Raw genomic sequence first — 63,392 nt, 5'->3', positions numbered from 1 at the left:
TATTAATATTTTAAAATATGATTGAATATATTTATGCTTTTTTAATAGGATTTCGAATTATAACTATTTTATTTTTAATTTCTTAAAATAAAAACAAAGTGATTGACATCATAAAATAAATTACGAGGAATAAGGATTCCCGTGGGAATAAAGATAACCTTGTCCCTTTGGCAAGGACAGAATTGGGGATGGTGATGGGGATTTACTGGGGCTACTAGTTAATTGCTTCTACATTGTCTAATATAATCCACTGAATGAACCATTGATACATACCCTTAAATTCTAAATATTGTTGCTTATCTTGGGATTGGATTTTCCTTGAACTTTGGGAAAAGGTCAATCTTGACCCTAAACTTTAAAAAAATGCCATTTATCAACCTCGAACTATTGAGAGAAAAAGAAGAGACTGTCACATTTCTTATTTATGTGTACTTCTATACTTACAATACTGAGCTTACGACCAATGACTGGATTGAGTAATATAACGATTAAGGCTGCGTTTGAAAATGATGCAAATTGAGTGTAAATCCCTGTTCAGGGTAAATTTTCACTCGGTTCACTTTTGCATGTGCTTGGCAACATTACATTTATGTATTGACAAATGATAGACCAATGCACATTTACATTGATAATAAGATGTAAAGGTATATCAATAAAAAATAAGTAAATTTGCATTAAAGTGGGCTTTTGATAAAAAAAAGCATATATTTTATTGGAATTCATATTTGCATCCACTACAGCTAAAAGTTTGTTTAATAAGAAGATAAATTTGTCAGTGCAAAATTAACCTAATTTTATAATTTATATGAACCATTTTACACTCTACATGTTTGCATTCACACTTATTTACATCGTTTCCAAATGCAGCCTAATTGAATTGTTTGAACTATAAATTAGCTGATAAATTGAGATAATGACCTTGTATGCAAGGCTAAAGGCTAAGAACTAATAAAGTTGCAAATGGATTTCATATTTTATTATGCCCACTAACTCAGTGAAGAAACAATGAGCAGCTTGTTAATAGGGCTGTCAATTCAACCTGATTATCGAGTCCCACTTTGAAATTTGATTCAATTATATTGGATTTAGAATTTGAAAATCAAATCCATTTATAATAGGATCTTCGGATCGATTAAAATCCGAGCCCGTTAATATTAGTATGTATTTTCAAATTTTCATGTCTATATGGAAATTGAAATTTCATCGAAATAATTTTTTATTTATTTCGTGAAAAATATATAATAGCTAAGCCATATTTTTCATTTAATTAATAAATTGTAATATACTCTTCATTTTTAATTTGATTTATTAATGATATATAACATCAGAATCCGATCCAAGTTCCATCAATATGTAAGGGATAAAATCCGATTGGAATCGGGCGGATCCAATTATAGCCCACTAAAGACCCAATGGCATCCACCGCATCAACTATACCCATAAATATAGCTAATTCTTTATTTGGCATTTTAATTAAGGCCCTGTTCGCTTTTTACTAAGTTACTTATCCGGGTAACCCGGGTAAATGCAAGTTACCTGGGTAACTTTTTCTTAGGAAATACTTATCCAGGTAAATACATTTACCCATGTTATTTTATTTCTCATGTAAATAAGGTAATCATCATTTTAGCCATAAAAATCTATTATTAAAAATGGCATTTTTGTCTCATTCAAGTGTTGGCAACTTTCCTCCTATGTGGAAAAGTTATTTACCCACCTAGGAGATGGGTACCAGGAAAATAAACTTTCACTGGTCCTCACAAAAATCTGAAAAAAGAACATGAAATTCTTGATTAATGGAAACCAAAATTCCATTGGCCAACTTTCTTCCTCTCAAAATCTAAAAAAAAAGAACGCCCCCTATATTAACATTCTTCTAAGCATCCCTTATTCCATGACTTATTCTTATACCAAGAGCCAAATGTTCACCCCTCTCTCTCTCTCTCTCTCTCCTAAAGGCAGTCTTCCAGAGGGGATAGAAACCAAAGAAAAAGCTTCAGCCCATTCAGAATTTTTTCCTACAAATGACTAGGCAAAGCACAATTGTATATTCATTATGGTGACTCTATCCTATCTTGACAAACGGACCCTATTACCTCAATAAATGGGTCTGCATTATTTGTTCTTTCCAATCCAATTTACAATTGGGTGACCCAATATGGCTAAATATGATTTGTCGTTTGTGACAAGTACATTGCTTCCTACAATAAGAAGGTATGTGTGAATAGACCACACCCACCTATTGAAATAATCCAATTTGGCAGAAAATGCAGAGTGCCGGTGGCTCTGTAACCCATTTTGACTGAACAGAGAGTTGCCAAAGTGCGGTGTTTCCGTCTTTATGGTGTCTTGTTGATGGTGTAGTAGCCTTAGGTTAAGCATCGGCTAGGTGACAAGAAAATAAACCACGGACGTGGTTGGGGGACTTTTCTTGGATTCATGCACCAGAAGTAGGGCCGAAAAATGGGTTGGGTCTACTGACGGATCCCAACTGATAAAATCAATTATAATGGTTTTAGTATCATAAATAATTTTATTTTTTAATAAATGTTTCATAAATAATTTTATTTTGATTTGTGATTGGGTCGGTTTGGGTTGTTCGAATCGATTCATCTCTGACACTCATTATTTTATTATATATATATATATATATATAATATTTTTTATAATTTTTATTATATTTTTGTCCAGTGACATTTTAAACTTTTGTCATTAATATCCCTAATCAAAAGGAAGACTGATCAGATTATGTAAATGTTTTCAGACCAGCCCAAGACCTGAGCAGAAAGACATGCTCGGACTTGCTTATTTGACAGTCGACTGCTTCACGCTTTATTGCTGCCAAAGCAAAGTGCAGATACAGAAGTTAGGTATGCGAGTCAAGTGGATTGGGCTAGACCAATCTGTAGGTAGGTGTTAATATCTTAGCTTAGATCTGCCTAACGGACTCTTAAGCCCATCCTACTCTAAACCTGACTAAGTTATAGCAACTGGTCGGGTTTGGCATGAATCGGGTTCAATCCAAAAGAAAATGGAAATCCAAATCCCATTCAACTAGGGGTACAATTCGAATTGGCCCAAATTAACATTTTACACTATTTCGGGCTCAGACTTCAACTGACATCATTCAAATTTTAAAAAAATCCCGATCTGAACCCGTTTAAGTTGCATGCCTAAATCCAACCCACACTAAAAATAAGACATTTATAATCAATCCAGGCTATTTTTACAAATGTTTCAATAATATATGCCAATGGGCCAGCTTTGACATAGGCAGCCTCCACTCAATTACTTAAGCCTGACCCAAATTCAATTAAGGCTGACCAAACCCTATGCCAATATGGTTGGGTTAACGTGGGTTTACCATATAACCTGTTCCCCTGACATCCCTAATCCTGAGTTCAAGCATTCTTCTACAGGCCCATTGGACTTAATGACAATGATAAGGATAAGTTATATGTAATTTAGGTTAAGTCATTCAATTAAAAGGGTTCATGGGAAAAACATAGTATCCAAAAATTTTGTGATCAATCAACTGGTATCATAAATGTGATAGTCAATCAGGTGGTTTTTATCAAAATTGATGGGTGGGTTTTGATTGTTCTTCTGGTTTCTGGTATCATTTCTTTCTGACACCGTAGATTTTCTCCTAAATGCAATGTTGGTGATTTTGGGATATTCTGCGTATATGAACCATTTCATATTCTATTGGGCGAATCTAAGCCCAAATGAGCTTAGTTCTAAGTTGTAAGCTCTTATCGGTTCATTAATTGTTTTTCATTTTTTCTTTTGAAAAATCAAAGTTATTAGGCTCAATTTGGAAAAAAGTATAAATATAAATACATATAAAATAATATAAAATGCAATATTTTACACTCTACGTATTTGTATTTGTATTCGTTCCAAAACTGAGCTTTAATGACTTAATTAGACAGATGGGTGATTTCTGCACCACCGTGCCCAAAATGAGCTTCATCATACCTTACCACATGGGCTTCACCAAACAAAGAAACTTTTTGCTGAGCTGCAGTTTGGCAATTTGGCCCAAATCGTGAAATGGGCTTCATTATACCTCTCTCTCTCTCTCTCTCTCTCTCTCTCTCCCCAATGGCTAATTAAACTAAAAGTACCCCTCCAACCTCCAACGAAGAAGGGAACTTTGGTGATATCGGTCTTACTCAGGGATGGTTGATATCGAGATACAAAATAAGAATTGTGACAAGGTTCGCTCATGCAGATACATATAAAAGAAAATCATTTTCTAATGCGGGACGTGCCATGTCAATACGGCTTGGCCCAGCACAACCTAATTTATACATCTACTTGAACCTGTCCAATATTGAGGACGGACCGGGAAAATTCAAGGATTCCCCATCCTTGATGAGGAGTGGGGTGGCTTGCCCTTGAACTTGCCTGGCATTGAGGAGTGGTTGCCTTGCCCTGAACCCATTTGACACTAGGGATGGGGTAGAGTGTCTTGACTATGGGGCAAGGATAGGGATTGGGTGCCCCGCCCTGAACCCATCCCATTGTCATTCCTATATAATTGTTAATTGTTAGTGAAATTAATAAAAATGTTAGCTTTTATAATTATTTTTATTTATTTAAAGTTAATCAAATTTTTATTTAAAAATAATAATAATTATTAAAATTATTAATAAAACTAAATTTATTAAAAAATATTTATTCATATTAAATTAACAATAATAATTTTCTTTAAATCAACATTAAATGAAAATACAATTATTAAAATTTTAGATATTAACAATAACTTTAAGTACTTTTAGTTAATTAACAACAAATTTTGATTATTAATTTAATATTAATTAATAATAAATAAAATTGTTAAATCTTTCAAAATTTCCCATGCATTGCATGAGCCCGCATATCAATAAAATAAAAAAGAAACCAAAGGCAACCTAACTTTCTTAAGCATCAAGACCATAATTTGTAGTATAACAGCCAAAAATCTTTCCCTTTTTTCTACCTCAAACATTAAATAACTTTTCAAATATAATCCTTTCTCTTAATAGCACTGCTTCCAAAATTTTCCGTTGTCCCTTATTTTTTCAATTAATTTGTTATTATGAAGTCGAGAATCTAGGTTCAACTATGATACTGAAAATATTTGTAACCAATCAATCGGTATCATGAAAGTGGTAACCAATCAGGTGGTATTTGTCAAATTTCACTTGGAAGGGGGGTCTTCAAAGAAAAGAGAGAAAAACATGAAATATGATAGATGAAAATAATAATCGAAAACTAAAAAATAACTAGACAAGAATGTGTTTCAGATCTAAACATTTGTAACCAATCAATCGGTATCATGAAAGTGGTAACCAATCAGGTGGTATTTGTCAAATTTCACTTGGAAGGGGGGTCATTGGCAGTCCATGAGATATTCCCGATGGGGAGATGCTCCCAAAGTTCAATTGTGGTGTCATGTGGGAAGGTGTGGGTAAGGTTATTTTGGGTGCAAGATTGGAATGTAATGTGTTCATTGGTCAAAGCCCTTCCCATATCATGTCTTTCTAGCAGGCGGCCGATTGCTAATGAATTCTTAACCCATGTTCTAACTCATTTACTAGCAAGTGGGGAGACTGGTCCAATGGGGAAAATTTCACTTTAGTACCCTGAACTTTGGGGTAGTGTCAAGTTAGTATCTGAACTTTCAAATGCGTCATTGTAGTACCTAAACTTTCAAAAAGTGTCAAGTTGGTCCCTGCCAATAATCGATCGTCAGTTATTTATTGAAAATGTCAAAACTACTCTTCAAAAGAAGACACTGTTCATTATCTTCTACCTTGAGACTGAACTGGTTATCTTCAAAGAAAAGAGAGAAAAACATGAAATATGATAGATGAAAATAATAATCGAAAGCTAAAAAATAACTAGACAAGAATGTGTTTCAGATCTAAATATAGAAGACAATGGCTTCATTAGTCTAGAATCTCAAACACCTCAACCCGTTCAGTCTCAAGGAAGGCAATGTCTAGACAGGGACCAACTTAACACTTTTTTAAAATTTAAGTACTGCAATGATACGTTTGAAATTTCAGATACTAAACTAAAAAACATATATGAATTTCTTAAAATGTACTACTTACAATGTTTGTTTCCCTTTTCATGTGCTCACATCATGATTTCAACCAAGTACACTAAACTTGGTTTTACTTTACAACCTTGTCTGTACTTATGATTTTTTGTCCATACAAGGAATATATCTCATTTTGTTGTCATTTGCAGTTAATTATTTAGCAGTTATTGCCAGGCCATTCAGTTGGAATCTTATTAGATCAAAATAAGATTACAGCTGGGACAGCTTAATTATCTACTAACGTAGATTAGGGTACCCTTGTGGAGGAGGGAGGGTAGGGTACCCCTCAAACTTATCACACTAGGGTACACCTTATCACATTTTTTTTTTCTTGACATTGACATTTTATTTGTTGATAAACTTATATAGGAAATGACATCCCACGATTGAAAAGGAGTTAAAAGGTTGCACTTTGCCTCTATAAAGCAAAGTAGACACCATCAATGTGAGGAAAGAACTCACCAACTCATTGATTCCACCTCAGAGGGACTTCCACTTAAATAGCCAATTTGAATTTGGCCCAATTCGATGGAAGTGCAGGATTCGTTAAGCACTCTAGAAAATATGTGCCCCTCGTAGATTTGTGTTTTGTACAAGTTTTGCAGCCTAGAAATGATATTTTAACACCACATCCTAATCCAAAATCCAATTTGTTTGGATCGATGTAAATCATACCGAATGCAAAAACAACTCCAACAAAGGTCGTCATTGGTGCAAACGTATTAATATATTTTTCATGATATATAGGGAGCACCTACTTGATTTTTATATGAAAATCTTTAATTTCAAATCCTAAACCCCTAAATTTATGAATCCTTAACCTTAAAACCCTAAATTTTAACTAAAAATGCATTTGATAGGATACAATTCCTCCTTCTACTTAGTAGCTAGGAGTATAATTTCTCCATTACTACCCATTTTGTAAACTACTGTTTACCTACTAATAAAAGGGGTAATTGCTTGGTATAATGGTAAAACTTTTAAAGTGATGCATTGGGAATATCTCCGTATTTGTATACTTATATGTTTTTTCTTCATAGGGAGATATTCCCCATGCAATGAACACGGTCTTATGAACACCGGAACCGATTTTTGTATATATACTACCAAGAATTTGGGGTGCAGGTTGGGTAAGCAATTTAAAGAATTTACACTGTATAGGACCTGGGTCCATTCAAATTTGAGCAAATGCTCAACCCTAGCCGCCCAAGTTGCACCATGTATCCAGACTCCTGGTGAAGAAAAATGTATCAGACTTCTACTTAGGTGACACTGACACTACAGGATAAACATTTGTCCAAACCCCTAAATTAATGTATCCATGTCATGGCTGATGCCTGATGGTAATGTCATGGAATATGATGCCAGCCCATCGACCACTTCGTCATTTGTTCGAATCTTCCCAGCCCAGACCCAACACTTTATACTCCAGTCCGTCAACCAAAAATTCATAAAACAAACCATATTGGTGATTCAAGATTAACCGCTTCTTAAGTAATAAAAAAAGGCTAGCCAAAATTGAAATAAAATTTATGGTCCATAATATAATGGTTTGGTAATATTCCTTCCCCAAATGTAGGGATGGAAATTTCCCCGCATATCTGGCTTTCCCTATCCAATGGGGTTGGGGATGGAGATAGCCTTAGTGGGAAAAGGAGTGGGTGTGGGGATTGATAGTGATACCTGATTGGGGATGGGGACTGAATTCCCCACCCCACCCTAATCCCGATTATATATATAGGCATAATATTATTGATATTATTTATATTAAAATATATTTAAAATATTAATTTGTATATTTAATTTTTTTTAAATAAATCTATTTTTAAAATAATTTTAATTTAAAATTTTTAAGGATTTGGGTGCATGATGAAAAACCCACCTCCATCAGGGATTGGGGATGAAAAATCATTTTTATCTCCTAAGATATTGGGATCAGGGAATATGATCTCCGCCCTTAACCTGACCCGCTGCCATTCCTACCCAAATGGGTTGCAAAAATCGTTTAATCCCGCTTTCCATGCTTAAGATTTCAAATCCTGATGTGATTAATATCATCACAAATGGGAATTCCTGCAGATGTCATAGAAAGTGACATGAATTCTCTGGTGCACAACCGCCAAACTTTCATCTCAAGCAAAACCATTGGGTATTTGCCCTTCAGAGTGTCAAATTTTCCAAAATTTTCCTCTCATGCTTCTCGTTTTCATTAATTTTAGTTGGGGGTCAAAAACGCAATGTCGACGTCACGATGGTCCAGACGACTGAAGGGAGTTCAGATGAGCAAAAGGCTTGACCTTGACAGTCTTTTCACCTCTGCCCAGTAATTTTGTTCATATAATTAAATTACTGCAAAAGCTGATTCATGTTAGAATTAACTTCAAAAGATAATCTCATTTTTGTTCTTTTTTAATACAAGGCTTGGCTGTGAGAGCTGCCATTTTGTATTTCTGCACTTAGAGCCTAGTCTGTAAATGTAAATGATTCTTCAAATTTAATTGTCCATGTATTCAACATAGGAAGAAAAGATACAATAGAATATGCAACTTAGTAAGGTAAGAAAGCAAAAAAGCAAAAAGTCCACACACTACCTAAAATCCAAGTCTAATATGGATGCTGAGGAGACTTTCTTTGAAGGACGACATATAACATTCCTTCTGTCCATGAAAAGTAATGTCTGCTCTTGAACTCACTATAAATACTTCTAGGTTCTAGCTAGTCTTGCATTTCTCATCAACGTTACCACCTTTTCCTCTTTGCTTGGTTGCCACCTTTGTATCCTTAGATTCAGTTTGATCTGCAGCTACTTAACCCTACATTAATGGCTGTCTGCTGTTTTCATTCTCTTCTTTTTCTCCTTGTCTCTTTCCTTCTCAGCCAAACCACGGCAGATGCTGCAACATGTAGCGACTGCTTCACTCAATCACGAGCAGCTTATTACCCAAACTCTCATGAAAAGGGAACAGAAGGTGAAACAAAGTTTGAACAAAAAGTATAGCACAAAATTAAAGTATACGTACGTAAAATTTCCATATATCTAACTTGTTTAAGCTGCAGATGGGGCATGTGGGTTTGGTTCATTCGGAGCAACAATCAATGGTGGTGATGTATCAGCTGCATCTGACCTATACAGGGATGGTGTGGGGTGTGGTGCCTGCTACCAGGTAATAATTGTTCTTACATATATTTTGTGACAATCCGTTTCATGAATCCGAATTAATTTGAGAAAATCTGAAGGTAAATTTTCATAGTGGTTTGTGGTGGAGTCATAGGGCTTGGACTGCTAGACCCGATCCATATTCATCTTATAGGTTCGAACCGAATGCAAAGAGTTACATATTTTTTGGGGTTTTCTTTCTTGCATGTAGAGTCTTAGTCTTGTGAAAGACAAATGGTCCAATTTAGGTGCCATTCGAATCTGTTTTCTTGGGTTTTTCCGCAATAGAATCCATTATTAGACATGGAAACTGATGACCTTATTTTGCTTCATAATCAGGTGAGATGCACCAACAGTCGATATTGCTCAGAAAATGGAGTGACTGTAGTCATCACAGACCATGGCTCAAGTGATCGAACTGACTTCATACTGAGCAGGCGTGCCTTCAGCAAGATGGCTCAGACTACAGATGCAGCTGCATCTCTATTAGCCCTTGGTGTGGTTGACATCGAATACCGACGGTACAGAATATATCTACAGACCTGCAGTCTCACCATTCCATATTAATTCTTAACTAATTAATTATGAGCAACAAAAGCTGGAGCTATAGTAGCTAGAGAAGAAATCGATATTCACTGAGATGTGGAGGTTCTCCTTTGCAGTGTTTCATGCAGTTATCCAAGCAAAAACATCCAATTCAAGATTGACGAGAGCAGCAACTACCCCAACTATTTGGCCTTCGTTTTATGGTATCAACAAGGCAAGAAAGATGTCACTGCTGTGCAGCTATGTGAGGTATTTCCCATTAATTTAAAGCCGAGTTGACTCAGTAACTTGTATGCTTATACAGTATAATGAGATGGGTTCTTCTCAGGCTCATCCATCTTCATTCATTGTGCTCTGATCTATTTTGAAGGGAATCCAGCCAAGAATGGAGCTACCATAGTTAATTAGTCCAAACAATATTTGAATGTGTGGATCGAGATTTCTAATGGAGGGACGACTGATCCTGGATTTCTTTTTTTTGTTTTTCGGCATTCAATATATGCAGACTAAAAACTTTGTATGCAAGCTTCTGAACCGGAGCCATGGAGCAGTCTGGGGCAGTGTCATGCCGCCGAGCGGACCCTTGTCGATAAGGATGTTATTAACAGACAGTGACACCGGAGATGAGACATGGTTGGTGCCTACTAATAGCATTCCCCAGGACTGGAAGGCCGGAGAAGTATACGACTCTGGAGTACAAGTAGACTGATCATATATCATGGCCAATTACATTCATACCAGTCAATTAATAAGCTTAATTATATATAGGTATATAGGTCCATTAATTTGTTGTTATGTGCTGACCAGAACAAAGAGAAGTGATAATGATATGCTCTGTATTAATTCTTTTTGCTTTCTTTTGATGCGGTTGGAAGGGAGATTATGAAGTCTTGATTAATGTGTGGAAACCATAGCTAATCAATATAATTTCTTAATAAAAACATGGTTTGATATTAGAAAATTATCCAGGCAGCTGGCTGAACGACCTTGGTATATATGAACTTTCTATTTTCAAATTAAATGGTTCTCATTCATGAGGGTTGGGGCTTTCACATGAAACCTTGATTTCTACTGGAATTAATATTGACATGTTCACTCTTATGACCTCATACCGCACAAGCGGCGGTCCATCACCTTTTTGCCCATCAAATGCAGAATCTGTTATTTTCAGTCATCGTCCCTTTTGGTTCTTTCTCTCTCTTTATCCCAAATTTACTCTAGGTGGAAGGGAGGCCACCTCAAATTTTATTAACCATTATCCAATGGAAAATAAGAATATCCAGGGGAGGATATAGCCCGCCTTGCCCCATGCCCAATACAAAAAGCACTCATTATCACCCTTCCAAAACCCACCCCAACAAAGAAAAAAAAAAAAAAAAATACAATCGAATTTATCCAATTCTCAGAATAGGAAGATTAACACTATCCTCATGCAAAAGCCTTCTAACTTTGTCGGGGTATGAAGAACGGAATTAAGGCTCCGTTCGTGTTTTGGTAAGTTACTTATTTGGATAAATGCACTTACCCAGGTAATTGTTTTCCATGACAGGTTTAATCGGATAAGTGCATTTACCTATGTTTTTTTATTTTCCATATAAATAAGGCAATGACTATTTTATCAATAAAAGTCCATTATTATAAGGGGCATTTTTGTCACTTTCAAATGTTGGCAACTTTCCCCCCATTTAAGGTGATAAACTTATTTACCCACCTAGGAGATTGCTATCACTTACCTGGAAAATAAACTTTCCCTGGATAAGTGATACCCAGGAAAATAAACCTTAGTCCCCACATAAATTCGAAAAAAGACAATGGGATTTTTGGTCAATAAGATTTTGATTCCCATTGACCAACTTTCCCCCTCTCAAAATCCAAAAAAAACGAATGCCCCCTAAAAGTTGCATTGCTCTTCAAATTCACACCTACATTTGCAAGTTAACCAATACACCTATTTCCTTCTCTCAATGAGTGACCAATACCTCATATTACTAAGAGTTCGTTTGATCTTTATATAAGTGTAGGCGATCGACTATGGGTGAGATGTTGTCCCATTAATGATGCCAATTAACACCTCATTGTCACTCTCAATCTCTAATTCAGTGATTCCAAGTTGGAACAAAAGTCTAATCCATCGAGAAGAGCCAAGAACTCAGCTTGAATGGAGGAAGCATAGCCATAGAAATTGTAGAAAGCAAAGCAAAAACCTCCCAAGGCATCCCTAACAATTCCACCCCCACCACTGTCACCTGGGTTCCCCCGACTAGCACCATCTACATTTAATTTATACCAATAATGGATTGGAAATTTCTATGCTACCCATCTATTATTCCTTCACCTAACATCCTTGGTTGTAATATTAAGAGTTTGGAGCACAAGGTTATTATAGCTAGCATTGAGAGGGGGTTTTTGGGTGGCATTAATATCAATCAACCACTTCTTCACTCTTAAATTCAGCTCATTAGATTTTGAAGCTTTTCCTTCAAAAACTCTCTCCTTCCAAATAATCCAAAGAATGAGACATGGGGTGAAAGCTATTAAATTGTCAACTTGAGAGTCAGATTTGCACTGATGCCACCATGCTCTCACCCGATCACCAATATGTTGTGAGGGATTAATGTGTATATCAAATAAACAAGAGAAGAAATTCCAAACTTTTTGAGCAATAACCCTGCCTGCAAACAAGTGATGAAAGGATTCAGATCTATGGCTACCACAACAACATTTTGAAACCAAATATCCCCCACGCTTCATGACTAAGTCATCAGTTGGAAGAGCACCGTGCATAAAACTCCACATAAACATAGAGATTCTACTAGGCATGCCTTTTTTCCAAACAAAACTTTCTCAATCAATTATAGGATAACGTCTTCTAACTAGCTCCCATGCTGAATTAAGAAGGAAGTGACCATTCAAGTTACGGTTCCAAATTAGCCGATTATCCTCATCTTCAATGAATCATTTAGATTCCTTAATTTGATTCATGATACAAGGAGGGATATTCTGACTTGTATTAAAGCTCCATGACCCATCACAATTAAGAACCTGTTTGGGAGTAAATAAAATCTTCAATCTCCACCACCTCCATATTATTTATTAAGGGGTCTGGACCCAACCAATTATCATGCCAAAATGATATTTCCCCTCTTCCCACAATCCAGTGGAGGACGGATTTGGCACTTTCTTTGGGCGTGAACACTTACATTGGGAGGAGCATTTTCGTGAATTCTGTATCAGGTACTTCTCTTCCTAATCTTTGGTTCAGATCTGGTCCAGTTTGTTTCAAAAACGATATTTGAAAAATGCAGTTTTTTTAAAACTGAGAATAAGATTCCTGAAATGGAGAAATAAATTTTTGAAATTTCGCCCAACCTTCCTGCATGGTTCGCCCATCCATATGATGGATCTCCCTTCCCTTCACCTTCAATTTCTTTTTTTATTTTTTTTTTTCCCACAAGCTCATCAAAGTCTCTAGATCTTGGGTTCCTTTTACCAATTGGAGCTCCCAAGTAGATGAAAGGGAGATGTTTTTGAGTATAACCCGTGACTTGTTTAATTATACTAACAGAAGTAGCTCTTATCCTAGGGTTCGCAATAAAACATGATTTCTCCTTGTTCACCAGCTATCCTAAGGCCTTTTGATAAACATGAGTGAACTGCATTAAATTCTGTAAACCTCTTTTATTGCACCTTAAGAAAATAATACTGTCATCATCAAACAAACTATGTGATACCACATTGCAACCTCTAGGCAAAGCATAGTAGGGGACATGCCCATTTGGAAATATCATTGTTAACCCTCTACTAAGAACTTCTTCAACAATAATAAAGAGGCCAGGGGTCTATGGGACAAGGGGCCTCCTTGTCTAAGGCTCCTAATAGAATGAAAATAACCAATCGGAGAGCCGTTTATGATTATTGAAAACCAACAATTACAAATGTAGAGCCAAATTAAATCAATCCAAATACTATTAAACCCAAAACTTTGAAGGGCTTTGAAAACAAACGTACTTCTCCCCTTGACAAAAGCACCTTGTTCCAAAGATATTGTTTTCGGGAGAATAATAGTCAATCTCTGAGATAGGATTTTTGCATAAATTTTATAACAGAAATTACATAAGCTTAATGGCCAAAAATCTGCAAAAGTTCTAAGTGCTTCTTTCTTTGGGACAAGAACAATGAATGTAGATGTATAGTACTTTGGGAGAGACTTGGTGTAAAAAATTTCCCTAATTGCATTACACACGTCATTGCAAACAATTTCCCAACATTTAGTGAAAAATATACCATCAAACCCATCTGGACCAGGCGCACTTTCTAATTTCATAGAGAAGACAATGTCTTCAATTTCTTCGCAACTTGGAACCCAAGTCAACAATTTTACACCCCTCATCAAACCCATTGGATCTATTGTCTATAATTTTAATGGTAACGCATTGATTCCAAGAGTCCACCAATTGGATTTGAAAATTAGACTTTCCAAAACTCCAAAGAGAGATGTAATCATGGCTAAAAACAAGGCGAAGATTGAGGCCACTCATCCATAGCCTTAACTGGCTTTCTAACTCATTTTGATTTCACCTCCACAAAAGTTGGTTCAACCACCAGTTGGCTAGGTTCATAAGAGATAGGGGTGTCTGCCACAAACAATTGTTGTAATTCCTCTGGCACCAGCAAACTGTTACTTTTGTTACTTTCGTAGCAAACACCTCTTTAAATAGCTTCTGTTACTTTTGTAGAAAGGTTGCTATGGAACCTCCTTAGAACCGTGGCATCAGCTCGTATTAAATTAATTGAGTTTTTGTTAATAATGTCTCCGTCAATAGACCTTGGTCTCTCTTGATGGCTTTCAACGACCCTATCTCCCATGATTTCTAGGTCATCATGAACGTTAACTTTAGCATTCTTTGCATTCATTGGCGTGCCAAACACTTCTTGTAGAGCATCCTCAATTGCTAACTTCATTTCTTGCATAATATTTTTGTTAGAGAAAGAAATATTAATTGAAGTTGGGGAGGAAGAGACCTCAACAACTAGGCTCTCATCTAATTTACTTGGTGAGCTAATGATCCCAAATTTGCTGACAGCACCAGTCGATCTCCACTCTTGGCGTTCAATCCTTGGTTCCGTCATCTCCTTCGCTTTTCCTTTCTCTTCAAGGGAACCACCCTTCTCAACACAAAGATCTTTCTTCTCATTGATTTCTCTGTTTTCTTTAGTCACTTTGTGACCAAGGGGTTGAGTATTCTAGTAGTAATTTGCAGTTCTGCACAAAGGCAAGGCAAGCATATGTCTTTTAAGTTTTAACTGTTAAAGCACCAAGGTCTTCACACATCTCACCCAGGGTCCAACCAGCATGTTCTGGCCGTACATCGGGAACATCTCCCATACTTGTATTTATTATTTATGGAAAGATGTTTCCAATTAAGGGTGGAATGTGATTGTGAGGTCGGTGTGAATAAACACTTATTTGCATTTGGCACTCAACTTTTCCAATAAGCACTTATATCATATTAGGCGTTTGGTAGTCTTTTTTCTTTAATAAGCACTTAAATAATCATTTGTGACTGTTTTGTCCTTCATTTTCTTTCAAATTTTAGGAAAATACTTTTATGAAAGCACTTTTACGAAAGTACTTTTATAAAATCATTTTTACAGAAGTACTTTTACAAAAGTACTTTTATAAAAACACTTACGGATATAAAAGTACTTTTATAAAATTCAACTAAGAATAACTTTATAAGTGGTATTTTAAAATTCAACTAGGGATAATTTTAAAAGAAAAAAAATTGAATAAAATGCTGGAAATTTGGGCTTAAAAAATAAGCCATTTTTTTTAAAATAAGCAATTATTTTGGTCATATTTCTCAACCACCAATAAGTGTTTAGTGGTGTGCTCCCAGCCCAAATAAGTACTTATTTTTAAGCACTCTCAAACATGGCCTAAGGTGACTTAACCATCCCTTTGAACAAGTAAAACGTGGAATAAGTGGAGTTCACATCTTGTGAACCTATGGATCCACGGGAGCACGTCCGCACTTCAAGAGTTATTAATGGTAACGGTCGTTAGTTGAAGGAATAAATTGAATCAGACACAAAAAGACTAAAATAAATCACTTAACAGATCGAAGCATCCCGTTTTATTCCAACACTCACCCTCCCATTTCCTCCTCTCCTCCAAGCCCTAACCTAGAGAAGCATCCCACTGACGATCTCACTGCACACAAGCATCCATGAATCCAAACACTCTCCCTCCCATTCCACCAGCAATGGCAAAAATCCAGCCATAAGCATACTTGTCTTCTTCTTCTTCTTCGAATCTGATTATTATTATTTAAATTTGATAAGGTGAAATTCATTTAGCATACACACCAAAAGAGTACATTGAACGAGAAAGACAGAAAGAAAGCTGATCAGTTATCAAAAAAGCAAGCCAATCTGTTCTGCTGAAGCAAGAAACATGTAAAACCGAGCAGTGGAAGAGGACAACTTATGAGACCTCTACAAGTGGTCATGAATTTCTGAATAAATCTGTGTAATATTTCAGTGGTTATGGGTGATTAATTTTTCTTTTTGGAAAGGAAAATATTTGCTGGTAGGAATGGCACTGGGGCGGGGCACCCCCTCCCCGTCCCTGTCCCGAAGTCACGATACCTTGCCTTGTACCCGCCCTGTCTCCGTTGGCTTGGCGGGTCGGGTTTAGGGTGGGGCATCCATTCCCCATAGGGGATGGGAAATCCCCGAATTTTCCCCGCTCCAAGGCAATTACTTAAAAATTATTTATTTTATGGATAATTTATACATAAGATATATGAATTTGGGGGTACTTTAGAATTGAATTATAATACTTTAGGAGTAATTCAAAAATAAAATTATGGGATCCTAGGATCTTAAAAATTTAGGGAAAACTTAGATATATTTTAAATATCAATGTTAAACCTAGAGATATTTTACTAATTTACCTTTGGATTTAGAGCGGATTCGGGGAATTATATACAAAACCCATCCCCACCCCATACTCGATTCAGGGAAAAATTATTTTCTCATCCCCGTCCCATCCTTGTTTAGGGTCAGGGAAAACCTGCCCCATTCAGGGCAGGGCCCCGATTTTACGAAGGAAGTTGTCATCCCTAGTTGCGGGACTGGATATACTCGTTGGGAGATTCTGAAAACTGAACCTCAAATCCAACTTATAGTGTAAACAATTACTTACCACTCTAGAAGGAGTCAGGATTTAGCATCCAAACTTGGTCACATGAGTATTGTGTTCAAATCATTGCATGGATGGGCCGTGGGAGTTTGTAGTTAAAAGAAGATCCATTTAAAAATGGAGCAGGTAGAAACTTCAAAAGCTTCAAAGAAGTTTTTGCTTAGACTAGATAGAAAGACTACTCCATCGGATTCGAAGAAGAGGAATAAGACAAGTATGCTTACCACTGGAGTTCTTGTCACCACCGGTGGATTCCATGTTCATGGACGCCGATGTGCAGTGAGATCGTCAGTGGAATGCTTCTCTTAGTTAGGGTTATTCATGGAGGAGAGGGGGGAAATGGAAGGGAGGATATGTTAAAGTGATTTTGTCCTTTTGTGTGCGCTTCAAATGGATTCCTTCATCTAACGGTTGAAAGCTCATTAACCTAAAGCTTCTAGTGTGTTCTTTTCTTATTGGTGGATTTATGGTAAAGTTGTAAAACGGGTCGTGTTGGGCTGGCACGACACGACCCGCACAAAGTGCGGGCTGTCCCAGGCCGTGCTTCCCTCCCCTTGGATATTTTGGGGGGTCAGGCCAGCACGACCCACAGCCCGAGCCCATGCGGGCCTGTGCTGTATCGTGCCATGGATTAGACCAAAACTATTTATTTCAAAAATTGAAAAAATCTTAAAATTTTTATTTTATATGAATTTTGATGTATACAATTGTTTATATATATAATAATAAAATAAAATAATATAATAAATTAAAAACAACTATTTATTTTATTAATATATTATATACTATATATTATTATATAATTATAATTTATATAATATATTTTATATTTATTTTATTAATATATATATATATAACCCCTCAATCGTGCCATGTCAGCCCGACCCATAGACCTGAAACCCCAAGCCCGGCACGACCCATACAATCATGCCATGCCTAGCATGGCTCATGAACCATTGTGTCGGGCTATGGACAGCACAACCTGATTTATACCTCTAGTTCACGGTGTGAATCCACGGGTTCACAGGATACAAATTCGAATAAGTGATGGTGGTCAGTTAATAAGTGCATCGTTTTATTTGGTTCACATGTTGCCACGAGGAACTTGGGTAGATTAGGCTGGGTTTTTGGTCAACTCACACCCAACCCTAAGACTTGGGCTCAAAGCATGAGGGTGATTATGCTAAGATGAAATCTGATGTGTCTGAGCCCATCCCAAACTAAAATCCCACAACTTTAAGCTAGGCTCGGGCTTGATTTGGTCAATCAGGTTTAGGCTAAGTGGCCTACTGGGTCTAAGGTCTTGATAAGTAGCCCCGAATAATAATAGGTTCAACTATGATACCGGAAAGACATGATACTGGGAAAACAAGTAACTAATCAACAAGTATCGTAAAGGTGGTATTTGTCAAAATTCACGAGTGTTGTGTTTGATCAAAGCTCTTCCAATATCATGTATTTCTGGCAATGTAGGTTTTTCCAATTATTTTATGTATGGAGAGGCTCCAACTATCTAAGGGTATGTTTGGTTTGAAGGAAAAGATAGAAAAAGGAAGAAAAACCAATACAAGAATTGTAAAGATTTCATTACCTTTCCTTTCTTTTCCGTACATTTTCTTTCAAACCAAACATAACTACATAACCTAAGGGTTAAGCATGGGCCAAACCAACATATGGAAAAGTAACCTGATTTCAAGTCCAATGACTGAAAATCCAAACCCTGGCAACAAGAACCTTTAGTGAGTTGATTGTCAACTGTCAACCTGAGAATGAACACCTGTTGCTCCTCCTTTTATACTATTCTTTCTTTTTTTTTCATCCACGGCTGGTTTGATATCAGTGGTGTGACAGGTCCAACGCAAGCCTGACCAAAATTTTTGGTCATGGGAATTTTCTGCCGAATACCAGCATGAGTTCCTAAAGTGTCACAACTTGGAGCAATTCATTCAGTTCAGTTCAGTCATTTCAGTAGTTTATTATGTAATTGCTTCATCTACTAAAAACATAAAGCAACAATTCATTCAGTTCAGCTATTTCAGTTGGTTATTACTTAGACTATGAGCCAAGCTTATAGAAAACACAAATCATACATGTAAAAAAATTATATATAATATAAGCTTGATTATGCTTGTGAACTTCAGAAATCGAGCTTCATTGGGTTCAAGTTTAGCCCAATTCGCAAAGAGAAATAAAGATTTTTGTCAGCCTATCATGATTACTTCTGTCCAGGAAAATCTATTAATCTTCAATATATGTTAATCTATTAATTTCAAGTTAAAAGAATATCTGTCAATTAGAATTATATCTTATCAAATTAGACACAATAGTTCCTAAGTACAGACCCTATAGAGTCTAGTTTGGAATTGGTTCTGCATATTATTTATTGGGTGGGAACCAGGCTACCTTGACCCATGACCTGACTCGACTCAAGTCACCCAACCCATTGACAACTTTAAGTAAGCTTAATTTTTTAGCGGTGCAGCTTAGCCAGTTTAAGGAATATCAGTAATCTAAACTAATAGATGGTAATATTGGATATTTGGTGTATATATATACATGTATAATCGGACAAGTTTAGGATGACAAGCTAAGATCATAAAAAATTTTACCCGTGTAAATATTTAGGTTAGGTCAGTCCAAGCCCAGATTGATTCGCCCAAATTGTATTTAGGGGTGTAAATAGATCGGATCATAATCCAATCCTATTTGGATCACCCCTTGTCGGATCTTCGGATTGGGTAAGATTCTATCATTTGATTAGAAATCAGATTGGATTCAGATCACCCCTATCTGATCCAATGTATTATATATTTATAAATATAAATATATATAATACATATATTATTTATTTATTTATTTATAAATATATTATTTATAATGCATTTTTATAAAATTGTTATATTATTTATTTTTTTATAAAAACATGTATATATATGATGAAAATAATTAAAAAAAATACTTTATATTTTTTGTTTTTTCTTTATTTAAATTGATATATTTTATGTTTTCTTTTAATAATTTATTAATTTTTATAGAAAACAAATTGGATCAAATCAGATCCGAAGATCCGATAGGATTTGAATTCAAATAGAGTCCTATAAGATCCAATTGGATCGGATCCGATATAAACAATGTCGGATCGAATTCGAATATACCCTGATTCAAATCCAATCTGATATGTTTTCATCCCTAATTGTACCTCTAGATTTTTTCTTTTCTTCTCATGTCAATTAATAGGGAGGTGACTATAGAAAGTGCAATTTCTATGATACCACAAAAAGGTGTGATATAGAAAGAATTTGACCACTTAAAACTCTTTACTATTGTTTATGAATACTAGTGTAAGAGTATGTGTTATATATGTGTGCAACTAAGCCCCGTTCGTTTTTTGGTAAGTTATTTACTTGGGTAAGTTTTTCCTAGGTAAATAACTAATTCGGGTAAGTATTTCATAGGAAAAAAATTTTCCCATATAAATAAGTCAATGACCATTTAAGCCATACAAACCCATTATTAAAAGGAGCTTTTTGTCTCATTCAAGTGTTGGCAACTCCCCCCCACCTCCCATGTGGGAAAGTCATTTACCCACTTAGAAGATGGGTATTACATACCTAGGAAAATAAATTTTTCTTGGTCCTCATATAAATTTGATAAAAGAACGAGTTTCCGGGTTTCACCTCTCAAAATCTGATAAAAGAACGCCCCCAAGTATTAACTATATATGATATATGGTATTTGGATATAATTTTTATGACCTTCGCTCAAGACAAATATTTCCTTTATATAATATTGATTAATTGATTGGTAATTAATTTTTTAGATGTCATGTCTTTTTGTGTATGATAATTGGAAGTAATGTTCAAAGCATCAATGCATTCAACACCGAAAAATTCAGTATCAAGCTACAATAAATAATAGTTTTTGGAAGGACAAATTTTATTAAGGATTGTAAAAGGTATTTGACACAATTGAATCCCATTGAGGGTGATTCAAATTTGACATATTTATAATTGGATCAAATAAGGATCTAAAGTCAACCCAAGCCCAAGTTTAATTAGCGGCTGCAAGCATCATGCAAGGTCAGACTCCATGAACTTAACCCAACACAACTTGGGATAGGCTCAAGTTTTGGGTTATGTTAGGGTTGGGCTTGGATGGATCTAAAAGAATTTTAGAATATATTTTTATAGGCATTTTTTATTGTGCGTTACGTCTAAACTTAAGATTAGATTGATTGAAAATATGTACAAATTTTATCTACATATATACATTATATATATATATATATATATATATATATATATATATATATATATAAGATGTAAGCGCATGTCCAACCAGAGGGCGCCAGCCTGAGCGTACAATAAGGACCCAACACAAGAGCGTCGTGTGGCTCTGGTAGACGATCTCGCCAGGCCCTTGTACAACTTGTATCTGGACCATCTAGGGCCAACTACTCCCAGGCAACTCCGACTATAAATATGAAGCACCCCCCACAAGGTAAAGGGCTAGACTATCAAAACTTCATCCAGAACTTGAGTAACCTCCAAACGTTGCTGCCCTCTGGAGAACTTACGTGTTATCTAAGTCCTCGTCTGGACTCCTCGGCTTCGGACTTCAGACTCTCCTTACGCTTGTACTGACTTGATCGTTGGAGTCCTTGCCTCGGGTACCCACCCGAGGCCTCTGACACCTATGTCCTCGCAAGACCTCCTTTGGACCTCTCGCACGTAGCATTCTGTACCAGCCTTCGGTTCCTACAGCACCCATAGAAGACCTTCCACCTCAGACAATAGTCTTCGGCCTCAGACCTTTGAATCCCTTGGCCATCCCTACCAAAGCTCAGGAGCAAAATTACCTTATTGTCCTCGGCCAATCCGAGCATCAACAATTAACGTCGTTTGTGGGAAACATTGCTAACACGATCCCCTAAAGAATTAATAACTAAAAACCTCCCCAGCTTCAAACACCACGGCACAAAGAGCCAGGAACACTCAGAACCTGGTTACGAACGAGCAATTCTAGGCGGTCCTCGATCATCTGGAATACTCGACACAACACGTGTAACAAGCATAACCCCAAGCAAGAGGTCCCTCCAGAGGTGACCACCCCACTAGGGTGTCTGAACACTAGGATCGGCACGAGCCGACCAAACTACCAGTCCTCGGCTGAGCCAATACTCGGCGGGCCTTTCGCTGCTGGGAAGAAGCAGTGGCATCTGAAGACAGCTGCCAGCCCTCCGAACAACACCATCGTCGTAGAAGGGATAGCATCCGGAACAACGACAGACAATTTGGCCACCGCAGCACCCATTCCAGGGCCAACGCCACGCCTCTCCCCCTCCGGTTTTTTACCTCTGCGACGTCTTGAATGACCGCTGCGCCAGACAAGGGGTGCGCGGTCCTTTCTCAAAGCACTCCAAAGTTTGAACTGACCCTCACCTATTTCGCAAAGACAAGGGGGGGGGGCACAAGCTCCCGCCGACCCTCACATTGTGGAGCTGCGAGCCGAGCTCGGGGCCATCAAAGACGAGCTCTAACAAGTTCGTGAAAGCCGAGCCAACGCCTCAGCTAACCAAAGCAATCAGACGGGGAGGATGGATGCCTTCACCCTAGACATCATCTCGGAGCCTCTTCCCTAGCACTTCAAGGCTCCCACACTGAAGACGTACGATGGAAGCTCCGACCCCGACGACCACCTGGAAGGTTTCAGAGCGCTCGTGATACTCTATGGGTATTCAGACGCCTTGACATGCTGAACCTTATAAGCCATCTTTAGGGGGGAAGCTCACCGTTGGTTCTCCAGCCTCCCACCTCGGTCAATCATCTCATGGGAGCAGTTTACTAGCTTATTCCTAGCTCGCTTCACCAGCAGCAGGCGATGCCAAAAAAGTGTGGTCTCACTGATGTCAATCAAACAGAAACCAGGAGGGAGTCTCCAGTCTTACATCGACCACTTCAAGAAAGAAGAGCTCAACGTCCGAGACCTCGACCCCATGGTCTCCATTCATGCCGCCATCAATGGGCTCCTCCCCAACTCGGCCCTTAAATGCTCGGTAGCCAAGACCCCACCGAAGAAGGCCTAGAAGTATATTACAGCCGAAGAGGCTTCGGTCGGGGACAATCAAGAGAGGGCAGTCGAGTGCCACAACGGGCCCTCAGAGAAGAAGAGGTAGGGTGGGGACCACCACCATCCCAACAACCATAGCAGCAAGGACAACAAGAAGCCACCGGCCTCAGCCCTGGCTTACAAAGAGAATACATGCCACTTAACTCCACCTGCGCCCAGATACTAATGTAGGTCGGGGAGGAGAAGTATGTAAAGTGGCCTGAGAAGCTAAAGAGAAACCCCAAGAGGGGAAATCCCAAAAAGTACTACAAGTACCATCACGGCACCGGGAACAACACGGAGGACTACTACGATCTCAAGAATGAGATAGAGTCCCTCATCCACCACAGTCACCTTATGCAGTTTGTCAGGGGAGAGGTCGGTGCCTCATCCTCTTAGCAGCAACCTCAACAACAACTGCCCCAACAAGTGGCAGGCTTCATTGACGTCATCTCCGAGGGCATGGCCTCGGGTGGGGCCTCAACCTTGGCCTGCAAGGCCTATACTAGGTAGTTGAACATCGAGGGGCTAGCCCCAAAGAAGAAAAAAATACCCGGACGCTCCGAAGGAACTGAGCTGTCCAAAGGCCCTCGTCTTTACGGATGAGGATCCGAAATGGGTCACAGTCCACCATGACCACGCCCTCATGGTTGTAACAATCATCGCCAACTACATGGTGAAAAAGATCCTAGTGGATAGCAGCTCGGCCAACATCCTCTTCTATGACACATTCGAAAGGATGAAGCTCGCGCCCGAGCAGCTCCATCCAGCTGACGTTCCATTTGTCGGCTTCTCCAGTAGTGTTATCAGACTGAAGGGAAAGATCACTCTGTCCATCATAGTAGGGACTGAACCGAACCCGGTGACTTGGATGCATGAGTTTCTGGTAGTGAAGGTTGGCTCCCCCTACAATGCCATAATTGGGAGGCCTACCCTTCATGCGTTGAGCATTCATGTCTTCCTACCACCTGGTCCTCAAGTTCCCCACCGAGCATGGAGTCGGAGTTGTTTGTGGGAACCAGTAGATCGCCCGCCAATGCTATGTGGTAGCACTGAAAGGCAAGAACAAAGAGGCCTTATCACTAGAGGGCCTCGACCTCAGGGAGGAGCTAGCGAGCCAAAGCCATCCGGCTGAGGAACTCGTATCAATCCCCCTAGACGAGGCAGACCTTGAGAGAACAATCTGCGTTGGGTCCAACCTTCCCCCAGAATGCCTATCCGAAATGGTAAGTTTCCTTAGAATTAACGTCGACATCATTGCTTGTTCCGCCATTGATATGCCCAGAATTGACCCCTCGGTCATTACTCACAGGATGAGCGTTGACCCGAGCTCTAAGCCAGTTCGGAAAAAGAAGAGGAACTTTGCACCAGAGCGATGGAAGGCTATAGGAGAGGAAGTTGATAAACTACTCGACGCTAGCTTCATCCGAGAGGTAAACTACCCTAATTGGTTGTCAAATGTGGTTTTGGTGAAGAAAGCTAACGGGAAATTGTGGATCTGTATTGACTTCACAGATCTCAACCAAGCCTACGCAAATGATAGCTTTTCATTTACTAAGGATAAACCACCTCGTCGACGCCACTGTAGGGTACGAGCTACTTAGCTTTATGGATGCCTTCTCCATATACAATTAAATAAAGAAGCACCCTAAAGACGAGGAGCAGACCTCGTTCAACACTAAGCACTTCACGTATTGCTACAAAGTGATGCCGTTCGGCCTCAAGAATGCGGGGGCCACCTACTAACGCCTTGTCAACAAGGTGTTTAAGAACAAAATGGAAAGGAACGTCAAAGCCTATGTAGATGACATGGTAGTGAAGAGCCTGAAAGCCGAAGCCCACACCTCGGACCTGGCCGAGACCTTTAACACTCTACGTAGGTTCAACATGAAGCTTAACCCAAGCAAATGTGCCTTTGGCATCACCTCGGGCAAATTCTTGGGCTTCGTCATCACCCAAAGAGGTATTGAAGCCAACTCAGACAAGATACAGGCCATACTAGACATGGCACCTCCTCGGTCGGTGAAGGAGACTTAGAGGTTCACCGGCAAAATAACTACACTCAACCGCTTCGTGTCAAAGTCAGTTGACTGCTACCTTCCCTTCTTCCACGCCATAAAAAAGATGAAAGATTTCCATTGGACGAAGGAATGCCAACACGCATTCGACAAACTAAAGCTATACCTCGCCTCACCTCCCTTCCTCGCCTGACCGGCCTCAAGGGAAACCCTGCACTTATACTTGTCAGCAAGGGACGAGGCCATTTGCTCGGTCTTAGTAAAAGATGACGGAGTCTAGAGACCGATATACTATGTCAAAAAGGTCCTTTGCGACGCCGAGACCAGGTACCTCGAAGTGGAAAAGTTAGCCTTTGCCCTCATTTTCTCGGCCAGGAAGCTCAGGTCGTATTTTCAAGCTCACACCATCGTGGTTTTGACAAACCAACCCCTTAAAGCCATCCTCGCCAAGCCCGAGACCTCGAGATGCCTTCTTAAGTGGGCAGTCGAGTTGTCAGAGTTTGACATCTAGTACCAATTGAGGCCCACAATTAAAGTGCAAGCCTTAGCTGATTTTGTAACTGAGTACACCTTCAATAGACCCCTCGTCCAACCCCTCAAAGATGAACCAGAAGAGGCACGCCTAGCCGAGGAAGCCCATCTAGCATGGAGACTCTTTTTCGATGGTTCGTCTAACTCCAAAGGAAGCAGAGCGGGCCTCATCCTCCTCACCCCCGATGATGCCATCATAGAATACGCACTGAGATTTGACTTCCTATCATCCAACAACAAAGTCGAGTACGAGGCCCTCCTCGTAGGGTTACAACTCGCTAGGGACCTCGGCTCCAAGCATATCGAAGTCTTTAGCAATTCGCAGTTGGTGGTGAATCAAGTCAACGGTGAGTACAAGGCCAGAGAACAAAGCATGGCCAAGTACCTCACCAAAGTTCAAGAGCTAGCCCGCCACTTCCAACGCTTCTCCCTGTAACAAGTACCGCGAGCCGAGAACGCAAAAGCTGACGCCCTCTCCAAGTTGGCAAGTACCTCGGATGCAGTCATCGGCCGCATTGTCCGCGTGGAGAAGCTACCTTGGCCCTCCATAGAAGAAGCCCAAGTACTCCAACTAGAGGCCGAACCGTCTGCACTAGAGGCCAAACCATCTTAGATGACTCCAACGTCAGGTAGCACACTACATTTTGTTGGAAGGAAAGTTGTATAGGAGATCCTTCACCTTTCCCAACCTCCGATGCCTCCGTCAGGAGGATGGCGAATACATGCTCCGAGAATTTCACGAAGGCATTTGCAGTCACCACCTCGGTGGCTGAGCCCTAGCCCAAAAAACACTAAGGCAATGATACTTTTGGCCAACTCTTCGCAAGGAAGCAGCCGAGCTGGTACAAAGGTGCAATCAATGTCAGAGACATGCTAACCTCTATCATCAACCAGGCACAACCCTCTCGGCTCTCAACAGTCCCTGGCCCTTCGCCAAATGGGGAATGGACCTCCTCGGCACTTTCCCTCAAGCAACGGGGGGCAGGAAATAACTCATCATCGCCGTGGACTGCTTCACCAAGTGGGTAGAGGCCAAACCTTTGGCCACCATTGCAGCTCAAGCAATCTAGACCTTCTTTTGGAAAAACATCATTTGTCGCTTCACCCTCCCCCACATGCTTGTCACCGACAACAGAAAGCAATTCGGCGATGCTAAGTTTCGATAATGGTGTGCCTCCCTCAGCATCAGATAGCAGTACACCTCGATGGGCTATCCTCAGATGAACGACCTAGCCGATGTCATAAACAGAACCATCCTAGACAGACTAAAGACCAGGTTGGACCGAGCCAAAGGCTTGTGGGCTGACAAGCTACACAGTGTTCTCTGGGCATACCGAACCACACCTCGGATGGCCACGGGAGAGACTCCTTTCGGCCTAACCTACGGTATGGAAGCAATAATTCTAGTAGAGATCGGCCAGCCAACACTTCGGATTGAAGTGTACGACGAGGCCGAGAATAGTGAAGCATTTAGAGCAAATGTAGACCTACTAGAAGAAGCCCGAGAGCAAGCAAAAATCAGGGTGGCCGCCTACCAGTAATGAGTAGCTTGCTAGTACATCTCCTAGGTGAAAGAAAGGCATTACTAAGTTGGGCCCCAATTGGGAAGGCCCCTACAAGATCAAGGAAGTCGCCGGCCCCAACACCTTTCGCTTGGAAGATTTAGATGGAAAACCTGTCCCACGAACGTAGAACTTGGAGAACCTCCAAATGTACTACAGATGAATGTAATTTTTTTACGAAATAATAAATGAATAAAAGAAAAGTTCATCTTCGACTCAAAGCTTAGCGTATGTTCTCACTAAGTCTCTAAGACCACTCGGCTTTGCAACCGGCCAAGGCGCATATCCTCTCTCGAAGACTTTATGCTCATGTCGGACCGTCATCAGGACATGTTACCAATGGCGAACACCCTGACACCCCGCCTAGCCAAAATTTCCCAAGACGGCTGAGATCTTGCAAGCTTCACGGTCCGCCTCGATGGCCGATAGCCTCTTGGTCCCATACACTTAGCGCAATCAACTAAAAGCAGCAACCCCGACATGCTCGGCGGTTTGCCTTAACCTGAGACCCCAACCTCCTCGGAGCATCACCTCGGCTTCGTTGATGTAACTGCTTGGAGAGGAACCAAGTGGGCCTCGCCCCAGCCTGAAAGGAGCCAGGCGACCTTCGGCTCTGCTTCGGCCTCTCCCCCGTGTTTCAGTGGGCCACCTCGGCCTTGCCTAAGTGAACACTTGAAAGAAACTAGGCCAGGTAAGCAACACTTTGGTCGCACAACTCTACCTCGGCCTTTCCCTCCTAACAACTTAGGGCGTGGGTGTAACGAGCCAATATAAGCTACTTTTTCTGTGTGTGCATTGTGGTCTCGTTGTTGGGAGGGGCAAGGACCCCTCGATAAAAGAAAAAGAAAAGAGAAGAAAGAAAGGGAGAACACATTGCACAAAAAACAAAAAGAGACAAAGTATGCAAAAACAATGCTTGGTTTGTCATTACACTTCGTCAAAATTTTAGCCTTTACAAAAAGTTTGGCAACCCCTCAGGCTGATCACATGTACATCAAAGCAGAAAGAAAAAAGAGAAAAAGGAATAAAACTCAATTAAGCCTCGCCACCTACCGAGTGAGGGGGCTCCATTAGCCTCCTCGGGAGTATCCGGGATCACCTTTACCAACTCGACATTAAAGTCCAGCAACATCTCCTTGAGGACCTTCTTGGTGTCCTCGATTCCGTCCAGGTACATCCCAGATGCATATTCGACGAGCTCCGCCACCTCGGCCCTCCTCAGCACCTCAATAGTCTTCCCTTCAGCCTCAGCCACTTTCTTCTCGGCCTTGGCTACCTGCTTGAGCGCCTCAACGGTCTTCCCTTTAGCTTCAGTGGCCCACTCTGTCGCCTTGGATGCCTTTCTCTCCGTCTTGGACACCCACTACTGAGCCTCAGAGATGATGCTCTCGAGACAAACCCACTCCTTCTGTTCCTTGGAGAGGTCCCTTTATGCCTCCTTTAGCTTCTCCTCGGATTTTAGCCGAAGCACTTGCTCATCCTTGTGGCCTGCCCTGAACTTGGCGAGCTTCTTCTCGGCAACAATGACAATCTTCTGGAGCTTCTCCTTCTCCTTCTCAAGTTTCTCCAAACGGGCCAAGTTGAGGCTCATCCTATCGCCCAACTTGACAAAGTGAAGGTAGGCCTACAGTGAGGATCGTCAGAAAAAGTTACAACAGAGAAAAACAAAGGAATGCCATAGTCAATGCAGGAACTTACCTCGGCCAAGTGTTGTAGCCCGTCATCATAGATCGCTCGTGGCGAGCTATTCATCATTCAAAAGCGATCCCTCAAGAGAATCGCCCCGCTCACTAGGGCTTGACCAACCCCTTCTTCTGTGATGGAGTCCCCCTCATGGACAGACCACCGAGGGCAGAAGACCTTAGATGAGAGCTCGGCCCCTCTAGCGGACTCTTGTGTAGAGGTGGGGGCAAATGAGGGCCCCATGTGGTGTTCCTTGGTGGGAGGCTCCCTCGTCATGGCATCCCTGGCAGGACGCTCACCTGGGGCCACCTTCTTTGGTGGCTATCCTCGGAGGGCCTCCTCGACAAAACTCTTCTTATCTGCCTTGGCCCCCTTGGTAGGCTCCTTTTCATCTTCCTTAGGCTTTGGGGCCTCCTAGGTAGGCCTCTTCTTACCTGCCTTGGCCCCCTTGGCAAGCTCCTTTGCGGCTTCCTTCGACTTTGGGGGCCCCTCGGTCGAGTGCCTCGCTTGGGCAGGAACCTGTGTGGATGTTCCCTTAGCTGGGACCTACGGAACTGTCCCCTTAGCCAGAACTTGTGAAGCGGTCCCCTTGGCAGGGACCTTGGAATCGCCCCCTTGGCGGGGGACCTACTGTGAAGATGCCCCCTTGGTGAGGCCAGGCGCCCACTCGCCCCTCTAAGGAGTTTGGGAGCCTGTCTTTTGGTTCATTCACCCCTTCTGCATGGCACAAGCATGCTCTATCATCGTCTACTTCGTATCCATCGACGCCTTTACAAGCAAAAGAAAGTGGATAAGTATTACAGAATGAGGACGAGGAAAACGTGTTAAGAGACTATAGGGTCCCTCCTACCGAGGGGGCAGGGCTAAGCCCTATGAACACTAACGAAACCTTCTCCTCCACCAATGGCTTGGTTTAGATTGTCCCTATCATGAGTAGGTGAGCTACATCAGCAGCCTTCTCGTCCCAGAGCGGAGGTGGACACCTATCGACAACTATGTTTGCCTCTCCCCAACTCAACCTAAACCTCCAGTGTTTGGGGCAAGAGACATAGAAGAACTCCTTCCAACTGTGGACGGACAAAGGTTTGTGCACGGGTTTTGCCCTCCGAGGTTGGAAGTAGTACATGTTAGCCTCAAAAGCATGCTTCCAAGGCACGAAAATGGCTTGGAACTTCTTCGAGGTCAACTCCACATCCCGAAGTCGAGCCGACACCAACATAGATATCATGGCCCTAAGGGCGATGGGGATGACCTGGCTGATAGTGATGCCGTACCACTCCATTAACTCAGAAATCAAAGGATGGAGGGGAAACCTAAGGCTAGACTCCAAAAAATGCTGGTACACGTAGATTTCCCCCTCGTCAGGTCCACGGCTGCTCACCGACACCAGGAACCCGAAGTGTGTATGACCGAGGTATGTGGAACCTCCTAGCTAAGAACCTAACCTGGTCTACCTCTAGGGAGCTATCAAATTCCGAGCGGGGGATCTTAGTTATAGCCACCCTTTGGGCAATGCTCCCGTGTATAGGTCCTAGGACGGTCTCCGGAACCCCCTCCCCCTCGGCCTGACGGGACCCCTCAGGCTCCCTCGGGGATGCTGATGCAGCACCCTCATGAGGAGAGTCACCGCCTCAGTGACTGCCCTCGACACCCCCGGAGGCTACTCTTTCCCTCAACACCGCTACCTCCTGTTGAAAGGGAACGACAGTTAGGGGACCCAAGGAAGAGAGAGGAGAAGAAGTTTGAGGAGAGCTCCCCTCCGAACCTTTCGGGAGTTCATAGCACTCGGGACCAGAGTCTAAGAAAAAATTGCAAGGAATTACCTAAAAGTGGAGAGAGGAAAGGAGGAGGATGAAGTTATTGAAGGATTCAAGGTTTGGGAGCTGTTCACTCAATAACCAGGGCGCCTAGAGACAAATGACGGGAGGACTGCGACTAAGCTCCCTATTTATAGGAAAACGGATGGCTCAAATCTTGCCCAATTCGTCAGCTGCAAGTTTCCCACCTCCGCTGCCCATCCAGGATGCGACACCTATCGCTCAACCTCGAAAGACGAAACGACCTTGACTAACGCCTAGCCTCGAGAAGATGAAACAACGTTTGACAACCAACGCTCGACCTCGGGGAGACGAAACGAAGCCGGGTGACCCAGCAGGTCTACTCGTTTTGACCCACCGGTCTGCATGGACAGGCTAGGCGGGCGCACAAACCGGTCTACTCGAAGGCAACGGTCCCCCATATGGAAGGCTCTCCTCACACCAAGCTCGTATCAAACACGATCCTGTGCCACACACGGCCCCAAGCTATCTCCGCACAAGTAGAAAGTATGGGATTGGTTCCGCCGAGCCCCCTTCACCTCAGGCTACCTGGCCAAAGCTTAGGTATCCACAACTTCCCTTCTTCACGAATTAACAACCAAGCGGGTGCAGAAGCGAGACGAAGGTGACGCCACTGCAGGGTATGCTCCACTAAGCAAGAGCCAAGGGCACCTACTGATATCGACACTCCCTTCGGCCGAAGCCGAAGCTTTACCCCCACCTCAGCCTCAGGAGTGGGAGGCAAGTGATGTAGGCACATTTGGTTGACCGGTAAGGGGCTAACGCGTGTCCAACCAGAGGGCGTTGGCTTGAGCATACAGTAAGGACACTCGGGGCTCAAGCGCAGACCGGACGTGCCCAACTTAGGGCATCGCATGGCTCTAGCAAACGATCTCGATAGGCCCTCGTACGGCTTGTATTTGGACCATCCAGGCCCAACTACTCCCAAGCGACTCCGACTATAAATATGAATCACCCTCACAAGGTAAAGGGCTAGACTCTCAAAACTTCCTCTAGAACTTGAGTAACCTCCAAACAGTATTGCCCTCTAGAGAACTTACGTGTTATCGAAGTCCTCGCCTGGACCCCTCGGCTCCGGTCTTCGGACTCTCCTTATGCTTGTACTGACTTGATCGTCGAAGTCCTCGCCTCGGGGCCTCTAACACCTTTGTCCTTGTAGGACCTCCTTTGGACCTCTCGCACGTAGCATTCGGTACCAACCTTCAACTCCTACAGCACCCGAAGAAGACCTTCCACCTCGGACAATAGTCGTCGGCATCGACTTCCCTTACTTTGGACCTTCGAAGCCCTCGGCCATCCCTACCGAAGCTCGGGAGCGAAATTACCCCTTGTTGTCCTCGATAAATCAAAAAATCAACAATATATACATAGATAGATAAAGAGAAATTTAATTAAACGTAACTAAAGCCACCAAAGTCCAACCAACTGGATAAATTTTCCTACTACCAAAAAAATTTCTGAGTGTTTGGCCTATTGGGCCGCCCTATTAGCTAATACTTATACAAAAAATTAATGGGTTCGACTATGCTATGTAAAAGATATCATATCTGAAAAAGATCGTTTTTTGTCCATTCAGAGCATCCACTAAAGTCTTTGCATCAGTTTTAATAAAAAGGCTGGAACAATGGATCGATTTCGCTAAAAGCAAACTTTCCCGCATCGCCACACATTAAGCTTATATTACCAGTAGGACAAAGAAAATTCCGATCGTTATCCAGGACTACTAGACCATATGATCCATCATTTAACTGACTGAAAGCACCATCATTAAAAATTAATTCATTTGTATTCGTGATCTTCAATGATATTCAGAACTTGAGAACTAATTTGGAATTGCCTAAGAATCCAGGAGACATCTTTGCTCTTATTTTGAAAGATGGCGTTATTTCTTGCGAAGTACAAGGCTGAAACACACCAAGATAGACCGGGCTTGAGTTATTCGAGTTAATTCAATATCTCATCATAATGTGATTATGTGAACTCGATTGCAACCCATATGATCGATTCCACTCGGTTCAAATTCAAAGTCTGTTTTTTGCGTAAAGGAATGGTTGGACCGGTGTTACTATCTTCACAGATTCAAAAGCTCTATTGGACGCTCTGGATGGCTGCTTTGAATTTTTTGATAGGCATCTACAGCATTATCGTCAAAGAATTAAAAACTTGTGCAATGACTATCACTGTTAATAAATATTATAGACATGGGGAAATGACTACAATTGCTTATATGGTAGCCCAAGAGGCTAAAATCTCTAACGTTTTTTCGGTACTGGGAGAATGCTCCAATCTGGCTACAACTGAACTTATCAAATATGGATCGATCAATATCCATTTTCATTCGGTATTTCGATCCGTTCAGCCGTTTTAGTTTTTTGCCAGAAACCTGAGTACCTGATTACCTGACTGCCTTTCCCTTCTCTTTCAAACCAAACAAAGGAAAATAAAAACTTAAGCGAAGGTGGATTTTTCTCCTCCTCTTCTCTGTGAGTACACACTGCACAGCACCCCGTTTATCCCAAAAAGAGGGGATTAAGGACAGGCCTAGAGTCTAGAGATACACTGATTGACGATGTGCGGGGCATACACTCTCTTTCAGCTATGGCATATTCCTTCTACCAAGCTTCTGCAGAGAAGCTCGAAGCTTTCCAAAGGTTCTTTCTCATCCTTATATAGATTGATTTGGTTTTTTATGGAAGTGAGCTCAGTTTACCTTAAAAAAAATCCCATGAAAAACCACCATATCCATCAATTTCCGTCGTTCTATCAAGTACCCATTTGTTGGGAAGTAAGTTTCAGTTCTCTCTCGCTTTCATATCTTATTTCTTCGTGGAATTTTATACGGGTTCTGTTCAAATACCCATATTGGTTCTTCATTTGCTATGAAATTTCAATTTTCACTTCATACCATTCGTTTGATGGACCAATCAGATGTAGCGCTTCTTTTCGTCTTAAATATATTTTTTTGATTTTTTTTTTTTAATTTTGATGGGGTCCTATTCATTTTTGGTCATGTACTCGTAAGTAGTATCTATCTCTCTCTCCCTTCTCAACTTTTTCAGTTTTGGTATTATCTGGTTTTGTTAGCGACACTGACAAGTAATCTTAACCTGGTGGATTTTCTCCCATGCTTACTAACTTCTTTGTTCTGGTAATTTTCATAGATAATGCAGGTTCATTTTTTATGGCTGGAATAGAAATATCTACCAGACTGTGCCTTAGAAGGGAAATGCAGACCACCACATGTGAAATTGCAAATGGAAGCAACGTTCCCATTATCCGAACTAAACAAGAAGCTAGTTCACAGGTATCTCCTCCAACCATGATTGTTCCTGTTTTTTTTTTTTTTTTCCCTGTACCGAGCTTATAGTTTCTGTTGGTAGTGTGCTGTCTGTTGCTAATTCTGGTCTTTGACTGCAAATTGCAACTAAACAAGGTGCTACCCGGAAATGCAGCTTCAATTTCTCAACAGGATTCAATGTGCACTGACTTGTCAAAAATGCTCTTTTTTATTGCATAACATTTAAATTCTTCGAGGATGTTTAGTATTCAAAAATGATGTAGTTAGGTTGTATTGCTTCCCCCAACTTTCTAACTATACAAGCACATATCACATTTTTACATTTCACATAGCTCATACTGCACTAACTGCGGAGCCTAGTGATTCAGAAAAAAATTCTGAACTGCGGGAGGATTTCATCTAAATGCCCAAAATGTGGTTATTCCCGAAACTCTTTTTCTCCATTTTTTCTGTTTGATACTTGGAGCATATACATTGAGAAGTCAGCTTAACTTTCTAGTTCTGTAAGGTTAAAAATGGTTCTTAATCACTTTTCTAAACATATACGTGTTTATGCATATAGATGTATGAATATACAGTTCTTGATCAAAATCTACCTACCACTTATTGACTTTTCTCTAACAAATGCTTTGGATCAATATATCCTATTCTGCATTCAATTGTTAAAGGTTTTCACAACAGGTTAGCTCATATTACCATGAATGATTCCTAATTGCTTGCTATTTTGCATAATCTACATATAATTTCCTTAGCATTAACCATATAAGTTCATACTTCATAGTGGCTGAAGGGTCTGCACCAAAAGCTATATAAAAGGAAATATTGATTGCTTAATGTTTTTCAATTCTAGGACAAAACTTCAACAAAGCTTGAGCCCGTTGGTGCATTTCAAAAACTACCAATGGTGATGCCATCTGTTGATATTCTTTATTCAGCACTGAGGAAGGCAAAGAGGGTCTCTCCTACAAAAGGTAATTTATCACAGCAAATATCTTATTAAAATATTGAAACTATTTTTTCTCTACATATGCTAAGCTTAAAGCTTGGTCAATAGAACCAGGTGCAAGACATGATTTAGTTTACCTGTGTCGTAGGCATTGTTAATATTGCAAAGAGAGAGAGAAACAGAGGAGCAAAGCAACTTGATGCACTGATGAAAGTATATGTTGATTATAACATTTCATTACAGTTGAATAAGTACAAACAAATCTCTCCAAACAGGCATCTAAAATTTCCCGTCTTATTGTTCAGGAATTGACTGTTCCCTTGAGATCATACATGGAAAACTTCCCAAACAAAAAGTATCTGCACCCTTATGAACGATCACTTATTGAGTTAACTCTTGGGGATGGACATTATGAAGAGGTAAACTACATACTGTGAAAGCTTTGTGTGTCTTAGTGTCTAGGATCTGCAGTACTTTCAATTCTGGATTATCAATGGTTTTAGGGTTATTTTCTACTCAATGGATCAAAGATGCTGTAACAATGCTAGTGTACAAATGTATTGGGTGCCTTTTAACTTAGAATAAATTGGAAAGATAAATAATTAATAAAGGAAAAGAAAACTGCAAATGCAAAAGGTGTACAAATAAAGAGGTCAAAACACTGGATGCTGAAAAATCTTATCCTCCTATTAAATGAAGCAGTTCCATAAATTCTCAAAGACACTTTCTTATCATATATTTGATACCTTAATTAATTTTGTCTATTGCAAGTGAAAATGTCTTGGATTCAGTTTCATGGAGGAGCTTTAGTGTGTCTGTTTTCCAGTTATATCTTTACTGTGGATTTTAATTGAATGAGGTGTCCCCATATGAGAGGTGCACTTCTGACCTCAGACTGTAATCTGTGTACATCTTTGTCCCTCCATCTTGGCATTAAGTTGCATAAGATACAAATTCTGCCCCTTGTGTAAGTTGTCCCTTATCAAATCATAACCATTTTACTACATTTGTAAGCAGTTTATTTAGTAACATTCCACTACCATGCAATAATGCTGTGATTGCTTATGGTTTGACAGGTTTTGGGTAGGGTAGATGCTCTGAGGAAGAAGATACAATCTGTTGGAAAGGAAAATGCCTCTCTTTGTTCTAAGGTTGGAATTCTGTTAGCCTAAAGCTGGATGCTATTTCATCACATTGTGTTGTCTTTTTGACATCTTAATCATAGGTCGGTGACTTATTTTAGATGCAATGCTTAGTTTGGAGAAGATGCTTCATAACTGTATGGATTTTTATCCCAATATCTTGCCATGAAGAACTAATTTTGTTGCCTCTGTTTGGTATCTTAAAAAGTTAATACTTTTCCAATGTGTTGGTCATGCATCCATGCAATCTTCTTTTCGTGTTATTCTGTCCTTTAGATTTGTAGGGTGTCTGTTTGAGTGATCTAGGTATTGAACAAGATTAATAGATCTCATAATAGTTGATTTGTGGATGGATTTGCATTGTTTATCTTGGTATATTTCAGTTTCCCAAAGTGGAAGAGGAGGTGTAGTTGGGGCAGAATTTTTAGAACCCACTTTACAACAATATTACCCAAACTTGAACTCATAAGAAATCTCAAGACTGGAGCTAGAAGAAATGTAGTATAATCTTGTCATGTAACCCCAAAACAGGCGACTAATGCTGAATGAATGCGAGCATGCAAACATTAATTGAAGCTGGAGTTGCTAGAGAATTTTCTGTTGAAAATCTACTTTTTATTTGACTGCTACCTAATAAGTAGTTAATGAGAACAATTTGCAGAGATATGATAATGCTTTAACAGAAGGATGACCTTTCTGCCATTGGAAAATCAATTTCAAGCTGCTGGAACTTGGACAAAGGATCCAAGAAACATTAAGTTGGAGCAAAACTGCAAAAGAAATGGTTGCTAGCTTCCATGCACTTAGCAATGAACCAAGGGGAAATTGAACAACCATGATATTAAATATGCTAGAAAATTTGTTATCGAAGCCTTACTTTTTCTGGTCCGATGTACCTCATAAAATCATTGCTTGCAAAGGTTTACATCATTGTTGAACAGAAGGACCTGAAATACTGTTGGAATATCAAGTTGAAGATGTTAGAAGAAGATAGAAGAAAGGACAAGTTGAAAAATAGAAGAAAAATCAACAGCTTCTTTTTTCCACTACAATGAACAATGTGGAGATTGAACAACTTCCTATCTTTCCAATACATCATGTACTATGAGAGGCAGCACTTTATCCATATCCAAAGACTTGTCTTTTACACATCTCTAGAATAAAGACTTGTCTTTTACACATCTCTAGAATAAAAACTATGTCTTTACCTTAAGAACAGACACTTTTGTGATAGTGTCCCTATTGTTAACACTAGTGTGGAAGAGAAGAAAACGTGGGATTGTTCTTCAAAGAGATTCCAAGATAGATAGAGAAATGGCTGAGGAGATTGAGTTTCAAAAAATCTTTGATTGTCATATATCTGATTGAACACGTGGACAACAATTCTTCATAATATTTTGAGAATTGGTAATTTCATGAAGAGGGATGATAAAGTGTGAATGTGTTGTATGCATTTACAACTTAAGAAGTGGTCCACCTAATAAATCCATGTCCTTTTTCATTGAAATTACAATTCCACTTCATTAGGTCTCTTTGGTAAATAATGTCCAATTCTGAGGGTTTAATTCCCTAGTCTAGACCTGGCTACAGAGGAATTTAGCAAGAGAGAATTTATTGGCATTTATAGTATATTGGTGCCTATGAAAAGAACGCAGCTACAGTATTTTTTGAGGTGAAAATCTGTGCAATTTATAAAGTCATAAGTCAAATAAAGAGGATGATAATTTTGTTGGGCCGCAGTTTCAAATAGGACTGCAACTTGGCTCAGGCCACCAGCTTGTGGGCTTCCCCAAAGTTCCTGTACAAACATGCATGCATAAAATATGTTAGTTACATTTGTATGTATGTGAAAGATAGGTATTTAAGTAATAGTATATATCACTACAAAAACACTGTTCAATATTAAAAGGAAATTGATAGTAGTGAAAACAGGCTTATTTTATACATATCTATAGATGTGTATGTATGCTGTATGCACACATCGCCACAGTTTTAAGATGGGCTAGCAGTGAATAGAGAGAGAAGGAGATCTTGGTCATCATAATGAAAAGATTTTTGTGTTTTCTTTAGTGCAACAGAAAAGTGCCTTCTTGGATGTGCTGAGCTTTTATCTCTCATTAAGGATTTAAGCATACAAGAGTTGTTTTCCATAGTGTTACTATTAGATCTCTTTCATTTATTTTTGATAATGAGCTCCATTCCTTCTAAGTTGAATGAGGATTCGTATTTTATTGAAAGGCTCTTGGGGACCTTTTGGGGACTAAATAATAAAAATGTATTGGAAAACAAAATTATATTTATGAGAAGTTGCTTTATCACTTGGGATATTCATTTATGCTTCTTGTATATTGATTAAATATCAAAAGAACCATCAACTTTTGAATGTTGCTACATGATTGAATGTTTTTCCCCACTATTGAGGGGGTCTTAATGTCAATTTGGCAATTTGGCCGTAAGTTTCCATCTTTTGCTGTTCTATTAGAAATAATAATAGAAGAAAAGTGTATATGATGTTAATTCATCACTCATAGTATTCAAAAAGAAAAGTTTTTACTCAAGTTGCCTATTAAATGTTGCCAGTCCTTATCAAAGCGTGAAGCAGAGGAGAGACTCAGTGAGGTTGGTATTTGTTTGCATGTAGACTACCCATGCTTTTATCTATCCATGTAAAGTATTTTCTTTCCTAAAGCACTTTGCTCCTTTTACTCTGAAGGGTATGAAGAAACTGGAAGAGGTTTTTAAACTTGAAGGGAAGGCTGTGGACGATTTGTTAAACATTGCCAAGGTACTGTACCTTATAAAACTTGGATCTTTTGAGAAGAAGGGAAAACAAAAGATGTCATGCACTCTGATTCCTTCTATTTCTATATGTGATGCTTATATGTCTCTTATGTTGTGAGCACCTGTCTCTTCGACAAGGATACATGTCAAGGTCACCTAATTGACTTTGGCATCTAGGCAACTGCCGAAGTTATTATTCTGAGCACCTGTTTTCTATTTGTTTGGGTGCCACTCTCCTAGCATCTCAGAGTATCCCAGTGCCTAGGCAATGCTCTGACAAATGACAAACATGTCATGATCCTGTTTTCAGTTCTAACTCCTATTTTCTTAAGAAAATCTTATTTTCAGATGCATTTTATTTGTTAGATTCAAGTTCCTCCCCTCCCCCTCTCTGAAGGACTGATTTGGTATGGTTGCAGACATTGCGTGCAATGCCAGTAGTTGACCTGGAAACACCGACATTGTGTCTAGTTGGAGCTCCTAATGTGGGAAAGTCGTCCCTAGTCCGTATTCTTTCAACAGGGAAGCCAGAGGTAACTACAGTTCTAAAAAATTATGGTCCATTTTGTTACTTCAAAAGCTATTTATGTGCTTTGGGGTAGATAAAAATTAGACTGCATTATAACTAGCAAATTTTTAAGTATTTGTGTGGAAAAAAATTATACATTATCCTGAGAAAGACATGGCTAGCAAAAGAAAAAAAAGGAACTAATATTAATGTTAGAGAATAAAAACCTATTCAGGGACTTCACCTAACAGCTTAAGCTTTTAGGTTGAATGATTCCTTGACATGGTATCAAAGCCTGTTTAACCAAGTGGTTTAGTGTTCGATCCTCACTGCCCCCATTATAATTAATTAAATTTCAGCACAAGGTATGGGTGGGCCTAAGCTTGTCCATGCTTCAAGCCCATTGGACTTTTGCGTGATGGGGGCATATTAGAGAATAAAAACCTATTCAGGGACCTCACCTAACAGCTTAACTTTTTAGGTTGAACGTTTCCTTGACAATTAAAAATACTCTTTCAAATTCATTTTATTGAACTAATATCTTGATTTTTGTGTGCAGAAAATTGCACATTATCCACATGATATGAATGCATCAACTAATTAAGACTTTGGTCTCACATGATGGTTCCATTGGCCACTATGCCAGATGGAAAAACTATGATGGGCCAAATCAAGACTGTTGGGCCTCACAGTGCCACATGTTTGCCCCTGAAGTTCCAGAGCTCATGGCCATAATAGGTCCATGTGGTGGAACCCTTACTATTGACCAATTATGTCCCGCATTTGGCCTTAAATTGAAAATGATTGTTCCTAACTTCCTGTAGTTGGCCTACTGTATACTCTAGTCAGGACCATTATCCCCGACCCCTCTCCTGGAAAATAAATAAACAAATAGATAAAATGCCACATGTACGGCAGTCAACTACATGCTTTGCCATTTCCATATGGCAGAACTACAGCCATACGCCAGCAAGGTAAGTGGTTTAATTTTCTGCTGGAAAGGTCAAAATGGAAAAAAAAAAGGTGAAAATGACCTTTGTAAAGGTAGGTTATCCACTAAACATGGATCAAGTGGTTCAGATCACTCTAAAAATGTCCATTGCATCTCTTTTTGTGCTCATTGATAAGGAAAAAGTAGGGTAAAGAGCAATTCCCACCACTAATAAGGCCAAATCTATAAGAAGGTTTGCATCCTAAACATGAGAGAAGAAGCTTTGGCCACAGGAGAAACTCCTAGCATCCAAAAGAGGAGAAGAGAAATGTCCTTTTCCTTGAAAAAGATACACAATTAAATGGTTCAACTTATATTAGATCAGACTACAAGCCATGTTCCAAGGGCAAACAATGATACCTCGGTCAAATTGTAGAAATTAAGTAGTGCAAACAGTATATAAGGTATCAACTTTATGAAAATTATCCTGACAACTATCCTCTGGAATTTGTGTTTTGAGCTCAATAAAAGATGAAAGGAAAAAAGAGAAAAAAGAAAAAGAAGTTATTAATTTGGTTTTAGATGGAAGTAGTTAATATATAATGGTAATATCTCGGGCTGACAAGAGTGATGCGGGTTGGATGATAAAGCTTGAGCTTAAGTTTTTCATCAGAGGGTTGGGTGGGCTCAGGGTGTTTTTTCTGTGTGTTTTATGGCAAGGGTTGGATGATGTGGGATCTGCAGTTTTTTGGTTGCTTTTGTTTCTTCTAGTGATTGGTGGAAAGACTCTCTGTGATATATATATATATATATATATATATATATATATATATATATATATATATATATATATATATATTTTTTGTAGTTGTCTGGTTTTGTTTTTAAAGTGTTTTGTGTTGTTTGTAGGGCTGCTTTTCTGTTTAAAGGTCAGTTTTGTTAGGGTGGGTCTGTCATATTTGGGTCTGTTTTTGCTGGGTGATTCCTTATCACCCTGTTGTATTCTCTTTTCCCTTCATCTATAAAGTTTATTTTTTATTTATCTTAAAAAAATATCTCGGGCTGACAAGTGTGAGGATGTTGGTTTGAATCTGACATTGGTCACTTTGTGCAAGAAAATGCCACAAGGTTAGGTCCATATCCATATCCAGTCCAACCCTCCCAAGACCCCAGATAGCCGAGACCAACATTGGACAATGACCTTTATTTTTTTTCATAGATTGAGGTAATTAATACATGAAATCTTTATTGTTGATAATTTCTCAACACATAAAGTTTGATCTTATTTGCTCAGGTTTGCAACTATCCTTTCACAACCAGAGGAATTTTGATGGGCCATATCGCTATAAACTACCAGCATTTCCAGGTTAAAAATTCTTGTTTATTACACAATGCAATTCTTTCTTTCTTTCTATAAAAATTATATTAAATCTTGGTAACTTGACTGCAGGTTACAGACACTCCTGGTCTTTTGAAGAGAAATGATGGTATGCCATATGTATTTTATGTGCTTTTTATTAAATTATAAGAGTTCATTTTTTGTGGGAAGTTGGCTTTCTCAATGTTTAGAAGTTCAAAAGCATTTCCAGCCTTCTAGGTTCAACAGTTTTAGGGCTGTCAATGGGCTCCAAAAGTATAATACCCAATCTGACATCCAGTCTGATTATCCTGGATTCGGATTATCTGTCTACATAATCAGATCAGGTGCAGATTTAAGCCCATCCAATCTGATTAAAATACAAGTCTGTTTAATTTATAATATATATGTATATTGGTTTAATATATAAATTCAATATTTCATATTTATATTATTTTATTATATATAAGTTAAAAATAATTATTATTATTATTTTTAAATTTATTTCTTTATTTTTAAAAATATGAAGCAGAACCAGATTAAATCTGAATCCGATCCAAGTCCAATAGGATTTGAATCTGGTCCGAGATTCCCAGATCTTATCAGATTTGAATTTGGATTTAAGATTTCATTAGTTGGATTGGGTTTGGATGTTGTTGAGTCTGAACCAAATTCAATCTGATTATAGCTCAAAACAGTTTGTATTAAACCTTGCTATAGATGAAGCAAAATGTTGAGTACAGTGAAAGGACAGTTTGCAAAGGCACTATCATTAAACATGGATGCAAGGGGATGAGACCTACCATCTGATGGTCCCAACTATGATGATGAAATGTATCCCATTTAATTTGGTAACCTAATATCTTGGCATTTTTTCTCTGGCCACAGTAAAATTTTTTAGCTGTTTGAAAGGGTCCCATGGTTGAATGGTGTTAATTGTCCAGTAAGGATATTAATTGGCTTGTGAAATCTCCTAATCAAGACCTTTAATGATTCAACTAATTCATGGCTTCCTGTGTATTTTGTGGAAGAAAATGTCTCAAAACAATGAACACTAAGAAGACATGTATGTTAGGAGATTCATATAATAGGCCTGGTGGAATTTTTATAAATACCATTACAGTGCAAGCCCTTGGGCATGTAAGTAGTGATTGATACCCCTTGACTAAATTTTCTGTTTCCAAATTTTAAGTTTTCTTGTTAAGCTTTATATAAAATAGGTATAAAGGTTTTGGGAAGATGAATGGTGTGAATTGGTAAGCTAAGTGAAATATGCCCAAAATTGTATGGATTGATTGAAACCCAAGGTATCACAGTTAGCCATACTTTGAATGTATGGATGATCAGGTTGCTTGGTGCCCAATATTTAGGAGACTTCTGACAATCAACAATTTAAAACCCAAAGGTTATCACCTGCCTAGCCTTTCCTTTTTGTGCAAGAGATTTGAGGAGTATATAGCTCACTTATTCATTCAATATAAGGTGTCAAATTTTATTTAGTTTTGCTTCTAATTATTTACAAGTCCAAAATTCAGGCCAGCATTTCTTTATGAGTTTTTCTCCTCTTGGCCTAACAATGCTGCTGGTAAGAAAGCTATGATTATTTGGAGTATGATTCCATTTGCTACCTGTTGGGGTATATGGAGGGAGAGGAACAGTAGGATAATTCGGAAAAAAAGCAAAAAAATAGTGGAAGATTTGTTGCTAATATTTGTTCTTGATGATGAAGTGTTTATTGTTCAGTTCACATCAAGTTTGAAGATGATCTTTAGTTGGCTATTATGTAGTTTTTTAATTGTATTTGATGTTTTTCCCCCTTTAAGTTGAAACCTCTTCATCTTCTTTTTTTATCTCTAATTTTCTTATAAAATTTTCATTATTAGAGTAGGTATAATCAAACTGCCATACTAAAAATGTCTTATACCATCTAGTTCAGACTACATATATGATCTATGTATTAAATCTACAGGTTCCTGTGCCTTTGATTTCCCAGAATGTCCACTTCAATCATTATGTTCTGTGCAGAACATCTAACTTGTTATGCTTCCTTTCTTTGAGAGGCAATAAATGTGCATGTATTGATTAGTATAAAAGAGGGCGAGAAACCCTCAAATTTGCACAAAAAGAGTAAAGACAACTGTATGGCTATTTACAAAACTTTCCATGCTTCCTTATCCTACAGAGGACAGGAATAATTTGGAGAAGTTAACTCTTGCTGTGCTCACACATTTACCAACTGCAATTTTATATGTCCATGACCTTTCTGGAGAATGCGGAACCTTGCCTTCTGATCAGGTATGATGTGTTTCACTATTTGTTCATATTTTGGGAATATATTGACAAAAAGTAGTGGAATTCTTTTATTAGGTTGGGAATGCAGATATACTTTATAGAAAAAAAGAAAGATGGAAAAACATTGCAAATTCCAGTGAACATAATTATGATGTCATAACATAAAAACTTAGGACAAAAAATGTGATCATTGTGAAAAAGATGGAAACTTAATTTCAGTAAATAGCAAAAACGAAGGCATTATCTGTTGACAAATATTATGTCAAACAACTATCTAATGCACATTTTACGGACATTGATGGTTGGATCTATATTCTTGTGTTCTAAGCAAAACATTTTCAGTATTCATCCAGTCTTAAGTAATTAAAGTCAAATTATAAGAAGCCATTTGCCCAATGCTGTTCCAGGTTATCCGGGGTCTTCAGACTTGAGAGGGGTAAGCTGGATATGGATGTTACCTTCAGATCATATCAATATGAATTATAAATCAGTTCAAAATCATCATCTTTGTTGCATTCTTAGGGGAGGGCAATAAGTTTGCCACTTCATTCTGCTGGAAAGACAAATGATTTATTCAGAAAATGATGTTCAATATGAAATGATCTATTGTCCTAAATTACCATGTATTTTGTTGTAACTAAGGCATAAACCTGGATGGTTGGGAACTTGGGATACACATTGATGCAGGAGTTAGAGAGTCAAAATTGAGATTATCTGAGGCCCTCTATCCAAACAGGGCCTAAATTTATATGTATTTTTGTATTTATATATACAAGGAGTATTTTGGTTGTTTTGTATTTTTAAGTAGCAACTGGTGGCTAAATGTGGTAGGGCATCCAGGATATTAAATGGTTAAGCAACTTCACATTGCCTTTGCTTATCTTTGAAAATGGAAATTACATTAACAAGTCATATAGGGTCCCAGGCTCCCAGCTATCTGGGGTCTTGGGAGGAGTAGACTGGACACAGATCTAACTTCTGTCATTTCTCTGTACAAAATGGTTGCTCTCAGATTTGAACCATTTTCATTCTTCATCAAATTCCACTAGACGGATGCTTATATAGATTTTTCAAATGATTGTGCAGTTTATCACATACAAAGAGATGCGGGAAAGGTTCAATGATTGCCTTTGGCTTGACATAGTATCCAAGTGCGATCTGTTGCAAGATTCACCTGTCATTTTTGTCAAAGAGGACGGTAATATTGATCATATAGAGGTGGAAAGGTACAAGAGATTGGGACCTGATGGAGCTCTTCATGTATCAGTAAAGAGTGAAACAGGGCTCAATGAGGTTACTTATCCTGACCCTTCTTTTTACCTTTATATTCCATCTTCTTGGTCAACATCTCCTAATGTGTTTATATTTGAAAAATGCATTTTTATGCCTTTGATTTACCAAAAGCCCATACAAATGACACTTCAAAATTCAAACTAACTACCCTATGATACTTAGGCTCAGTTTGGAAGGAGTACAAATACAAATGTGTAGAGTGCAAAACCTTGTATTTTATATTATTTTATATGTATTTGCACTGTACATATTTGTATTTGTACTCTTTCCAAACTGAGCCTTAGGCTCCATTTGGAAGGAGTACAAATACAAAAATGTAGAGCACAAAACCTTGTATTTTGTGTTATTTTGTATGTATTTCTACTGTACATATTTGTATTTGTATTCCTTCCAAACTGAGCCTTAAGTGCATTTACAAGGATAAAAGTTGGAGCTAACTATTTCTTCCACCACCTGAGAAGTGAGACCCCGTTTCTATAAAAACAAAAGAAAATAGCAAATTTTCCAATCAGATGAATTCTGGTGTGCAATATCTTGTTGGGAGACCATCCGCTGGTGGTTCCTACTTCCCAACTACCCGTGTATGCCATGTCTACTGCATTTACATACAACTAGTTGACTATTGAATCTTATTCATTTCTAGAAGCTAAATGTATTCATTTTTCAATCTTTCCATTGTACAGCTAAAGGCCAGAGTGCATGACCTTCTGGTTTCTCAGATGGCAAGAATCAAAAGCAAAAAGAGCAGCCTAGAAAGCTAGAGGTACTTAAGTGGCCCTTCTCTATTTCCCCAAATATCGCCCTGTTAAGATCAAATGATCACTTCAACTTGAAGTTTGTGGCAGTTATTTGATTTGAGGGCTTCTGAGGATAATGGTACTCATTTCCATGCTGATCAGCTGGCCCAGACCCATTCTGTACTCATCCTTGCTGACACCTTGACTGATTTGTTGGCAAGGTAAAGTCTTTTTGTTACTGAACTTGCAAATTTCTTGTTTGGTTACAGTATGAGGGGGAGGGGGGGGCATATATTGGGTCTAGTATTCCATCTCCTCCTGCATTGATTTTTGGGAGTACAGACATGACCATTAAAAAGAAATACTGTAAATGTCTTCGGTAATTGCAACCTGCTTACACTCTTTTCTAAGTCAGGATCTTCTGCTACATGTACTTCCAGGGCTTTGCATTTGAGTAATTATGATTCAAGAAAAAAAAAACGAAAGGACAGTGATCTGCTTACCAAGTATCTCTTGTTCTTCCAGAATAGGTTTCAATCCCAGGTATGAGGTTTGAACCCCCACCCCCCACCCACGCCCAAAAGAAGGAAAGAAAAGAAAGAAGAAAATGAGAAACTTACCAATTGGGCCCGACAGCTAGTGAACCCTACACAAAATGCTTACCATTCTCCTTTAGTTCTATTTGTATTGAAGAGACTGAGAGAAGTCAAGTTCTTGTTTACCCTACAAGATGGTAATAGAATGATTGTAATTTTTATGAGAACAGTTTATTCCGGACAGGTTCAAAATTTATAGAGCATCCTTCCATCCAGTATCTTTTCTCTTAAAGGATAAAAAACATTTTAATGCAAAAAAAAATGTCACTAAAAGCAATGGTGTACCAAGATGCATGCAGCTCATACCAACTCTGCATTGTCAATCAATGAAACACTTAATGATCAAGGTTGGTCATCTATGAAGTTCTAATTCATGTTTTGGATGTTTTATATTCACAAGGTTTAAAGTATGGTGTGTGTTAGTGCTCTGACTCTGAGTCGCTCATCAAGGTTACATGTCAATAGAACTTTAGAAGAGCTCCTCACAAGGCTGGCACTATCTTCATTGGTATTTCTTTGAGTTCCTCGTAGCCTTTCAGTAGCCCAGCTCGATCAAGAAGATTAACCATGCAACTGCAATGCTCAGCATGGGTGGATGCAGATTCTTCTTTCTCCATCTCTAAGAATAGCTCAAGGGCCTTCTCTCTTTGCCCATGCATGCCATACTTCCATTATCTTAGAATCCCAAGATACCACGTACAGAGCCCGGGTTGTAGTCCTCACATCTCGTACAGTGCACATGGTCATTCAATAGTCAAGAAATTATTTCTCAAGTCAGGTCACTATGTTATGAACAGGGCAACTTAATAGAAAAGAGGAATGTCATTCATTAAACCTTCCGAAGGGGTACCTAAAGCTTTGGGGGAAGTACTAGATGATGTTAATAAATGAGGTTTTGAATAATTTCTTTTTCCTTGGGCTGTGTTTGGTTGCAATGCAATTTTATTTGCACTAGTATAAATGCATGGGATTGCAAATGGAAAAAAAATGAAAATTCTTGTTTAATTTTGTTTTGGATTTTACTTTATTCTGCTTCATCTCTTAATTTACTTTATTTGTACTATGTCAAACAAAATAAGTTAAATTTGAAATAAAAATAGGTCAGAATTTACACTCAAATCATTTCCGCTGCCATGGTTTTGCATCGGTGCAAATTTATTTGTTTTTCAACCAAACACAGCCTTACATTCAGTTTGGAAGGTGTATTATTTTGTATGTATTCACATTGTACATATTTGTATTTGTACTTTTTCCAAACTAAGCATGTGGTTGGTTTTGCACTAGTACAAATGCATGGGAGTGTAAATGAAAAAAATGCAAATTCTCATTTATTTTTATTTTGGGTTTTACTTTATTTGCTCCATGCCTTAATTTACTTCATTTGTACTGTAATCAAACAAAATAAACTAAAATTTGAAACAAAAATAGGTTAGAATTTACACTCAAATCATTTGCACCGTCATAGTTTTGCAGCATTACAACCAAACACAGCCTTAAGCCCAATTTGCAAAGAGTACAAATACATACAAAATAAAAGATTTTGCACTCTACATGCTTGTATTTGTACTCTTTTCTAGGCTCTGTTTGTAAAGAGTACAAATGCAAATATGTACAATACAAATGCATACAAAGTATAAGGTTTTGCACTCTACATATTTGCATTTTTACTTCTTCCAAACAGATGTGAAGATTTTGTTTTTTTTTCTTTTGGATAAGACGACTCAAAGTTTTTGTTGTTTTAAAGTAAAAGAAGTCCCATGCATAGTAGTCAAGGCGATGCCTAGGCGACAAGGTGCCCTTGGAGGCCTGCCTCGCCTAATCGCCAAGCAGTTTTGTATACTATATAATAAAATACTTTTATATTGTTATTCTTTTGAGATTATAATTATAAAATAGACATTATTAAACAAAATACTCATTTTTTGTGTTTATAAACTAATTTCTTTTTATTATCTTTTATTTGTTAGGGTTTAATCAGCATAAACATTGCTAACTGCTGGATTTAACCCCCAAAGACTTCAAAATCTAAACCAATAAATAAGGTTAGGGAAGAACTTAAAATTTTGTCTAATCAACACATTTTTTCTTCTTCTTCTTCCACCTTTCTTAAGGGTTCAGCCCCTATATTTTTTTAATTTTCTTTTCTTTCTTCATTTTCTTCTCATAAATATGTTGATTTTCTAGACTTAAACATGAAGTTTATACTTTTCTTATAAAAATTATGGATATTTATTAAAGAAAGATGGTCATGGAACCTAGGGAACTACCCTAGGATATGTAGTTTTTATTTAAAAAATCCATCTCCTAGATGACGCCTAGGCAACTAGGCGCCCTTGTTGCCTAGCCTCACCTTGGTGCCTTGAAAACTATGGTCCCATGTATGGCTTCCATCCATGCAGGGTTCAAATATCACAATGTATCAATGTGTATTATAAGATATTAACCAGTTTCTAGACCCATCGAAACAACTGTTTATAGTGATTTAAGGGGTCTTTAGGTTTCACCATTAGATTCCCTATCTTACCTAACCCTAACACATGGACCAGAAAAGATTAAGTGAAAAAACAAAGAAAATAGCATTGCATGTCAGAAATGTGCAAAACACAATCTGATGCCAATACCCCAAGCCTGAGAGAAAACTTTTGAGGTTTGGAGGACAAAAAATCTAGATCAAGGCCCAGATGTGTAGGCTATGTTTGGTTAAAATTTTGTTCCAAATAATATTTAAAGAATGAATTTTAGGCGAAAAATGATTTTTTTCGAAACTACTCTTTTTTATCTCTAAAGTATAAATTACTATAATGAGTTTTAAGCAAAAGAGCATAACTAATTCTGAACATTTTTCAATGGGAAAATCTATGATGCGGGAAAGACATGGTATCAAAAGAGTTTTGACCGATCAAAACCACCCATGAATTTTGATAAATAACACCTGATTGGCTACCACGTCAATGATACCAGTTAATTGGTAAAAAAAATTTCAGATATCATATCTTTCGGATATCATAGTCAAATCCTTTTCATACACTCGAACTAAAAAATGATTGTTAGAATCATAAAATTCTTAGAACTGAACCAAAGTAAAAAATAATAAAAAAACCAAACCAATCAAACAGTTATGGTTTGGTTCAGGACAATGTAAAAATGGAAGGGATCGGTTCAGTTTTAAAAATATGCCCATGATTCGCTTAGTGAGCACCCCCAATAAATCTGGGGGAGAGTTTTGTAATTTTCCCTTTGATTAGTTATGTTTTTTTTTCTTGTTGGGGAGCATAAGCACTATTGCTCAGTTTGGAAGGAGTACAAATGCAAATATGTACATTGCAAATACATATAAAATAATATAAAATACAAGGTTTTGCATTCTACATATTTGTTCTGACCTTAAGGTGCAGCAAACATTTTTCCTTCCAACAGAAAAAAAAAAAAAAACATATTCCCTAACAAAATATCACCTGGTCAAGAAAAAAAAAAAAAAACTCTCCTATTGAGGCAAACATTTTTCTCTCCTTTCCCCCCTCTCCCTCCGTGTCTATCCATCTCAGATCTTCTCGTCAATGTATGAAGAGAAATCTTTTGCTGAGAGGGGATGTCATTGACACCGTGACTTCTAATTCCTGTTTATTCAATCCCTCTTGCTGCTGAGATGTTTATTAAAATAGTTATACGCTCGTTTCCCGCCACTTTTGTGGTTATTCGTCATCCTTCCCTTCCCCTCCTTAGTAGAAAAACGTAGAGAAAACATCTGACCAATCAACTGGAATCATAAACTTAGTAACGAAACAGGTGCTATTTATCAAAATTCATGAGTGGGTTTTGATTAGTCAAAACTCTTTCTATACCTTATCTTTTCCACATCATAAATTTTCCCTTCTTATTTTGTTACCTTTTATTCTTTTTATGGATCAATTAGTTGGAAATGAAGAATTCGTTTCAATTACAAGCTTACAGTCCAAAAGTTGCATTGTCACATTGTTTTATGATGGTTTGTCTTTCCTACTCGACCTAAAATAAAAAATAAATAATATGCTGTTAAAAAGACATGTTACCAGAACGGCTTTGATCAATTAATACCTCCCTTTGAATTTTGATAAATACCACCTGATTAGTTATTATTTTTTTTTTATACCGGTTTTCAATTTCTTTCGGTATCATAATTGAATTCATAATTATTATAATTTATAAGCATCTTTTAATACTTTATTTGAAGCACGAACTATTGGGATACATTTGAGAGTTATGAATCATTGATAATTTGAAATTTTGTTGATTGTCTGATTCAAAGGGGAGATAGCCTTTGATGGATTATAATAATAATATATCGGTGGATTAAAAAACTGAACAATTAATTTTATTATAGTCCAACCTGAGAAGAGTCACGACGATCATTATTTCATCGCTTTTCATTTACAGTGAACTTTTCTGTTGAGAAATTTCATTAATAATAATATGAGATATACTAGTTCTCCTTCCAAACAGAAAATTCACCATTCATTATATTATAGCCTGTTTGGCCATCAAATGAACTAGAACCTTCAACCGCGTAGGACACTGCAAATAGCGGATATTTCCTGTATTTATCATGGGGAGATGCTCTCAATGCAGGGTTGGGAATGGGGCATGTGAGGTGCGCTCTGTGGGTAGCCGATGCGAATTCTTCGAATGTAAATGAACGAACCGCTCCTTCTGGCTTATTAAAGTCAATAACCACTTGACAATCTCCCCAAATGGACATTGCATTCCTATCAAGTAAACCCCAAGCCTCCACTACTGCTGGATCAACCACCAATTAGGGGTGCAACTTGAGTGGCTCCAATCCAAACCCGAACTTATCCAACCTGCAATTTTACATATATGCATACATATACACATATGTATATCAATTTTTAGTATGGGATAATTAACCAACCCGAGCCCAAGCCCAACCTGAGTGTATCAAATTTTAGTGTGGATTGGGCTCAAGCTGAATAGTTCAAGTTTGACCTCAGGCGCAACATCACCTTCAGCTCTTACTGCCCCATCGTCAAAGAACACATTGTATCCCAGCAGTCCAGCATGGAAATCACGCAACTGGTTTGGGAATTGCATATGATGTAGATAGCTAGAAGACACCCCTCCCCTGCCACACTTGCATAGGCATCCCATAGTTGTCTTACCATGCTATTCACACAATCGACTACCCAATTTGGGCCAGCAACCCAAATTGAAGTGGCTGTGCTACTCACCACTCCATACATTTACAGGTGACTTGGTTGCATCTCAATTTTGGATTCTTTCCCACAAAGGAAATGGCTAGAGGTCTTTGCATGCTTTACGCAGGAATCTCAAAGGTCCATTGTCTTAGTTATGTAATTTTGTTGCTCCTTGGCCATCAACCAGCCATCTGAAATGCCGTTTTTTATGGTAATGTCATTTGGATTTCTATTTGATCCCAAGGCTCTGTTTGCAGATAAATTCATTTACACTATCAGATGTACAAAAGTGCAAACAAGTAGGGGTGCAAATGGTCCAGTGGATAAATTCATCTCAGGATTAAAGCAACAAACAATTTTTAGGGAAAATTCCCGATAAGTACCCTCTACTTTGGGCCTAGTGCCACTTTGGTCGCCGAACTTTACAACACGACAATTTAGTACCCAAACTTTCAAACCGTACCAGTCCAATACCTGCCAGTAATTAGCCTATTAACTAACAATTAAGTGACATTTGAAAAAACACAAATGCCCAAGTTTCATCTTATTTTCTTCATCAACCATCCAAATGTTGGCAAAAAATGAACAGTTCCAAATCATTGCCTCTTCTTTTCAAGAAAGTAGGGGTCATTAGAATGCCCACTGAGACTTGACCCCAATTTCTTGAATAGAAGAGGCAAGTATTTGGAACTGTTCATTTTTTGTCAACATTTGGATGGTCGATAAAGAGAATTAGATGAAGCTTGAAGGGCATTTATGTCTTTTCAAACATCACTTAACGGTTGGTTAACGGGCTGATTAGTGGCAGGTACTGGATTGGCACGATTTGAAAGTTTGGGTATTAAATTGTCGTGTTTTAAAGTTTAGAGACCAAAGTGGCACTAGGCCCAAAGTAGAGGGTACTAAGGGAATTTTCCCAAATTTTTAATAAGATTCTGCTCTTAATCCTTGAACAATGGATAATTTGCATTCATGAGGTTTCCTGGCTAAACATTGGAGAATTAGTCATAGAACTTGATTCTCCAACTGCCAGATGAGACAAGAGTGAAACTATTTCACCAGCTTGTGAATGTGATGTGTCTCCAGACAAGAAAAGATGAACTTTCCCCTTCAACAGAATCCAGCTGCACCCAGGAACCTTCTTCACCCTCTTCAATCCCATTTCCTTTCTAAGCATTCCCTCTTCATCACGGCGACCAGTTGCTGCATATATGTTGCAGAGCAAGACATGGGCTGGGGCATTCAATGGATCAATCTCAAGGAGCCGCTGAGCTGCATGTCTTGCAATTTCTATATTCTTCCTGCCAAGCCCACAAGCACCAAGAAATGCACCCCAAATGGCAATACCAGGCTTGAAAGGAAGCTTCAAAACAAATTCTTCTGCTTCCTGAATTTTACCCGCTCGACCCAATAGATCAATCATGCATACATAATGTTCTACCCCTGGCTGAATTGCATGCTCTGTAAACATAGAATTGAACAGATCCCATCCTCGGTCAACCATGCCAGCATGGCTGCATGCTGATAGAACACCCAAGAACGTAATAGAATTTGGATTGGTCTCTGAGTCTTGCATTGCTTCAAAAAGTTTTAGAGCCTTGTTAGCTAGCCCATGATGTGAAAACCCAACAATCATAGAATTCCAAGAAATGGTATCTCGGTAAGTCATGCCAGAGAATATATACTGAGCAGTACTTATGTCCCCACATTTTGCATACATGGAAACCAGAGCATTCTCAAGAATTATGTCAAGTATAGATCGTGTTTTCATCAGTATGCAATGAAACTGCTTCCCCTGATCAAGATAAGCCATTGCACCTGCAGCTCCAAGAAGGGTGGAATATGTGGAATCTAGAGGTGTAACCCCCTCAGAACGCATTTCTGAAAAGATGTGGATAGCCTCTGCAAAGAGCTCATTTTGGACATGCCCTGATATCATAACTGTCCATGCAACGACATCTCTCTCAGGCATTTCATTGAAAAGACAACAAGCCTCTGTAACACGACCGACATTGAAGTATCCAGTGATTATTGAAGTCCATGATATCCCATCTCTGATAGGTATTGTGTTAAACAAATGTTGGGCTTTCTCCAACTGTCCAATACGAATGTACCCATTAATCACAGAATTACAAGACTGAACAAAACAGTCATTTGAGTTCTTGGTGAAAATATATTCCGCATGATCCATGAGGCCAAATTCAGAGTACATATGAACTAGACTCTTTGATAACCTTCCATCATAGTCATCCCAGTCTAACCCGTTAACTATCAATTGTGCATGTAACTGTTTTCCAAGAGGAGGAAAACCTATACCAGCACTTGCATAGACTAGTGAAATGAATGTCTCTTCATTTGGTTTGATGTCGGTGGTGCTTCTCATCTCAAGGAAAAGCAATAATGCCTCCTTATAGAAACCATTCCATGCAAACCCACCAATCATGGCCGTCCAAGAGACAATATTCCTCTCGGGCATTCTCTGAAACATGCAATATCCTTCATCCACATCACCAGTGCGACAATAACCAGCAATCAAGCTAGTCCAAGTAACCACATTGGGTTCCAGCAATTTTTCAAATAAAATTCTCGCTTCTTCCATTCTACAATTTTCACTATAGCCTTTAATTATCGTATTCCAAGAAACCTGATTCCTCTCCGGCATTATATCAAACAACCGTTGAGCTTCAACCAAGTCACCATTTCTAATCAAACCATCCATCATCGAATTCCATGAGATAACATTCTTTTCCGGCATCGCGTCAAAAAATCTTTTCGCTTCTCTAATTCTCCCAGCATTTGTGAACCCACATAGCATAGAAGTCCAAGACACCACGTTCCTTTCAGGCATCCCATCAAAGAACCGAGAAGCATCCCCAATCCTTCCCGATTGCACATAAGCAGAGAGCATTGCATTATATGTGACGAGGTTCCTTTCTGGCATGAGCTCGAAAAGAGCACGAGCTTCGTCGACAAAGCCATCCCTGGCATACTTTGTGAGCACAGACGTCCAGTGAACGACCCCACTACGGCTGCCTCTTTGAGGCATTCTGTCGAGCAAGGCTCGAGCCTTTTGCAGTTTCCCTTCGCCAAGCCATTGTAAAAGCAGTTGAGGATCGTCGACGTCGGATCTGTTATAACGGAGAGATGAAAACTGAGGCCGGAAACGGCGGACGTGCAAGTAACGGTGGTATAGTTTGAACAATGAGCAAGGGATGAGACTGAAGTTCCAGAAGAACGAGGGCATTAACGGCAAGACCGCTGGTTAGAATCACTATAGACCTTAATTCGGAGTTTGGTTGTAGGTAGGACCGTAGGAGTTAGGACCACTCTAAATTTGGACGAAAGGTCCAACCCAAACCCATGGAACCCGGACCATTATCGAGCGGATCAAGAACCATGCAAATTGGTTGTGCAGAAGTATAAAGTTTCTGCATGTTGGCCACGTGTCCATATGCAAATAATGTGCTTGTACCGAATAAATACCCACCCCTGCTCCCTTGCTGTGGAGAGCTGACGTGGTGTTCCGTGATTGGCCAAAAACTACTACTAGACTATAGAGGATTCGAACTCGCGTCACTCGCCTTCGACGCGCTTAATGGCGGGCCTCCATTTTCACTTTTTCTACCGTTTACAAGACGCGTTTCGGATTCGATTTGTGCGGGGCTGAAGTTCTGGTACCTGAACTCCCTTTTCTTCTATTCCCTCCCGTTTTCTCTGCAACTGCCAAACCCGAGACCTTCACTCGTATTTCTCTATTCGATTTGCTATTAAAGCTTCGTCTCTCACAGTCTTTACATCAGGTGTGCTGCTCAGCTCGATCTCCATTGCGTTCGATTTGATGTTACTCTTTTTCTTTGTGTTAGAACCTTTATCTGTTAAATTTCGTCTTTGGAGCTGATCTGGAGTGTTTTGAATTCCAATTCAAGTTTGCATTTTTATATTTCTGCTGGTTGTATGTGGATCTTTGCAATGGATATGAATGTTTCTCCTTGTTGATCGGTTTTTTGATTGATCTCGTTAGATCTGGTTTGATTGAAGGATTAATACTTCAGATCGAGTAGTTCTTTTGTTTCATTGGATATATTTGAGATCTATTTATTTCTCTTCTGTATCAAGGTGTTCTAAAAGGCTTAAGGTGGAGGCCAGCTGACCAGGCCGTTGGTCCTGGAAAGGCGAGATGTAGGCCGTAAGCCTCAAAAAAATTCAAAAGTTACAAATGTAATCTATAAACAACTAAAGATATACAAGAAAAACATTTAGCTGAGTTCCCAATCTAATCCTGTGTCTAGGTAGATTGGCCAAATATAATCCTGTAACTCAGTTGGTAAATTAAGGATCTGATTACCAGTGTCATGGGCTCCGTTTGATCATGGTACCGTGTCAACGCATAGAAGTGACCGCGGTGGATTATTTTTTTGGTTTTGTAAATTCTAGCTGTTAGTTGACCTCCATATTTAGAGCAACTTATACTTTAATATATTGAACCAAAGGAAATAGGATGACCATCAAATTGAAGAAATACCGAGCTACAAATAAAGAAATAAATAAAAAACCGGAGACCTAAGAAGAGAAAAGTCGGATAGGGGAAGGAAACATGCTTTATATACGCATAGCCTACCTATTATGTACATGTCATAGTGAAAAACTTTTATATTCTTTGTTTTTGATATTATAATAATAAAATAGATATTATTAAACTAAAATATTCATTTTGTGGGTTTATATTCTAGTTTCCTTTTATTATTTTCTTATTTGTTAGGGTTCAATCAACACATGTTGGTTTATGCTGTCTTGAACCTTCAAAGACTTCAAAACCTGAATCAATAAGCAAAGAAGAGCTTAAAATTCTGTTCATTCAACAATTTTTCTTCTTTTTCTTTTCCCTTTCTCTTCTCAAAAATATGTTGGTTTTATATGTTTTAATATGGAACTTATATTTTTTTACGAAGTTTATAGATTATTATCAATAGAAGATGGTTGCTGGTTGCTATGGAACCTAGAGAACTACCCTAGGATGCATGGTTTCTATGTAAAATAATTCCATCGACTAGGTGAGAAGGTGGCCCCCTATCGCCTATCTTTACCTTGGCACCTTGAAAACTATGGTCAGATAGATCACTGGAGACCTAGGGAAGGGGAGAATATTGCATGGACATCAACATGGACACTAGAGTTGGAATCTGATGTGTGCTCAAGAGTTTGACTCGGCAAGATGTGAAGACATGGACTTGCATCAAGACAATTTATATTTTTTGAATTCTAGCATTATATACCTACAAAAAAAAATGTCACCTTTGTTACCAAGTAATGTTTGATACCAAAAAAAAATGGATTCATCTTGTAGATTAGCTGTTGTCATATAATTTAGGAGATTAAAAGGAAATATTATGTAGAGCCATCCTCAAGAATCAATGGAGTGTTAAACTCAGACACGTGACTGACACAACAAATCATCCATTTGGGAGAGTACATGCAACACTGAAGAAAACATGCTTTATATATGCATGAGGTACACTTTGGCTGTGAGATGGTTGTACTAATCTTCTTACAAATTCGTTACAAGAATCTGCACTAGAGAACATATCCTGTGGGAATTATTATCTTTAGGATTATCCCATAAATGTTAACTATCTCTTCTATGATATGCAGGTTTTACATTCAATATATAGTTGGTACTCATGGGAACTGAGGTTGCTGTCGACAAGGTATCGTTTTATATTAAAAGCCTACTCATTTTTTTCTAACCAGAAATCAAACTAAGGATTTCTTTAACACCACACACTTTCATAAACTCTTTTTGACTGGTAAATAGTAGCTCTTCCATCTTAATAATTTAATGCAATGATCCACGTTTAATGCATGACTAATCAGTATTGACAAGAACTGCCTTATGAAACATTCTCAGAACGGTGTTTCCATTCTGAGAATGATGTGTCTTTCTTTATGAAACATTTCCTGTGAGAAATTGTAATAGTTTAAGAATGACTGCCAATCTAGTCCTGGTCCATGCAGTAGCACCAGTGCTGGACAAGATAGTAGCAGCTTAATTCTCTTACTCTCTGTTCTGTATTCTATACTTTGTACTTAAGGATATAGTTTTTCAATAATCAATGAACTCTCGGTTAGAGCTCCTTGGACCAAATGCTTCCTTGATGAATAAGCCGATGTGTTGTGGCTGAAGGCTGCCAAATAATATCCAAAATAAGTCTAGGAGATACTAAATCTATTTAAATGAAATACTTGTACATACTTTCTGCATGCATGTCCAATTATAAAATTCACTTTGAGTATCTGATATATTCCACTCCAAAGGACTGCATCTTGATCCTGCCATTTGATAAAGGTACTTTTGGATGCAGGAAGCTAATGGAATCTTGTTAGATGAGAAGAAGGTCAAAGTTGTTTTTGTTTTGGGTAAGCTCAATGGTCTTAAGTCAGCATTCATGTTTAATTACTAGACATAGTGAACCATTTAGATATACAGTTTTCAATCTTTTGTCCAAACCAATTTTATAAAACATGGAGGTGTGATGCAAGGCATTCTCCTACTTGGAGGCATGAGGTGTTTTTCAGAACATAAGAGGTGTATGCCTCTATAAGAGGAGGGGAAAGGAAGGGGGATTTCATCATTTTTTTTTCTATTTTTTCTTGTCAAGACCCTCCCTAGTATATATATATATATAGTTACGGATTAGTCTCCTCAGTGCAGGACTAATTACAAATTTACACTGTAATTATCTATTCTTAATAGTTTCATAGTAGTCTGAATACCCACTTGAAGTTAGCACTGTCAACAGTATATGTAATTAGAGTTAACACTTCAAGTTGGTAATGCAATTTAGTTCACAAGCTATACCAGTGGCATCATGACCTACTGTCAAACAGGCTATAAACAAAGCCTGAGATATAATTTGAGCAGGAAACCTTAGATCTTGTGAGAAGTTGTTGTGGAGTTATACCAGATGGATGGTACTGAAATAATATCATGTTCCCAGATTTGATGGGGAAATGAAGAAATAATTTTGCAGTCCCAATTGTTACCCTTAAAATGTAGAATTTTGACCTTGCCCTTGTTTTGTTTTGGGTCTTCTGTTTTAACTTCCAAATTTACATTACTTTTCTTCATATTGACAACTTGTTTGTTCTGGTCTGCCTTGTCTTGCTTATATTAACCAATTTCACTTAAGTTATTGGAGATTTCTGAGCCATTATGTGGTTGTGGTTAAATAACTGAACAGGTGGTCCAGGCAGTGGAAAGGGCACTCAGTGTGCCAATATAGTTGAATACTTTGGGTACACCCATCTCAGTGCTGGTGATCTTCTTCGAGCTGAAATTAAATCTGGTTCTGAAAATGGGTAAGATTGCAATTATTAGGCAAGAATGTTTTTCCCACCCAATATCCAAACCTATCCCCCATTGCAACTGGCACTGTGAGTTTAGACCCATCCTTTTTGACCCACACAGGAGGTTTCCTAGTCAAGCAATTAACCTCAGTGGAGGTGCAAACAATCTGATTTATAGCATATTCTTTCTGAACATATACAGTTGCCCTCCACCTGGCATCTGGCAATCCAAAAGAATGTCATTAGATGGCTAAGATCACCTACTTAGATTTCTACGTACATCACATTAATTGATGTTCCTCACTCAGTGTTCCACCATTTCTTGAATTGCAGAAGGCATTTTATTTCATTTTAATCAACGTTTTAACCTGATTGCTGCTTTTCTATTTCTTTCCATGTGTCAACTGACACTTAGAAAGTTTTGGTGTCTGCATGTTGTTTTCTCCGTGACAGTACAATGATACAAAACATGATAAAGGAGGGAAAGATTGTCCCTTCAGAGGTTACAGTTAAGCTTCTCCAGCGAGCAATGCAGGAAAGCAATAATGATAAATTCCTCATTGATGGATTTCCACGTAATGAAGAGAACCGTGCTGCATTTGAGAATGTCGTAAGTTCACTGTTTCAGTAACTCATCTTACTTACGTTAGCTTGGAGTTTCCAGATGGAAATTCTCCTAATTGATATTCTTAAAAAATAATGTGTTTGGGATACCTCCGTGTTCTGTTTTTTGTGACTAATCCTAAATTATTTTGCAGACAAAAATTATTCCAGAATTTGTACTATTTTTTGATTGTGCAGAAGAGGAGATGGAGAGACGTCTTTTAAATAGGAACCAGGTTGGAACAAGCAGCCCTTCTAAAGAATTTTTTTAATCATGACACCCTCTATTTGTTTTAAGCATTTGAAGTATTGTTTTATTTAACATTATTCCAATGGGGTAAATGAAGGGAAGGGAAGATGACAACATTGACACAATCCGAAAGCGGTTCAAGGTTTTTGTAGAATCCAGTCTCCCTGTGGTTGAGTATTATGAGTCAATGGGGAAGGTTCGAAAGGTAATCTCTTGCTCATGTTTCCTCCTTGATACTTCATAGTCCAGAGGATTTCCAGAAGCAGATTACAGCTTACCCATTACCTCATTGTGCAGATTGATGCCGGAAAGCCTAGAGAAGAGGTTTTTGGGGCAGTCAAGGACATTTTTTCCCCAATTGATGAAAAGGTAACACACTTTTGTCATGTTGCTTTAATAGATTTGTTACTTGTGGAGGAAAGGAAAGTACTCAATATATAAGTACTAAATTACCTCAAAATGAGTATCCATATGAAGATAGCTTGTGGTTTCCAACAGAAGAGGATCCTGCAGAGGATGCTGACTCAGTGCACTGCTAAAATGAACATGACTTATTTGACATATTTGTGCTAAATTTGACTCAGCCAGTGTGTTATTAATGTGACAATCATGTACAGTTCACAAATCTTAGTTGACATATTTGTGCTACCTGTCTGCAGGCTAATTAAAATGTCTGAATTACAATTTCAATGGCGAACGTAGTTTGGACAGAGGTAAAATATCTTTCAACAACTTGAAGAGTAATAATTATTATTTACTTTATGCTTTCTAGGGCATTATTTGTATGATATTATGGATTTCTGACAGGAAAACTGGATTTTGCATTCCTCCCCATGTTTAACAGCCAAGATTACAGGCCATATGTTTTCTTGAACCTTGAAATGTTGACTAAAAACCATATTAGTATTTAACTCCCTTTCTTTTAATACAGCAGTTTTGCTATACCTGCAACACTTTAATATTGTCATATAGTGCCCGTTTGGAGGGTTTTCATGCTGTGGGTTTTGGCTTTGGATGGTAGGACTCACCCAGAAAGCCAATAAGCAATGTTTTAAGAAATCCAGAGAGCCAAATTCAGTCATTATACAGCCATTTACACGGCTCTCCTTCCAGCAGCTATGTATTATGCTAAGCCCTCACAGGCCCTAAGTTACTGAAAGCCCCTTTTTTTTGCATGTTCCATATATACTTTTATTGTTCTAGGTAATTAATATATGGTCTTTGTAAGTGCGCATTATCAGATTGGACAATATGAAGCTTTAGCAAGCATACTTCAACATATGAAGCTTTCTTCGTACTTGCAATTGCATAGAAATGTTGATTTTGGATATCCTATTATCTACATTGATTTGATGATTTTCGTGTATTCCTTTCTGCAGGTTGCAGTAGTATAGTTTATATTAGGGTTTCTGAGGGCAGCATATTTTGTACTCATCCAAGAGAGTTATTGTTTATATTGCTAGGCGTGCGCCTTTATATTTTTGTCATCCTCACTGGACGATCTCAATAACAAGGATAGTGATTATAGAATAATAAAAGAAAACCAAATTTGGTTATTTTATTTTATTTTATTTTTTCTACAAATTCTTTCTTTACAAAAATGATGCCAAGCACAATCCAGGCTGACAAGTGAGAATGCAGGTTTCAGTTGAGAGTAGTGATCCACCCATCGATAGCACAGACCAATATTCGGTAATGGGCCTTATATTTCTTTGTTCTCTATTGCTCATGTTGCTTAGTGTTAAATGGAAAACGTAGCCTTTTCTGTAGGTGAATAATGTGAAAGACTGAAAGTGATGCACGTATTACTCATAATATAGCCCATATAGGTCTGGTTAGTCCAGGACCAGGACTCGAGGGTTTCCTTCCGGATGGATTACATGACTATATTAAAGGCTGAATCTTGGGTCTGGGTCTCAACAACCGTTTATGGGTCAGGGTCCACCAGAACTCGCCACAATCCCATCCAAACGTCAGGTCAAGACCCATGGTTGAGGCTGTCAATTGGACTAGATTTGGTCCAATTCGGTCCAGTCCAACATTGGTCCATTTACAAATGGACTGGACCAAATCTGGTTCAAATCCCATACAAATCGGATCCAGTCCAGTACAATTGAAATGAAAATGGACCAGATTGGACCCAATCCAGTCCAAATTAAATGTTTTCCATACTTAAAAATCAACATAAAATAATATGATTTCATTTCACACAAGCAGTTTACTGCATCATCTGCCGGTTCAGTTGTGAGTCACTACCATTAACATCTCAGTAAACCTTCTCATCTCTGTGGCTCTATAGTAATCAATTATCAGGGATGATACCAGAATCTATTGGGAATTGTACTAAATTGGAGGAACTCTATCTTATTGAGAACCAGTTAGTTGGAGTTTTGCCTAAGAGCCTGAACAATCTTCAGTTCCTTGCTTACTTGGATGTCAGTTCGAACAGACTTGAAGGCAAGATAAAGTTGGGGGGTTCAGGTAGTTGCAGAAATTTGCAAGAGTTGGTCTCGACTTACAATCAATTTGATGGAGAAATACCATCAGGCTTGGGCAATTGCAGTGGCTTAAGATTCTTGGCAGCTCTGGGTAATAAATTAACAGGTCAGATCCCCTCTTCCTTTGGATTACTAACTAAATTGGTGCTACTTTACCTCAATGAGAACTCTTTGTCAAGGGTAATTCCACCAGAGATTGGGACCTGTAGTTCCTTGAAGGAATTACTCTTGCAGAAAAACCAACTCGAAGGCAAAATTCCAAGTGAGTTGGGATCTTTGAGTAAATTAGAGGAACTTGTGTTGTTTACAAACAAATTGACTGGAGAGATTCCAATAAGCATTTGGAAGATTCCAACCCTCAGACATCTCTATGTCTATCAGAACAATTTGTTTGGGGAATTACCTTTAGAGATTCCAACCCTCAATGTCAGTGATGATGAGGCAGAAAAGGGCCCTAATGCTGCAGAGGCCTTGAGGACTTCAAGTTCAAGTGGGAGTAGTGAGAACAGCAGTGAGAGTGGGAGTGGGAGTGGGAGCAATAGCAGTGACAGTGAAGCAGGTGATGAAGATTCAGTCAATTCTATCTGAAATATCAAAGTAAAGTGGGGTTAACTTTTATTTAAACACCTCAAATAACAGGTCTTAAGATACAACAAAAACAAAAACGTGCTCTGCAATCGGTCAAAGGGAAAAACAGAAAAAAACAAGTAAAATGTTCCTCCATATTAGGGAGCATATTTGGATCATGCAGGAATATTTGTGCAAGGTGCTTTAGTGATTTTTACCTGCGTTTGTATGGTCTCCAAACTCCCAATAATATCTTTTTTAACTCTGACTTGTAGAATTTGACATAGAGCAGTAGTCCGCTGCAGCCAAT

The 63,392-nt window shown here is 38.8% G+C and overlaps 4 protein-coding genes across 12 annotated transcripts; 3 read left to right on the top strand and 1 right to left on the bottom strand.

Moving 5' to 3' along the window:
• Positions 1-8,815: 8,815 nt before the first annotated feature.
• On the top strand, positions 8,816-10,768 carry LOC148880701 (expansin-like B1). The gene is made up of 5 exons (XM_088962676.1): positions 8,816-9,066; positions 9,155-9,261; positions 9,594-9,775; positions 9,917-10,049; positions 10,306-10,768. Exons 1-5 carry the CDS (start codon positions 8,919-8,921, stop codon positions 10,507-10,509), a joined length of 774 nt encoding a protein of 257 aa, XP_088818802.1. The 5' UTR covers positions 8,816-8,918; the 3' UTR covers positions 10,510-10,768.
• A 22,194-nt stretch (positions 10,769-32,962) lies between these two features.
• PDE318 (P-loop containing nucleoside triphosphate hydrolases superfamily protein) lies at positions 32,963-46,843 on the top strand. Of its 7 annotated transcripts, none has more exons than XR_016104634.1 (16): positions 32,963-33,398; positions 33,909-34,051; positions 34,896-35,016; positions 35,140-35,204; positions 35,297-35,410; positions 36,068-36,142; positions 38,714-38,752; positions 38,847-38,918; positions 39,334-39,447; positions 41,648-41,719; positions 41,804-41,840; positions 43,893-44,005; positions 45,089-45,295; positions 45,979-46,058; positions 46,195-46,253; positions 46,473-46,843. XR_016104634.1 is itself a non-coding variant. In XM_088962669.1 (15 exons), exons 1-14 carry the CDS (start codon positions 33,317-33,319, stop codon positions 46,054-46,056), a joined length of 1,332 nt encoding a protein of 443 aa, XP_088818795.1. In that variant the 5' UTR covers positions 32,963-33,316; the 3' UTR covers positions 46,057-46,058; positions 46,473-46,843. The 7 variants fall into 7 exon arrangements, 4 of the variants coding, with proteins under 4 accessions (XP_088818795.1, XP_088818794.1, XP_088818797.1 ...); XR_016104633.1 differs by having other exon boundaries at positions 46,141-46,253; XR_016104635.1 differs by having other exon boundaries at positions 33,167-33,398; positions 33,918-34,051; positions 46,141-46,253.
• A 5,918-nt stretch (positions 46,844-52,761) lies between these two features.
• Positions 52,762-55,064, bottom strand: LOC148880699 (pentatricopeptide (PPR) repeat-containing protein). The gene has a single exon (XM_088962672.1). It carries the CDS (start codon positions 55,062-55,064, stop codon positions 52,791-52,793), a length of 2,274 nt encoding a protein of 757 aa, XP_088818798.1. The 3' UTR covers positions 52,762-52,790.
• A 135-nt stretch (positions 55,065-55,199) lies between these two features.
• LOC148880698 (UMP-CMP kinase 3-like) lies at positions 55,200-61,583 on the top strand. Of its 3 annotated transcripts, none has more exons than XM_088962673.1 (10): positions 55,200-55,620; positions 57,470-57,525; positions 58,180-58,234; positions 59,059-59,176; positions 59,618-59,774; positions 59,923-60,003; positions 60,115-60,222; positions 60,315-60,386; positions 60,677-60,730; positions 61,397-61,583. In XM_088962673.1, the coding sequence occupies exons 2-9, from the start codon at positions 57,499-57,501 to the stop codon at positions 60,683-60,685; spliced, it is 627 nt and encodes a 208-aa protein (XP_088818799.1). In that variant the 5' UTR covers positions 55,200-55,620; positions 57,470-57,498; the 3' UTR covers positions 60,686-60,730; positions 61,397-61,583. The 3 variants fall into 3 exon arrangements, with proteins under 3 accessions (XP_088818799.1, XP_088818800.1, XP_088818801.1); XM_088962674.1 differs by having other exon boundaries at positions 55,616-55,678; XM_088962675.1 differs by lacking the exon at positions 55,200-55,620 and adding an exon at positions 56,798-57,329.
• Positions 61,584-63,392: the final 1,809 nt, after the last annotated feature.

This window comes from Nelumbo lutea, chromosome 1 (assembly GCF_056320005.1).
Source record: "Nelumbo lutea isolate HS-2025 chromosome 1, American lotus-T2T, whole genome shotgun sequence".
NCBI lineage: Eukaryota > Viridiplantae > Streptophyta > Magnoliopsida > Proteales > Nelumbonaceae > Nelumbo > Nelumbo lutea.
This window is presented reverse-complemented; position numbering and strand designations above follow the sequence as displayed.

What these genes read in the sequence shown, in the direction of transcription:
- LOC148880701 (XM_088962676.1), top strand. Translation starts at nt 8,919, where the DNA reads ATGGCTGTCTGCTGTTTTCATTCTCTTCTTTTTCTCCTTGTCTCTTTC. An exon ending in GGTGTGGTGCCTGCTACCAG is followed by an intron (nt 9,262 to 9,593) that starts GTAATAATTGTT and finishes CTTCATAATCAG; the next exon opens with GTGAGATGCACCAACAGTCG. An exon ending in CTGCTGTGCAGCTATGTGAG is followed by an intron (nt 10,050 to 10,305) that starts GTATTTCCCATT and finishes CAATATATGCAG; the next exon opens with ACTAAAAACTTTGTATGCAA.
- PDE318 (XM_088962669.1), top strand. Translation starts at nt 33,317, where the DNA reads ATGTGCGGGGCATACACTCTCTTTCAGCTATGGCATATTCCTTCTACC. An exon ending in ATTTGTTAAACATTGCCAAG is followed by an intron (nt 38,919 to 39,333) that starts GTACTGTACCTT and finishes GTATGGTTGCAG; the next exon opens with ACATTGCGTGCAATGCCAGT. An exon ending in TTTCAACAGGGAAGCCAGAG is followed by an intron (nt 39,448 to 41,647) that starts GTAACTACAGTT and finishes TTATTTGCTCAG; the next exon opens with GTTTGCAACTATCCTTTCAC.
- LOC148880699 (XM_088962672.1), bottom strand. Translation starts at nt 55,064, where the DNA reads ATGCCCTCGTTCTTCTGGAACTTCAGTCTCATCCCTTGCTCATTGTTC.
- LOC148880698 (XM_088962673.1), top strand. Translation starts at nt 57,499, where the DNA reads ATGGGAACTGAGGTTGCTGTCGACAAG. An exon ending in CTGAGGTTGCTGTCGACAAG is followed by an intron (nt 57,526 to 58,179) that starts GTATCGTTTTAT and finishes TTTTGGATGCAG; the next exon opens with GAAGCTAATGGAATCTTGTT. An exon ending in CAAAGTTGTTTTTGTTTTGG is followed by an intron (nt 58,235 to 59,058) that starts GTAAGCTCAATG and finishes ATAACTGAACAG; the next exon opens with GTGGTCCAGGCAGTGGAAAG.